Source organism: Lepidothrix coronata, unplaced genomic scaffold, assembly GCF_001604755.1.
Source record: "Lepidothrix coronata isolate B3197 unplaced genomic scaffold, Lepidothrix_coronata-1.0 Scaffold97, whole genome shotgun sequence".
Classification (NCBI taxonomy): domain Eukaryota; kingdom Metazoa; phylum Chordata; class Aves; order Passeriformes; family Pipridae; genus Lepidothrix; species Lepidothrix coronata.
The window spans coordinates 2454315-2509489 of record NW_016690277.1 but is presented as its reverse complement, the minus strand read 5'-3'; the positions used below and the strand labels follow the sequence as shown (position 1 = coordinate 2509489).

Here is a 55175-nt window from a genome sequence, read left to right as displayed (position 1 = left end):
AGAACAGATATCTAAAACTGCCTGGAGCTCTCTGGCAGAATCAGGTCAAGGGCCTTGATGGTAACTCTGCAAAAGTTAACGAGGGCTTGCAGTTGGCTATTGACAGAGTAAGATTAAATGTGGTTTGGTAAAGCTGCTGTAACTATGGAAAATGAAGACCTCATCATTTAGTAGTCTTCCTAGTTAGTCCACAACATTTTTTCTCAAAAGGTGGGGATAAGGTCAATGGTGAAACCCAGAAGCTTCTCCACCTCTCCAGAACTGCAGGGAGCAAGACCAAGGTCATTTAACTTTGACACAAAGGTCAGACTTTGCATATGCTTGCTGTACTGCATTCTGTACTCTCAGAATAGCAGAGCTGACAGCAAGGATCCCTCCTTTCTAACAGATGTCAGGTGTATTTCAATAAATATTGAAACCATGGATAGTTTTCTGAGCCTGATGTGAATATCAGAGGTTCTAAGGTTTCCTGCGTTCAATTTGTAACCTCCTCAGAGGCCCTGATTTTCAGCCTTACCCGCCTATGAAGGACTACCCACTTTTTGGGTCAAAGAGTCATCAAAATGGGGTCAAAGGACGAGCTCATTATTTCCGTCTTCCCTGCAGTCTGCTCCCAGTGTGTGTCTTGGCTCCTCTGTGACGTACATGGCATTGTTTGTGAAACAATGTAATGTTTTAATGATTTGCAAAGTACTATGAATCGTGCATACTAAAGATACTCCACAGGCATTAACAGCTGTTATTTAGTGCAGCAAAGTTTTACAGAATTCCAAGGATACAGACTAATTATGTGTTCAGCAATAACCGCCCATTTTCTATAGCGGCCTTACTTAAATTGCCCATCAAAACTTCAGTAAACTGGCAACAGCGTAAGAGAAATTAATAGAGGATTTAAAATACATTTTTAATCTAATTTGCTACATCTGAAGTAGCAACATTTTCAGATGGATTTTTGACAAAATAAATACTAAAAAAACCAGAAAAACCAGTGTTTTCTTGCCAAATAATTCAACATTTTCAGAACCTGCAAGGTGTCTGCCCCCAGCGCGACCCGCTGTCACTGCTCTGGTGTCACTGGCGTCATTCCCGACGCGCACCGCCCGAAGCGCCCGCCCGGTGTGTCATGTCACATCCGCACCGGGCGTTCCCCATGGAGCTGCTGCCCATGTCGGGCACGAAACGGGGCTGAAGGTGTTCCCGATCCCGGCTCCCGCACGGCGCGGACACGGCCGGGACGCGGCACCGCCCGCCCCAGCCCCTGAGGCGGCCGCTGCGACACGGCGCCCCCTGGCGGGCGGGCGGGGCCGCCACGGAGCCCCCGCTGTCTCTGCGCCCTGAGGGGGCCCCGCCCCGGGATCGAGGGGAGCACAGATTCCACACTGGGATCGAGGGGACACTGACCCCGCCTCGGGATCGGGGAGAGCACCGACCCCGCACTGGGATCGAGGGGACACCGACCCCGCACTGGGATCGAGGGGACACCGACCCCGCACTGGGATCGGGGGGAGCACCGACCCCGCACTGGGATCGAGGGGAGCACCGACCCCGCCCCGGGATCGAGGGGACAACGACCCCGCCCGGGATCGGGGAGAGCACTGATCCCGCACTAGGATCGAGGGGACAACGACCCCGCACTGGGATCGGGGAGAGCACCGACCCCGCACTGGGATCGGGGAGAGCACCGACCCCGCACTGGGATCGGGGGGAGCACCGTCCCTGCACTGGGATCGGGGGGAGCACCGTCCCTGCACTGCGATCGGGGGGAGCACCGTCCCCGCCCCGGGATCGGAGACAGCCAGAGGCGCTGGAACATTATTATTTTTAGGGACGGTAAAATGTTGCGATGACTGCTCCTTCCAGGAAGCCTCATTAATACTAATTATAGCTCCTCATTACAGTCGCATTACATTTCTGTTAAGAAATGCACTGAAAGGTACAAACAGACGGAACTGTCGGGTCAGCAATGAAATGAGCTGAATAAAGCATGTGCCTTTTTGAAAAAGATCTCGAGAAGGAGGTCTGCAATACTTAAACCTTAGAGACAGTGCACCTGGAAATATTCTGAGGTTGAAATAATCATCATCCCAGTGTGAGGAACACATTAATTGGGTGAAAAAACATTTCAAATCATGAACCAAAAGTACTTCTAAAATGATACATATAGAAGTTAACAACCATTTCCTTCCTTTAAACGTAATAAAGTTGTATTAAAATCATATTTGCATTCCCTATTAATACAACCCCACAGATGATCAACTGATTTAAATTAGAGGACATTTATGAGTTTGTTTTTCCCATTCAGTGTATTTGGTGCCAGTTCAGCTGCAGCTGCTGCAGCAGCAGCACTGGCACCTCCAACATGTGCCAGGGCCTCCGGCACCACCGGCCACTGGAGCTCCAGAGTCCATTTTGCAACCAGGGCGAAGTTAAGAGCTGGCTTGAATGAACGCCCCGGGAGCCCACGCCCTTGCTCTCCCTCAAATAACAATGTTTATTACATTCTTATTACACTGAAAGGAAAGGAATGAGCATTTGGGAAAACATAACCCACGACTACAGGCTGGTGTGTGGGATGACATTATCCTGCCCAGCAATCTATTACTTCTCTCCATTCGATAATACAGTGAGTGGACAAATGTCCCTTTCGCACTTTGCTCCTCTGCTTTTTGTTCTCTGTCACCCTCCCAAAACAACACAAACTAACCGAGCCGTAAATAGTTTGCCAGATTCCAGAGCCTGGGACGCATTTATGCCAGCCTATCTCTTTCGAGATGAAAGTGCAGAGCTGCTGGACTCACAAAAGCACTGTCTCACACATCCCTCTGTCCCTCCCTTACGTCTCTTCCTTATGCTGGAGGAGAATTTTAAGTGCGGATAGGAGGCCATACTGGCATTTCCACCATCTCTCCTGTATCATCTCTCAGCACACTGTTTCACCCCCCTCTCTAAGTTTCTCTGCTTCTTAAAGCAATTACAATTCGACTGACTCATTGCACCACAGTCCTTGGAGTCACTCCTCCGTGCAAGAAAATAAAACCTCTCCTGTCTTGCTCAGAGATCTACTTTCTGCTAGTACTTGAGTGAGGCAGCGGCAACCCAGAATTGTCGCCCAACACTTCTTGTCAAGTAGCTTTGTTACCCTTTAGTGACTTGGTAAGAACAACAAATACACAAATTCAAATGAAATCGAACTGAAATGTTCACAGTGACAAACTCAGTGCAAGGCAGTGACTTGCAGGTGGGAAAGTGCCTTTCCCGAAAAGATGAAGACTCTCAAGTTACCTGCATGTGCCTACAGATCCCCTTGGACTGACAGCTTCCCCAGCTACCTGTGTGAAGTGTTGTATGGCAACAGGGAAGGGAAAGAAAAGTACTAATAGAGAAAGTGAGATAAAAACAGAAAATAGAAAAATACACTAAAAAGAAGCTCAGCAGCCTAATTAGAAATCAAACGTGCCCCTGAAAAACAGCAACAGGAATCTAGCCAAGAAAAAATGGTCTTGGTACATTTTGGAAACTAGAAGTGGAGTAATTATAGGCATATCTTGTTTAATCAGTAGTACATAAGAAGTATTTTCTACTACCCTAATTACTGCTTAGTCCTGTAAATCTTTATTTACATAAGCAGTTTGTACTCCCAATGAATACTAAATGCTTGGAAGATGTTTATGCTGTTCTTTAAAAATTTGTTTATTAGGAGACTGAAACAAAGCAGTAGATTGTAACATCTAATTATAAAAAGAAGATACACATTGCATCCAAATATTGTGGCACTCCTCTTGGTGAACACCACAAATACTGAGAGCACTTTGGGCTAAAATAAAAAGTTTATAATTTAGGTACTTCCTTTTTAAACTGAGGATCAATCTGGCAAATACCAAGCTCCTGTGTTCGACATTAAGCATACTGTATTTTACTTTTGAGATTAGGAGTTATTTTTAATCTTAACTTCGAGGCCTTTATTGTTTTTTTAGAAAGTGTCTCGATATCTGTAGATACTTACACATAGAAATATTTTACAATCCATAGAATCACTTTAAAAACAGTGCACTTGCAGAAAAATATTAATATGCAAACATAAAGCATTACAATGCTATTCGTATAACATTTATGTTATACAGTAAACACAAATTATGATATACTCTTATTCAGGAAAGCTTTCAACCTCTGACAGTATTATTTGATGGTTTACATATGAAAAAACAGAAAGAAAACTATTTTATTATCTTCCGCTAGAGGGAGAGAGAGCAGCTCTTGTTGCTAGGCAGACTCTGAAAACAGCTTCATTCTGCACCACTTAAAGCAATGCTATCAAATTTGGGGGAAAAAAAACCCGGAGCAATTTAGTCCATCATATTACCAAATACGAGGTAATTTCTAAAATATTAAATCCCTGAAATCTAAAATTTTGTTGCTGATATGTTACTTTCTGCAATCATCACTACACCACGGTGATTTCTTTAGATGTGGATGTTAACATATTTATTAAAAAAATCTAAAATAAATAGCAAAAGTAACAGAAATTGTATTATTGAAGAGCAGTTACTAATTTGATAATGAAACAAATGACCTATATTGTACTTTTCATTCTGTATTGGATGTGAAACATTCCTACAGGTATTGCATTGTTTTCACTGCTTCCTTAGAAATCAGAGCACGATTTCTTCCAGTCAACAGGTCACCCTTAATCTCATGGAAGTCTCACCTTCCCAAAGACAATTTGACAGTAACTGCTCAGAATGTCTCAATGTTTCAGTTTCATCTAAATACCCTGATGATCCAGTCCATGATATCCCCACAAATGATCTGACACCTTAAGTCCCATGGACTCATGATCCTGCTGCTTTGCAGTTTGTTGTGTGGTGAGAAAACAAGCTCTGGTGCTCTGTGTGCCCCAAAAAATGTGTGGAAACTGCTCCAGCTCACAGAAGCACTTGGTCCAGCTTCAGAGTCCTGAATAGGACCGAGTTTCTGATACGTGTAATGTCATTTGGAAAGGGGGCAACCTGTAGGTAGTGGTACCTGTAGGACAACCATGGATGACATATAATCTGAACTGTTAATTTCTCTTGGAACTCTCTGCAGAAAGAGTGAGAAGGAATGCTGGGAGGGGTTCACATGTAGATTAGCATAGTGATAACCTACCACTGAAAGTTTAGTTGACCTTGAAAAGTTGCAAATATTTCTTTATACACTGAGATACAGACAAACTAAGCACAAGGCAACAACTGTTTAGTTTGTGCTGTTATACATTTCAAAGGAAGCCCTCTGTTTACAGCTCAAGAACAAGAACTTAACAGGGAAACGTAACTCAGGCCTTAAGGGAATGTTTGAATTTCATTTTGAAGTTTACAAAATGCTCACAAATCAAAAAAAAACCCATAAAATATACTTCTATTTTCCACTCCTGTTTATATTTATTAAAATTTTCTAAGGAACTTGAGGCAATTTAATAATACATTCCATTTCCCTCCCTATCTCTGTTTAGCAAAAACTGTAGCTATTGACAATATGAGTGCTATACAGAGAGAGACTGAAAAAAAACCCAACAAAACAAGCAAGTGACATTGGAACAGTTACTGAGAAGGAAGGAATGACTCTACTTTGGATGCATAATGGCAGCTTTTGTACAAATAGTTCTGGCTGAGCTCTCACAGCGATCTCTGTTGCAGAATCTCTGGGTTTTGTTGGCCTAATGCAGATCAGTCACACCCCAGCCCTCCAAAACAGCCCGTACAGCTTTGCAGAGTGCAACAGCAGGAGAACACTGAGAACACCCTGGCAGCTTCACACGACCTGAAAATACCTGGCTCAAGTACTGATGGAGGTGACCTTATGAAATCTGAGCCACTAATCACACAATGAAGTTTAGCTGTGAATTGAGGAAGTTACCTGCTCTAACTTGGCTGACATATTTACAGCTCTAGGTCCAGTGGAGGACAGTGTACGTGTCTCCTCCTGTCTCTAATCATTGTTTACTTGCTCTGTTCTCATGAATCATAACATCATTGCAGTTCTGGTGTTTAAAAAATACCCATTCTGAAAATATATTGCTTTGGGATTTTATACAAATCAAGTTACCAAAATGTTCAGATTTCATAAAAGCATGCACTGGTTATAAAGAATGTAATACTTTGGCAGTGGTGTTACAGAGAATAAAAAGGGAAACAAAAAGGAAAATCACAGATCCATCTCAGATGAACTCAAAATTTACAAGCACAAACACTGTTTTAGACCATATTTTCAAAATATTTACAGATCAGGATTCTTTTGACCTAAATGCCCGTCAAGATAAACATGAAGAAAACTACAGAACAAAGCCAGGAATACATTTAAAACTTTATGCTTAATCTGCAGTAAAATCAAATTTACTGATTTGGATAAGACATGCAAAACATTTACTTCGGACCCTTTGGGTCCAAGCGTGGAAATTTTAGAAAGCTACTGCACACAGATTAATACTGAGACTTGTATGCCACAGGGTGCAGGACTCAGCCTTGGTACCACTGAAATAAATAATTTATATTAACTAGTTCAGTCCTAATTTGACCTTGCTGAAATTTGCAGTTAATGTGGTGTATTTGCAACAGGTGTGACCCATGACCAAGTCATGCAGTTCTCACTGAATATTCTGCCATCTCTTACATGCACAAGTTTGACCTGGAGGAAGTGACTGCAGTGCCACTGTGAGTCATATCAGAGGCCCCTGAGTTCTCTCTCCTCACACCGTACTTCAGATGTTCAGCCAACTGCAACCACACCCTTATGCTCACACGTTTTAAACCAGAAAAGCGAGATATCTCCACGTGCAAAACATGTTAGTGCTACAACAGCACTTAGGACTAATAGAGTTCTTTTTGATAACATAGTTTATTTTACCTCCTCAATATGCAACTTGGATTGCTAACGTATAAAGCTGAAATTAAATAGCACTGCAAGAAAGGACTGTTTTGTCATCTCTTCCTTTGTTTTGTGAGCAAGTATCATTGCTCCTGTGGTGTGACTTTCTGAATCAGGGAAATAACTATAAGGAGTTGCAAAACATTTGTTTTCCTATAGATATCTTTATCTACAACATGGAAACCCAGGTTTGCTGCTGCTGCTGCCACTGAAGAACTTAAAAGTATGTGGGTAGTGGCACTCCAGTTCAGGAGCAGAAGCCACTGTACATACTCCTACCCACCCAATGTACCCTGCCAGCTCAGTGTCCTATTCCCATTCACTGTCCCACTTCATTCGTACTGCACTTCTCGTGGCAGGAAGAGCCTGGCCCCAATCTTTCATGTGAGGCAATACTCAGTTTTGCTGGGGGAACCTCTAATGTGAATCTTTGTCAAGGCATTGACGAAATAGCCTCTGAGGCAGGACTGTTAACCCCTGCAGCATCCTCATCTGATGGGAAACATCTTTTTGTCCTTTCAATATACTCCAGGAAACTCTCACATCTCTCATAGGATACTCAGAGGATGTTTTACCAAGTTTAATGACTTTAAACTCAAAGAGGGTAGCTTTAGATTAGATATTATGAAGAAATTCTTCACTGGGAGCGTGGTGAGACACTGGCACAGGTTGCCCAAAGAAGCTGTGGCTGCCCCATCCCTAGAAGTGTTCAAGACTAGGCTGAATGGGACTTTGAGGAACCTGCTTTGGTGGAAGGTGTTCCTAACCATAGCAGGTTTGAAACTACGTGATCTGTTGGTCCCTTCCAACACAAACCATTCTATGATTCTGCAGTGTCCCCCTGAAGGATCTAAGAAAATTGGACAGGACTTTCTTAGTCCCTCCATATCTGTAGCTGCTATAATGCAGCTGTGGAGAGCAGAAAGAGAAAAGACAAGTAGTTATTCTCCAAAAGGAATTCTCCATGGCAGCAATGATAAAAATGTTGCTTTTTCTTCTGTTTTTGAAATCCATTCTCATGGTCTATCCTCAGTCTTTGGTGAACTTGAAGATAGCAAATTAGTTCATTCTTTCCCATTTGAGTAAGACTGCAGCTATCATGGGAGTAGGCGGGGGAGTTGCTGAAAATGTTCGTACTTGCTTGGGGTATTGTTTGAGAATGTTGTTTGTGGTGAATCCACCAAAGATACCAAGGATTCTCCTCAGACAGGCAGTGAGAAAACAAGAAAATATGCATTATTTCTGTTTGTCAGTCTGGAGTTAACAAAATGAAGAGAACACACAAGCTTTTAGGGTGTCATAAGAAAGCTGTACTTCTGTGCAGTCTCTATGGCAAATTACAGCATTAAGTTTGGCTTGTTTTCCTTTTTACTCCAGGACCAATGTAACATGCCCTTGCAAATACACAGAATTCTTCAGTAACCCAAAGAGGCCTCTGGAAAAAAGAGGAGGCAAAATCTATAAATACCATAAATTATCTTTCCTTTTAGCAATAATTGTAAAAGAAAGAATTGACCAGATTATTTGATGCTTCTTTGCACTGGTTAAAAGTTCAGTGATTGAACAAAAGTGGGAGGAGGATGTTTTTTCTGTTCTGTGTCTTGATGCTGCAGCAACCAGGCTTTATTTCAAACCTGTACTCCCTCATCAATCACTGCAGCACCACCATGTCATAGGAAGCAGGGTGGTGACAATGAGAACTTTAGGGAGGAGAATAATCAGCACTGCAGCAGAAGTAGAGGAAAAATGCTGGGAAGTTAAATAGCACTTTATATGTTCATCAATACACATTTGCAGAGGGCTGAATGGTCTGTAAGCTCTCCAGCACAGCTGCCCTTGTGAGCAATGGGAATTAAGCAAGTGGTTGTAGCCCAGGGTGAGGAAAAAGCTGAAGAGTATGGTCTGGATGAATGTACTGCTAGATGGATAAAACTGGATGGATTGCTGGGCAATTGAAGAGTAGGAATCAATGGGTTGATGTTTAGTTGGTGACCAGTACAAACAAAACAGTCTGGAGTCAATACTGGTGCCAGTAACTTGGATACAGGATGCACTTGCAGCAGATTTTCAGACAATACTAACTTAGAAGGGGTGGTTTTCAAAACAAACAGCGGAGGTTCAGTTGAGAGGCCTTTGAGAAACTTAAAACCCGGGTCAACAGAAACCTCATGAAGTTTAACAAGGAGTGCAGAGTGTACAGATGGGGTTGGACAGTGCCAGGCACCAGTGCAGGCTCAGGGCAGCAGCAGCTGAAAAGCATGTGGCTGTCACAGCGGACACTCGGTTGGACAGGAGCCAACAGGGTGTTTTCATTGCGAAGAAAGTGAACCATACACTGAGCTACATTCGGAAGGGAGCATGGGCAGCAGATGAATAGAAATTATTATCCCTCTTTATTTAGTGCTAATGAGTCCACACCTGGGATAATATGTCCCGTTCAGGGCTCCCCAGTTCAAGAAGGATTTCAAGAAACAGGAGAGGGATGTGCAGAGGGCTGATAAGATGGTAAATGGCTTACGGCACATGACTTGTGAAGAGATGTTGAAGAAGTTGGGCTTGGTTTGCCTGGCAAAGAAGAAAATAAGGGGAGATCTGATAACGATCTAAAACTACCCAAAGGGGAGCGGCAAAGATTGTTGAGCTGGACTCTTGCCAGCAGTAGTGAATGGCAAAACAAGGAGCAAAAGTCTGAAGCCGAGTCCATGGAGTTGTGACTGATTGTGCACGGGTGCACCAGAATCTGTCAGACTTGGTTTACATCTTATTTTAGTGGATCAGGCACCTTATTCATCTTTGCCAAAAACTGCACTTTTTCTGATACCATAGAATTGTCTTTCCCATTCTTACAAAACAGACATTTCCCTTACTGAACATAGTTTGTACCCTTGCTGCTAGACCTGCACAATTTAATGGTTAAATTCAAGTAGGTCCTTACATACTCACCTTCTGAAAAGACAGCATAAATCCAGGCTTATAGCCCAGAACCACAATGACACATGAAGCAGAACTGCTGTAGCAGTATGACACAGCTAAGTGAATTCTCCATCAGATCAAATCTCTGTTGGCACAAGGATTTAGGCATGCAGGCAGCATCTCGGGTACTGGAGGCAATGTGGGGTTAACAGCCTGTCAAATCTATTTCTGTGCCAGATTAATAAAGCATGTTAGCATGTTAGATAATTCACAAGTGCAAATATATGTGTCTCAAACTTGAGTAATAACATTAGTCAATAAGCAGCAGATTTCAAATGTCAAATACCTAGCATTATACCTTTTAAGAAACCAGACTTCAGCCAAAAAGCTAATGCCAAAGCTAAATTCTGGGATAAGAATGCCCATACACTGTTGGGCAAGGTATTTTCTGTAAAACACAAAGGAACCAAGGAATATGTATACTTCAGAATGACACACATTTGCAATGCAGTGTCATAGTCTTTTAAAATGACAAATCTAGTTTTATTTATAAAAGAAAAATAAATAACCCAATCACAAGTCTCTGACAGTAATCCAGTTGTTTATTGTGGGAAAGGATTATTTTTTGAAGACTACAATGCAAAGTAGTGTAAGTTTTATGTAAAGACCGAAGCCATAGCAACAGCCCATAGTCTGCCACACACTTGAATCTAACCCAGATAGAAGTGTTTCATAATGATATATTTGATAGACTAAATACATAATGGAGCAGCACATTTTTTGAATTAAAAAATAGATGAGATTTTCATGTGTAAACAGCAGATAAACCAAAGAGTCAAATAAAAATGTAGGAAAAAATATATAAAAACCCCCAAACACATATTTTAACCCCTCTAAAACCAATTCTAACAGATTCTGTACCACCATGTCTTGCACGTAGACAGCATTAACAACACCATTAAAACATTCCTGTTGGCCTCTCCTCATTTTTTTTTCTCTCAAAGTACTTCTTACATATTCTTGAACAGTCTTCATTTATACTACTCCGTGCACTGCTAGGACATCAAGATTCTTCGATGATGAAAGTTTTGTATGGTGGTATAAAATCATTTTAGCCTGGGTATATTCACTGCAAATAATCAAAACAATGAATTGCAGAATATATATCTCATTAGTCAGATTATTCAGAAAGATACGACCGAGGTGCGAATACTGGTCTGAAAAAATAATGTATTTCTGCAGCTTTTCTCCTAAGGGAGTAATATTTTTGAAACTTATTTATTACACAAATACGGTACCATACACTGAAACTTTCGAGCTTCATTCTTAGGGTGGTTTAGCTGCATAAATTCAACGAAGAAGTAAACATAATTCAACGGCCGTTAAGATCTTGATACTGGCTGTTTTTATTGGACTATATCCTCTAACTCTCTGGGATGTAAATTTCCGGCGATAACCTGTGCAGCAATAAACTTCATTCAGCCACAAGAGTGTGCATGTGAGAGGATTGCAAATCTGCTCCGCCAAACCAGAATTAGCCGGTATCGCAGGAATGAAAGAGCGTGGAGATTTGAAATTGCAGGGAATGGAGACAAGGCGGTGCAGAAGACGAGCCGCCTGGGGGGCAGGGGGCCCCAGACCAGTGCCGCACTCCAATGGAAAATAAGCCCCGGGGCGGCGAGCAGGGGCGAGGCTGAGCGGGGCCGGGCGCAGGTGGACACTGCAGCCCGCAGCAGCTCTCGGGGCTCGGGCTGGGCTGACAGCGGGGGCTCGGCGCCGTGGCGGGCAGGGACGGCGGCGCTGGCGGAGCCCGGCGCGGTGAGTACCTCGGGAGGAGCCGGGAGCCGCCGCACCGCACCCGCACCGGCACCGGGACGGGAGCGGGCAGGGACCGCCTGCGGCAAAGGCGCGCAGGGCAGGGCCGGGCCGGGCCGGGCTGGGCTGTCCCCGCACGGTGCAGCGCGGGCAGGGGCGCGGGGCTGCCCGGGGACTGCGGGGACCCCCGTGACCCGCGGCGGGCCGGGAGCGCCGCTGCCGCAGCGGGGTAACTCGCGGTCATCCTTTGTGCTCCGCGGGCGGGCGGTGCCGCCGCCGCGCCGCCCTCCCGAACGCCGCCCCCGCCGCAGCCCCGCGGGCCGTGCCCGGGCCCCCGCCCTGGCCGCCACCGGCGCTGCTGCGCTGCCCCCGGAGAAGCCCCGGCGCGGGCAGGGGCGGCCGTGCCCGCCCCGGCGGTGTTTCGCGTAGGGGAACCTCACTGGAGTGCTGGGGGAAGGCTCAGCATGTGGAGCTCCCAAATCTGTTATCTTGGGGCGAAAAGTACATCCCTTGCCTTTGGGCTGCTCTCGTAACCCTGCACAAAACAAAGGTGCGTGCCTGGTGAAAGCTGACCATTCCCTTGGCAAAAGCTGCCCGTTCCCTTAGGAGAAAAATGTTTTACTGCCTAAACCAATCCCCGCAGTCCCCGGGGACGTGGCACCACGCGTGGGTCGCACCGCGGCAGAACAGCACCGAGGGATCGCCCGGGGAGGTCAGAGCAGGGCTTGGGAAACAGCTCTCGGGAAGGGACAGCAGGGCAGCACACCCAGTCTGGAAATGGAACCGCTGCCGACTTTATGCAAACTTGTGACCCTGGCAGTTAGCCTTTTGAACATTTAATTTCCCCGATTTTGTGTTCTTTGCTGGACACACACTCCTTCCACTGTGGCTCTGAGTGGCAGAAGTGGCCAGTGTCTGCATCTCCAGTGAAGTCGTTGACAGCTGAAGCGCTCGTGTTGGCTAGGTGAGGTCAGACTGCCAAAACATACGAAAACCAAAATAAACGATGTTTTTAACAATGTTTTTTCTGTATGCCTTCAGCAGACAAATAATTACATGTGGTATGTCTACTGGGAATATTGCAAAGCAAAACTCATTACTAGTTATAATACGTTTATGAGTTATCCATTGGAAGTGCCTTTAAAGTACGATTTTATTCTGTAACTTTTAATACTGAGGCAGTCACGTGCTAGAAGAGGTTGCCCAAGTATATGTCAATTATTCATCATATGGACTTTACATCAAGATCAGATGTTTTTCAGTGGTCTAGTTCAACTACAGGCTAGAGAGCTATAGCTCCACTGATAGTACAGGGAACTTGGGTATTTTGCTGCTAACCATGGTCTTATTACAGCACCTGCATTTGCCCCTGAAATAGCTCATGAGTCAGATTTTCAAAAAAGCTCAGCATCTTTGCAGGCACTACTATTTGGGCCATTTTTCTGAGAGCTCTGCATACTTTGTGTGCATACAGTCCTAAAAGCTTTTCTGAAAAAAAAAAATGTAGATCTTCTCCAGCTGACCAAACAGGAATCCAGATTCTCCTGCCTTTAAATGCAATTCCCTGTGAGGGGCTGTATTCAAACATTGTTACTGCGAATGGGTCTTCACTGCCTTGCTTACTGGGGAAACTGGCCTGGCTCTCTAGGATTTCATAATTACAAAGACTCCCTTTGGCTCCTCTGCCTTTCATGAGACTGTTTTTGGCTGTGCTGTGCTGTGGGAAGAAGGCTGAGGACAGGTAAGTGCATTTCTCCTGGGCACAACGGGCCATGGGGCGATGAGTCAGTACTGGGAAGGTGATCCAGGCATCCATTCCTTGCTTTATCCAGAGCCTGAGAGTCTGTGCAGTTATTGGAGATGACTTGCCTGCTTTTGAGTGAATTCACTCTGAAATTGTGACGTTAGGGAAAAGTTAACAGTAAAACAGTAATAATAAGCAAGAATCCAGTTCAAAGGGAAAATATATGCATTTTCTGAAGATTTGTGGAGGTTGATGCAAGTATGACATTAACTTGCATCTACTCAATCTAAGCCCATTCTGTCAGCAAGACTGCAGAGATGAGTGTCATATCTTTGTAGCTCAATGTCAATTATTTTTGCTTCAAATAATTTAAAATAGGTAAAAGACGTGTCAATTTTCTGTCCAAAGAAGAAAATTTTTGTATCCAGTATCAGGATTCAGGTGTGCACAAAAGCAGTCAAAAGCATAAAAGAGAAAGGTGAGGCCTCACATTTAATCCTGACTCTGAATTTTCAGTTACATAATTTTGTATTCCATTATCAAAGATGTGCTGTAATATCCATCATACATTTTCATTAATCTTATGCAGAGCATGCATAATAGCTTGTGATTTTCCCTCATTCTGCTATTTCTCATGATTTCCCATTAGCACGATTATTCACTGTGTTTATCGCCTTTATGCAGTTAGTCTTCTCTCTTGAATCCTCCATAGGTAGTTCTCTAAACTACAGCAACAGGGGATCTGGCTCCAAGTACATTATTAGGAAAGAGTTGAGATGTCACCTTTAAGACCTACCCTTTGTAGAGGAAGGATGAGCTATGTTTGTAACTAAGGCTATCCCAGTCTGTTGTCTCCTTGTCAAAAAACAAGTCTGCACCCCCACATGGCTCTGCCTGGCTCCCCTGCTACCCTTCCTGCCTCAAACACCCTGCAGGAACCTCTGGAAAGACCTCTAAGCACCATCCCCATTCTTCCTGTTTCTCACTTTGGAAAGCAAAAGCCTATAAGGCATTTCAGTACCCATTTCCACTGGCAGCCAGGTGTGGACTCATCAATCGATCCCACTTTATCTGTCCATGCAGTGTTAAATGTCCACAAGTTCTTGTTCTTCCTCCCTGTCACCAATACCTGCCATGGCCAAGTTAGGGCTAGGGAGAACTTAAGTCACTGAAGAGTATTTGTCTGAAAAATTTTATGCCAGGATTACAACATATTTTAGCTCCAGCTCACTGTATGAGGCAAATCAGTGTGCTCTTGGAGGAACCTACGTGTCCAAGCTGCCCTCAGTTACACATTATTGCCTGTAGTGCCAGGATGGGTCAGGTGGCACTTGACTGCAAAGGTAACTTACCCAACAGCCAGGCTGGGGAGGTCCCACATGTCAGCAGGTGTTCACTGGTGTCTGTGAGAGAAACAGCTTTGACCAGTCAGCGCTGACTCCATCTGTGTATCAGCGTGGAATACTCCAGGGCCATCTCTCTGTGTTCATCTAGCAATCAGAAAAAAAGTAAAATCGTTTGGAAAGGTAGTACCTTGAAAAGCAAAATGCAGTCACGCATTTAAAGACAAATCTTCATTTGGTACAGAATCTGAGTTAGTCCATTCACTGCCCGTTTGCAGCAGTGAGGAGCTAGCCCAGAAAGACACCTTCTGAGGGCTCACAGAATATATAAGGAGCTTTTTTAAACAATTTTTGATAACTTTCTTCTCTGTTTCAACTGCCGTGAAGCTGATGTTTCTTTTTATTTCTCTGGAGAAGGAAAGACAAAAAATTACCATCTCTGGTAAATTGTATCATTACATTTCTAGTCTCCATGGAAACCTGTGTGGTGCTCCACAGTTGGGTAATATTTCAATCTGTTGCAGCAGAAATCAGATGGAGGGAAGGCTGGGTTCTGCACCTTGCATGTTAATCAATTAAAAATGGTCTTGAAATTATTTTCACATTGTGTTGCAATCTTTGTTTAGAGTAACTACAGTAAACTGAAGTAATCAAATTATGCTAAGTATGGCTTGCTCCTATGTACACCTATACATAACTCTGCCTGTGGGTTTGATTCTGATAGGCACTGACATTCATTTGGAAGAATTCTTTGGTTTTGGTAGGATTATAAGGATTAATACTATGGAAACTGAAAGCATAATAGCAAACTGTTTGTCACATTGACTCCAGTAAAAAGCTTCCCAGAGAGGTAGTAACAATCCCCTTGTTGTGATTTATGTAAGGAAAGCATTTTGAAAATCAAGAACCGTAATTCTTTGTCTTTTGCTGTCTTCATTCTTGTTCTGCCATTGCTAAGGAAGAAATACATCTGAAAACTGGTTTCCTCTGAAAAGATGGGGTAACTTCACCTACTTGCCTCTTGAGGATTTCATTTCTTTACTCAAAGCTTTATGAACTTGAACACAAAGGCACTAAATCTTACTGGGACAGCAAAAGGTGTGAAGAAATACACAGAGAGACCAGTCTTTTTTGTGACCACAGTCAACCCATGAAGAGTGAGTGCTCTCAGCCACCTGAAAGTAAGTAGAATCTATACTAATGGAAATAATGCAGCCTACTCTTAGCCTGTAAATACTCCTGCATAGACAGCCATGATAATAAGGTACACAAAGAAATAAATTAATTGGACAATTTTCTAAGCATTTTACATTTGAACACTGAAATCACAATATTAACTTGAGAACTGCACTAAATAAAAGTGGTGAAATATGATAGGGATTTGTGGTATTCACTATAGCCAAAATAAAAAGTCTGATATTTGTGTGTGTATTTTGTAGGTGTTTACTGCATTTGTTTCAGAATCCTGTGGAGAAAATGTATGCTAGTCGAGAGGATATTGGGTATGATTTTGGAGACGACTCAAAAGTTGGAAGTAAGCCAATTAAGCCTAATCCAAACATCGATGGAGGATGGGCTTGGATGATTGTATTTTCCTCTTTCCTTGTGCACATACTTATCATGGGTTCCCAAATGGCCCTTGGAGTACTCAACATGGAGTGGCTTGAAGAGTTTAATCAGAGCCGTGGCTTAACAGCGTGGGTCAGCTCCCTCAGCATGGGCATTACACTTATTGTAGGTATGTTCTAGCATCAGTTACTTCAAAACTACATAGATTTTTAGAATATGTTTGCCAGTCATCCCTAAAGTATTTTCTTAGTTTCCCATTTTATTAGCAGAGCTGACAAAGTAGTCCTGAGTTGCCTTTTTGAAGTCCCTAGGACGAGTTTTACAATTTAGATGGAAAAGGGAACAACAGGGAAGATGATAGGGATGTCAGTCCAGGAGACGGGATGAGCAGGAAAGGAAGCCTGTGACTTCAAGGTCTCACTACAGTTAAGGAAACAGATGATCTGTGAAGCTTGTGGTCCTTTCTGTACTCTATCTAGGAGGAGAAAATGTTGAATTCAGTTTATATTTCAGTTTGGCAGCTGAATTAAAAATTACTTTTTAAGTTGTGGTTGGATCAATTCAAAATAATATCTGGAGGATATGGTTGCATGTATGTGTATATATACACCTATGGCTCCCTAAATGAAGATTGAAAAAGCTGTGTTTAGATCTGCCTAAAATATCCCACTGAAAACAAAATAAAATGTTTACTTTCTAGTTACTTATGAAAAAGGCCTGCACTCACACAGCATCAGCATTGGGAACAGCAGTTTCAGCTTTTTCCTCTCTTTAAACTGTCTATCCTTCATGAGGCAACTCTGATTTTAGGTCTTGCAGGTATTTGCTAAGTATTTGATCAGTTGGTCATATTTTTCTTTGCATAATTTTAAGCAGTAATATGGAAAATAAACTGAATTGCACAAGTTGCCTGATGTTTTACGTTTTATTTAAAGCATTAAAAAAGTCAATGTGAAAAATTGCTAGAGCAAGAGAATTAAATAAATAATTTATCTTTTCTCTCTTTTTTTTTTTTTCTCATGGTTTTTAACAGGTCCTTTTATTGGTTTATTCATCAGCATGTGTGGGTGCCGCCTGACAGCTATAATTGGAGGCATATTGAATGCCCTGGGTTGGATCCTGAGTGCCTATGCCTCCAGTGTGCACTACCTCTTCCTTACGTTTGGAGTGACAGCCGGTAAGAGCTGCACTAATGTTTGAAAGTTCAATTACTTCTGATTCCTTTGAAGGTTATCCGAGTGAGTCAAGAGGGAAGTTAGATTGTAAAGTTATTCCAGCTCTTCTTTCACAGTCTTTACAGCCTTTTATCTTTTTAGAAATCTTAATTATTTACTCAGTGGATTGGGCTTTTATCAGTTTTAGCCAAGTGAATATATTAGAGGACATTTTTAATTGGAAGAATTAATGTAACCCAAACTCTAACAAATGAAATTTAAAGAAGTTAAAACACTGTTGAATTATATATATAGCTAACTCCTCTCTTTGTCACAGGACGAAACAGGAAATGTTTTCTCCAGGAGTTGCTCCACATTAATACAATACCGGATTATAATAACTATGTGCTGCTTTAAAACTAAAGGGTGAGGTGGGTTACATCTGGTAGGCAGATCAGCTTCATACAGCACCTCTCTCACTCTTCCACAGTGAGATGGGAGAGAATCAGAAAGGTAAAAATGAGATAAATACAGTTTAGCAGGTAAAGCAAAAGCTGTGTGCGCAAGCAAAAGAAAAATAAGGAATCATTCACTACTTCCCGTGGGCAGGCGGGTGTTTAACCATGTCCAGTAAAGGAGGGCTTGGTCACATGTAGCTGTTACCTGGGAAGAAAAATGCCACAGCTCCAAATGCCCTCCCTTTCTCCTTCTTTCTCCCAGTTTTATTACTGAGTACGACATGAAATGGTGTGGGATATTCCTTCAGCCAGTTGGGGTCCCCTGTCCCACTGCATCCCCTCCCAGCTTCTTGTGCTCCCCCAGCCTGTTCACTGTTGGGGGGTGTGAGAAACAGGAAAGGCCTTGGTGCTGTGTAAGCACTGCCCAGCAACAGCTAAAACATGCTGGGTTATCAACTGTAGTTGGGCCTCAAATCCAAAACACGGACTGTATGAGCTGCTAGGAAGAAAATCAACTCTATCCCAGCCTCAATTAGGATAATTTATGATGCTGGATTTCATACCTAATTTCTAATAAAGGATATTCACATTGTATCAGCAATCATGTATAGCAACAAATAGTGCTACACTTTTTTACAACCAAAATGACCGAAGTAATATTTTGTCATTTTAATTGAAATTAGATGTCTAGAAAACCTTTTGACTTGTAAGACCCTGATCAAAATATGAAAAGGCATTTTTTTTTCAAAATCAACAGATCCTTAGTGCCTGAATGCTCATGTTCTAGCAATAATGTATCTTGTGAAAAAATTTAGTTACTTTAAGTAAGTTATGTAGAATAGCCCAGTATTATCTGCTTAAAGCACTACTTCATTTTATTTACTGTTCATTTCTGCAAAGAGATACTGTTAATAGAGATGAAGCAGAAATGTGAAAGTTACCTGAGTAAGAAATATAAAATTTGGGCTTTACTTATCATCTGAGCAACACTGAGCAATCAAGGGGCTTTGAAATATTACTCACTCCACAGATAACGTGGCCAGCTATGTTTGCAAATGAAGCACAGTGTCTGTATTATATGTGACAGATGGAAACGTCATGAAAAAAAGGAATTGTTTGTAATACTAATAATAGCTTCAGTACTCGGCATTCTCTTAAACCGTCCTTTCATAGAATTTCATAGAAAGCTACAGAATTTCTATACAGAAATTTTGATTTAGCCTTCTGGGTGGAGAAATATTGAAACTAGCAAGGGTCACTGTACTGACTCTTTATATACCACCATACCATAGACTTCAGTAATGTAAATTCCTGAACAAAGAACAATGGCCACAGACAGGATTTTGCCTTTTTCAGAATTTCTGTTTCTGTATATATTGAATATAATTGAGCAGGCAGGAATCTACATATTTTTCCCTCAGCCCTTGCTGCTTTTCAGGAAGAGCACACACAAAGTGACAAAGATTATATGGAAAAAATTCAGAAGCAAACTTTTATGTGAGGTGGAGAAATAAAATGGTGTTGCAGGAGTAATTCTGGCCAGAAAAGCAGTGCCTCAGATGTTCCTTCCAGCTCCATGAGACCTCCGTTCACTGTCCCCTGACTCACCATCTCCTTGACTCACTGATCCCTGGCTCACCACCCCCTCACACATGGTTTCCTCACTCACCCCTCGCCTCGGGCTCTGCCCACTCAGTCCCATCCCCTTGCTCATGGTCACCTCATTCCCCGCCACCCCAGGGAAGTCTGTGCCATGTTCTCATGGCTGCTGTTCCCTTACAGTGGCCGCCTCTTGCTGCCATCACTTCTGGGCCCCCATGCTGTGCCTGTGGGCTTACTCATGGTTCCTGCCTTCTCACAGGATGTCCCTGTGACCCCCACCGTGTCTCCCTGTCCGCAGCCAGCCTGCTGCCTCAGCCCATCCCGGGGGGTTACCTCAGGGTGGTTCCCCTTCCCCAGCTCCTCACAGCCTGGTCCCTTCACCTCCTGGCCGACAGCCCCAGCCCCGCTCTGCGGGCTCTCCTCCCCTCAGCAGCAGTGTGGGGGCAGAGGAGCCTTCTCCCCTCACCCGTTCTGGAGCCGCTGGCACTGGCAGGCCCTGTGGGCTGGGGGCAGACTGTCCCCGAGACCCTGCATGGCGGGGGCAGAGCCGAGCTGGCCCTGACGAATCTGGGAGGAAAAGGCAAGGAGAGACCTGCGGCCCCGTGTGTGCCTGTGAGGCAGGTACATGAGGCCTTCACTTGTAATCAGACTGTCTCTTGCTATGTAGCCCACAGAATGAAAAGATAACACCATTTTAAAATGCTGTATTCTTGGGGAAACACGGTGAGCACTGGTGCAAGCAGGAGCTGATTCCTCACTGCAGCCAGCAGTGAGGGGCAGGAGAGCTCCAGGGCAGCCTGAGGAGCAGGAGGTCTCCAGGGGGGCAAAGAGGCCTCCCTGAACTCTGTGGCTGGGGAGGGGCATTTGTGCAAAATAAAAACCTGAATGTGTATTTGCCCAGCAAAGAAATACTTCTAATAGGCAAAACAAGTCAGCTCTGGTTATGATCACTGCTGTGATGTTGAAGGGCTTTTTTTCAGGCTTTGCTGGAATCACTGCTCTTTCTCTCACCTAGCTGTAGCTAGATCATGCTGTAGCTGCTTGCAGCTGTGTTATCACCTATTTAGGAAAACTTTTAAACCCCAAAACACTCTTCTGAATTATGATCACAGTGTATTGGGAAGCATCTTCTGCATACACCTGTTCCAGTCCAAATTCCTCTATGAGGAATAGGCTGTGAGAAAAAATGGGCAACTGTCTTCTTTAATGATGAGTTTGCACAGCTCTTAACACTTTCTGCTTGAAGTATATACCATGAATACCTTGGTTTTTAACTACAGGTGAGGGGGTTTCTACAAAATTAGAGATCTGCCTTTTAAGACTTACGCCTGTGTAGCTACTGTGTGGCCCTCCCTGGACTTCCTTGGAGTGCCCAAACAGAACCAGCCTGGAAGCCACCCAAGGTCCCCCCAGTGTGCTAAGCCCTGGTGCTGGCTCCTGAAACAGATATCGTGGTCACTGCGGCACCACAGTTACAGAGCAAGGACAAAAACTCAGTGTGAATCTTCACTGCTGGTGAACTTAGGGGAAAGCAGCAAGATGTGCTCACTAAGCAGTTCGGGTCACTGATACAATCAGATGCAGGTATTGCAAATGCAGAATAGGGTGTGTCTGTGTTTGTCCTCACATTAACTGTCCCTGATTGGTTGTGGCACGTTTGTGCCCTTCCAGCAGTGTCATGCTGAACTAAGGTTTTATCTTCCACGTGTTTAAGTTTTTCCAGCAGTTAAATATGTGTTTTGTATTCTCACTGGAATGAGTACTGAAAATTTTGGAAAACACTACAAGACAGAAATGAAAGCTGACATCAGAATTGAATATTAATTTTTATTATTGGTTTTACCAGCATGCTTGCATAAAAGTTAGGAATAAAACTGATATGTTTTTCATTGCTTTTTACATTGTTGGCAAAAAGTTTAAATTTATTTGGATTTTTTTTTTATTATTTTCATAGGCATTGGAAGTGGCATGGTTTATCTGCCTGCAGTGGTCATGGTGGGGCAGTATTTTCAGAAGAGAAGAGCACTTGCACAAGGGCTCAGTACCACAGGAACAGGATTTGGAGCTTTCTTAATGACTGCCTTACTGAAGTACCTCTGCACTGAATTTGGGTGGAGAAATGCCATGTTCATCCAGGGTGCCATCTCTCTGAACCTTTGTGTCTGCGGGGCACTTATGAGACCTCTCTCCCCCAAAGACCTGAGTGAAAAATCTGTTGTGAGAAGTAATAGTGAAGATAATCAAGCAAAAGCTCTGTCCCATTCTACAGAGACTATAAAATCTAATGGAGTCCTCGGTGAAGAACCAGAGAAAAAAGAAGAGGCAACAAATGAAGAAGTGCTTGAGAGTGCTCAGCACATAGAAATCGGAGGTAGCTCTGGGAGCGGAAGGAATATGTATGGACTGCGCTTGCTTAAGACAGTGAGCCAGCTGACACTTACAGTCAGGAAGGGCTTTGCACTATGGTACTCCAGCTACTTTGGAGCTGCATCACTGTTTACCAATAGAGTATTTGTGGCCTTTATAATTTGGGCTTTGTTTGCCTATAGCAGCTTTGTCATTCCCTTTATTCATCTTCCAGAAATAGTCAAGCAGTACAACTTATCTAGGCAGGACAATGTATTTCCTTTGACATCCATTATAGCAATTGTTCATATTTTTGGTAAAGTGATCCTTGGAATAATCTCTGATCTCCCATGCATCAGCACATGGAATGTCTTCCTTATGGCTAACTTTACCCTGGTCACCTGCATTCTTACTTTGCCACTAATACAAACATATGTCGGCCTGGCTGTGGTTTGTGCTCTAATAGGATTTTCCAGTGGCTATTTTTCTCTAATGCCTGTTGTGACTGAAGATTTAGTTGGAACTAAACACCTTGCAAATGCCTATGGCATCATCATTTGTGCCAATGGAATATCTGCATTGTTTGGACCACCCTTTGCAGGTAAAAAGTTCAAATTGCTAAACAACAGATGTTTGTATAATAACTGTATGACTCCTTCTCTTATTAATTTTTCTTATGTTATGAGCATGTGTAGTTAACAAAATCACAACTACTCCAGAATGGACTATAACATTCAGCTTTAAATTGTACAGAGTCACAGATCACATCTTCTGGGTACCAGCTCACACTGCAAATTCCAGTTCTTGGAAATAACCCCAGATTTATTACAATCTATGCTTTCAATGGTATGTTTCCCTAAAATAGTGTCATGCACTTTTTTTTTCAACTAGAAAGGTGTAACCTATTTTTCTGTTTTATATAGTATATGCACCATACATACCCATTCCTCTACCACATGAAAAAATGATGATTAGTTCCCAGGGCAGGCAGCTGTTTGTACCACAGTTATTACCCCCAAGAACTGTGGGGTGTGTTTGGGTGTCACCACTTTAAGCTGCCAGTGGATGTGTTGATGTAACTAACTTTGCCTTCCTTCAGCCAGAAATACTTACTCTGGGGACTGAAGTGCTCATAACCTCTTTACTGCCATTCACAGCAGAAGGTAGAAGTGTAATATGCATAGTACCCCTAGTTACTTAGGTTTGAACAGACATTCATTATGAATTTTCTCATAGAAAGAGGCAGGGAAGTGCAGAAGAGATAGGGGTCCTAACTGTCAGTACTGTACCAGCCTACAGCTCTCTTTTACAGGGATGTTGGTCAGAAGAAAGCAGAAAAAAACCTTGATAGTCTTGGCCATGGTCAGCCAGGGATGGCTGTGGGCTGAAGGGAAGCCACTGGCAGCACGAGCAGCCCAGAAAAGAGAGAACAGCTCCTGTGCCCACCTCTGAGTCAGAAGAAAGCTCACTCAGTGCCCTTTGGAAGCAGCAGTGTTTCACTCTGCCATATGTTCCCTCAGCACCTCTCAGTCTATGCCGAACGTGGCTCTGTCTTTGGTCACTGGTTACGAAGCAAATAGGATGCAAGTGGTTGATGTAAAAAGAGCTGCTGATCTTGTGCTGCATCGCAATGCAGCCAGCGTGACATGAGAGAATTTTGCTAGTTTGGGTTCTCAGACCTTTCTGAAATAACTTTAATGTGGTTTTGCAAAGGAATTGAGGTTGGAATGAGAGTCACTGCAGCACTGAGATTATATCTCTTCAGAAGTCTGTTACTGGTATGTGAGTCTTTGAGGAAGCTGTTGGGAATGTGTTTGCTTGCACAAGGCAGAGCATTTGAACTGGGCAGTGTTGGGGATTTCACAAAGGCAGTAGTAGGGTGGAAGAGCTGATTGGTTTGGGATTACAAAATGTCTATTTTAAATTCAGACCTGTGACAACTTGTTTGAAAATTGTTTGTTTCCACAAAACATCTATGGATTTGACTGAAATGTCATCAGAGAAATGTGAAGTATTTTTTGTATTTTCCCATGCAGTATACCTTGTTGTCAAGCTTTGTAACAAACATGTTTTGTCCTTATTTTCCAGGTTGGATCTATGACATCACACAAAAATATGATTTTTCTTTTTACATAGCTGGCTTGCTATACATGGTGGGAATAATATTTTTACTTATACAACCTTGTATTCAAAAGAAACAACCAAGACAAAAATCTACAGAAGAAGCACAAGTATAGAACAAATTCCAGAAGTTTTTTTACAGAACTTTTTTGATTTCATGTTTCTATTGTGTGACAGTATGAAGATGTTTTTCTTATGAAACCAACCACATTAAGCTGTACTTAAGTGAAAAGCAAATGTGCTCCATAATGCTAATAAATTATGAGAAACATGCTTTTAAAATAATTAAGATCTCTTACTTTAGAAGTACCAAATACAGTGATTAAAAGCACACTGCTAGTCTTTTAATATCAGCACAATGCTAGTAGCCTTTACCCTTGCTTCTCTTTCAACTTTTCACCACTAACCACTGGTGAGAATCCATTGACTGCAGTGCAGTTACTCCTGATTTACACAAGAGAATTTGGTCAGGACACGAATGATTTATAAAGGTCCCTCCTACTATGTGTTCAGTCTGATAGTTACAGAGTATAAGAAAATGATTGTATTTCTTGCCTGGCTAGTCAAGTACTGTTGAAATGCTAGTATAAGAACTCCATTAATTGAATGTTTTAAAATTACTATTTCTGTGATACAAAACTGAAGAAAAGTTCTTATATTTTTCTGAAGTGACTGATTTTGACTTGATGATCCTTGTGTGTCCCTTCCAGCTCAGAATATTCTGTGATTCTGTGATTCTACTTCAAGGATTTTTAATTTTATTTTTTTAAAGTATCAACTGCGTAATAAAGTGGCCATCCTCAACACACAGGCTGCATTATAAATGCTGTGACACTTAATGCACCTGAAGTAAAAAAATCATAAATGCAGAAATGGGAAACATATGGAAAATATTCTCGTGACTGGAAAATGATTCCAGGAACAGTCTGGGGTCTGTGGCCCCTTTATCTAATTAGAGGTACTGTAGAACTTCTTAACATTGCCACTGAGTCCTTCCATGGGAAAGAGCTCTAGTACAGCACACTAAATTCTGTTACAATTACTTTAATAACAAAAACTGTTACATTATGAGCAGTTGTGTTCCTGCTCATAGTGTACACCATGAACTGAATAAGATTGGTCATGTTTGAGAAGTTTATTCACTAGAAAATAAGATGCTGCAGAGCATAGAAGAGCTAAAGAACGTTTGAATTATTCAAATAAATTTTCTTAACATGAAGCACCTGGTAACCAATGCAGAAGGTGTTGTATGGTGGGACAGGACATAATTTTCAGCTTTGAGAGGTGAATCTCACATTAATTTTTCTGTCAAAGAAAAGCCACTGTATGTTTTTATCCTCCTAGCTTTATGAAAGTTTTTTGCATGACAAATCAGGTTCTTAGTATAACACTGATATGTGCTGCTGGAATTCCTTAAAAAAACCAATTGATACTATTCAATTATATTGAAGAACTATTAGACACAGTTGAGTTTGCAACACTACTTGTCCTCTTTATAGCTGCAAAGTTGGCTGAGAAAAAGTTCTGAACCACTCTGTGTATTGTTCTATATTGCAATTCACCAGCTTCTTAGTGTTGCACTTCTACAACTGTTGGCAAGGACATATTTTAAAATAGATCACTGAAATGAGCCAAAAAAAAAAACCCTTAAGAAAACCCTGAACTACTTTAAGATTTAGATCAGTTCAATCGTATAGTAGTTATGTATGGCCTTTAAAAGTCACATAAAACAACTGAGGTGGCACTGAACTGCAACACATGGTGTGAACACACTGTAACTTCTTAAAAATAGCTTTTTTTGTTGGAGAAGATGTTCACATAAACTTTCACATCAGTTCTTTGTTACAGGTTTAATGTCTTCTTGTTGTGAATGCTGCTGATAGCTTATTTTAACTGAGCTGTCTTTTATCTGTGAAATATATATATTGAAGTGATGATTTCCCTTATTTTACTTTTTTTTTCTTTTTGAAAGATATGTACCCTTCATACATAGATATTCACTTTGTCTTTTGTCAAAAGTAACTTTATTTGCATATTACAGTAATAAATAATATGCTGTTCACTTGTAATATCTGCATTATATCTTTCTATGGGCCGTATGTTGGGAATAAAGTTACATTACCCAAAAATACACTTTCTGTTCATTTATTAATTCAGTTAGGGCAGTGTTTTATCCATGTGATGAAATTTGTATTTGTCATTATCCTAAAATGAAAGAATCACAAAGAAGAAAGGATATATATGTGTTTCTTCTAAGATCAGTGATCACCAAATGCTTCCAGAATATTGATATATACATACATACATATATACACTCTTAAAGAGCCATAGTTACAGTCTTGAAAGACAGCAAATATCTCTTATGAAATATGCAACTTGAACAATGGAAGTAAATTAGTTCCTGCATCAGCAGGATGAAGGAAACACGTTTCCCATTTGCCATCCTGGCAGAGTGGCTCTAACATGGTGTTCAAGGATTGTCCAAAATGAGGAGGATCATCTGATCCACACTCTCAGTCTCCAAAGAAGTTTCTTCTTGGTGACAAAATTATTATTTGTTTGAAGTTTAGATAATTAATTTAAAAACATTTCAACACACATCAAACTCTGGAAACGAGCTACCTGTTATTGGCCTGTAAACACTGCAGATTTACCATGGGGGACAGTAAAAGGCCCAGTGCTCAAGAGCAATTTTTCTAGTATGAAGTGATAGATGCTTCTGTAAGGGTACTAATGACAATGCCACAGCGTCTGCTATAAGCCAGGGAGTGGATAGCAGATATACAAACCAGACGAGTCAGAATGAAGAAGTACAAAGAAGCCACAACCATTTATATTACTAGTAACTGCTATGATGCTGATTGTAACACAGTTTCAGGATGCCCAACATATTAAAGATTGTATTGTTTACATGTTGCTTCTAGTGAGACATATTTTGGTTTTCCTCTTTCAATCCTTAAAAAAATCTGCTTTCCTCAGTAAAGCAGTCCATGTGTTTGACCCGATAAACAGCAAACCCACACCTTACAACAATTGCTTCAGTGAAAAATGAACCTTTATTCAGTTATTTGTTCTGAACATCTTGTTTCTGCCTTCTCCTTCAGAGCTGCAGCTGCAGTGGACATCTGTGTGCAGAGAATGGTTTCCAGCCCACTTCCTGTGCCAGCTCCTTCATTTCAGGTGTGATTGTGTCACACAAGTTCTCCACAATAGTTTCCCATAGCACACTGTCACATAGGTAGTTGTAAGAGAAAGTAGAGGGTTAGAAATCATAATTTGGCTTACTCATTGGTGATTATTCTACTACACAGAATGTGTTTAGACAGCACAGAGGCCTTGTATCAAGGTCACTTGCAGTGTGAGCTGCCCACGTATCTTGAAAGACACAGTTTTAGTTAAAACTCACAAGATATCAGTGGAAGTTTTGCCCAGAGTTGCCAGTGCAAGATATCCCATGTTGTTCTGTGAAATATCTGAGAAGCTTCTTCTGGTATGATATCAAAGGCCTTTCTGCCACACTAAAAGCAGCTGTAATGCCATAATCTCCTGGTATGTGATTCATACACCTGCTCTGAAATCAACCGAGCTGGGTAAATTGATGCCAAAAGACTTGTCAGGATGTAGAAATCACATCAGAAATACAAATCTGTTTTCAAGGACGTAAGAGAAGCCTTGGGCTTACAACAGAAATGCAATTTTAGGCAACTTTCAGAAGTACTGTAAGGATTAAGCCTGTTTGTCAGAAGGTGCTTCTCTCTTTCAGAATGACTCCATTAAAAAATCAGGTAAAAATATTATAAAGAGGAAGAAAAAATGATGTAATTTATTAGATGACAGAACTATCACCAAAAAAAATGAGGCAGATACTCTGTGTCATTATGTATTATCTACCCATTGTAAGTAATACAAGAGCACAGCAACACTGATTTTTCCCCAAACGTTCCACTTCTCTACACGTGCAATTGCAGGGACCTAAGTGCAGTTGTACTCGATGACTCCAATTCAAGTGGCTGGTAAGTGGTAACAGAAATAGAACAGCAAAAGTCCTGGTATAACTTGTGTTACTGCTGATGGAGCTGAATACCTTAAACTGTTTAATTCACTGCCTACAGCAAAGCTGTCACTGTAGGTGTGAACCGTTTGTTCTTGTGCAGGCACACACAACATCCTAGCACGTTTTAGCAAAGGAAAAGCAGGGATCATTGAGGCAAAATTGCTGTAGAAGTGCTGAAATGAAAATATATACCTTTTAAAAGTTTTCTTTGAATTTCTGCTTTCTCTCTGCCTCTCCCCCATTCAGCTTTTCCCATGAGAAATGGACACCGTGAAGTTAAAAATAGCAGAGGCTGGTTTTTATTATCAAATGTTTTTATTTCCAAACACAGTGTTCTGTTAAAAAAAAAAACTAAAAATAAATATAGGAAGCAGAGCGCAGCCGCTCCCGCCGTTCCCGCCGTTCCCGCGGATCTTCCCCGTTCCCGGTGACTCCGGCCGTGCCCCGGGGGCCCGGCGCCCTCTGGCGGTGGAACGTCCCCGCAGCACCGGGAATTCTGGAAGAGGCTCGTCCCGAAACAACCGAAACGAGTCCCGCCCTGCCCTTGTGCCCGGACAAAAATATAAAATCCGAATAAGATATTTGATAATTCCACAGAGAGCAGCATTCCAGCCTACACGTGAATTATTTTGGAAATGAAAACTCATATTATTGGGGCAAATTTTTAATTCCATAAAAATACTTCTGAAATGAGAGAAAGAGAACCTACTAGTTCTAGTAGGTTATTTCATTGTCCCAAAATTTTATCTTTCTTATCATGCAACTTAAGTCTTTCTAGGATTTCCTTAAATTCCAGAATATCCAAGGCTTTATGTTAAACTAATGAAAAGTTTATTGCCCTGCACAGTACTTCATCCTGCTCCACTCACAGTCTGCAAAATGACAGATGAATTCCAGATATACTAACAAATAATTTCCTGACCTCTCTTCTGTCCATTCTCTTCCTCTCCTTTAGTTGTTTTTATTCCCTTATTCTCTAACCAGTTGTTTCCCAGTCACAATATCAACTGTTTTATCTGCAAACTGAAATAAAGCCCAGAACTCAGCAAGCTTATCTACTCCCATCTGGCCTTCATCTCTAAATTAATGACATGCTCTATTTTCCTGACTCGTCATGTTCTCCTGTGCTTTCTTTGCACTGTCTCCTATTTCTTGTGCTCACTTGAACTCTGCCTTGATGAAGCATCTGTAACACCTTTGCAGCACAGCCACGTCCTCTGGGACTGCCAGCAGTCTGACACACAACTTGAAATGTTGACCCACGTAGCCTCAAAATAATAGAAACCCTGGGAGCAATCTCATCCTGATACAGTTTGGAGATGTGCTCTGTACCAGACACATCCCTCTCCCCACACTACACGGTTAATCTGTGTCTCTGAAGTCTTTCAGAGTGTATCTAGTTGTCACAGCAGACTCAAGACAACTAAACCTGGTTTTAACTTTTTCATAAGGTCTCACCATTACTTATGTTTTCATTAACTGCTCAACTCATAACTTGACAGGCTTCATTCTAGGCTCCTACAGCACCCTCGGGGATAAGAAGTTATTTTTCTCTTTAAAACATTTCTCTTCCTGTTTTTCATAAGCTAAAATCTTTTTCTCCCCCTGCTGGAGTTATTGCAGCAGCCTTTTCTCAGGCTCTGACTGGGATAGAAGATACAGTTTTGAGGTATTCAGACCCACAAAAATAAGCTTCCTAGATCATAGCTCTGAACACATTATCTTTCTATCCCAATTTCCTGACCCTGCACAGACCAGGAAGCTGGAACAGATGACCTCTCAAAGGCCTTTTCAATATGACTTTTCTATATGAAGGACTTTTCAATATGAGGGACAGATTGCCCCTCATTCTTCTGCAATGTCCAGGCTACCCTTTCAGTTCATTACCCCTCATTCAGCACAGGGAGGCTGCTCTGAGCTCCAGGCAGCCAATAGTGGTGACTTCTGTTATTCTCTCTTTAAAGTTTAAATTCAAGATGTTCATACTATTTCCCATGCTTTCCTGATAGCTGGAAAGAGCTTCCTAGCAAGCAAGCATAAAGTCATCTCTTTCTCCTCCTGTGTTTCTTACAGTTTCTTGCAGTGAAGTCTAACAAAAAAAAAGAAAAAGAAAAAAAAAAGAAAAAATCTCTTTCCTTGTGCTCCTGTCTTTTGTCACAGATGTAAATGTAAGGAATGGCAGTGACTTTTTGTTTGCTAATCAGCCTAACATAAGGGGATCCCAGGCTGTGGCTGAAGTTTCTAAACATTACAATAATACAAATCATAACACAAAGCAAAGGTTTTACATTTCCAGTACTTAATCCTGGAAGTAGGGCATAACATCCAGCCACGGGTGGCAATGGAATTGTCTGCATCATTGTGTTTATTATAAAATAAAAGTTTGCAGGATAAGCACTGTCTCTCTAAGATCTAGCTCAATAAAGAGACAACCCTTTACTTGTCTTAAGTAAAGCAGACAGATTGACGATTATGTTAAACCAATGAGATGAATCAAAACCAACATGCCAAAATTTTTACTGTTTCAGACCTGTGTGAAAACTTGAGAAAGTCTGGCAATATCTTCAAGCTCCAGAAAGGAAATGATGTACAGGAGCAATGGGACAGGAAGCCGTTCCAGGAAGTCATACTTATCTCGCCACAGATTCCAGAACTTTGGCACCAAACAGTACAGGGAAAAAAAATGAAACCAAACCCAAGTGACAACAGACTTGTAAAAGCCTAAAATTTCTTATCAATAATCTCAAGTTATTCACATACATCTTTAAAAAAAAACCAAAATCAAAACCAACAGTCAGCTTATGTTTTTTTTATGTTTTCTAGAGAAAATAACATTTAACATGAACATCCAGATCCATTTTTGGATCCACTTTTCCACATACATATAGATCTTTTTACATAACGACTGTGCTAATTACTCATTATATGACATTTTTTGGCTCATTCCTTTATAATCTAATACACCAAATTCTCTCTTTTTAGGTTTCTTACTTAGTGAGCTACTTCCCATCGTGCAGTCATACAGTCAATTATTTCTGCTTCTGTGTCCCACTTGGAACTTGGCCTTTTGTGTTTAACACTATTTCTTCAGATCACTTATCTATTTTATCAAATCGCTGTAATAAAATTACTAGTTCATTATAAACCAGAATCCTGAATTCAATTTGCTACACGTCTAATGAAGATTTTGATTTCCTAAGATCTAACAAAATGAATGCAGTCATCCAGATTAGTACAGGACTTTTTTTGCCTTTTCATACACAATCAAAATTTAAAGCAGAATTACTATTTTTATATTTGGAAATTTTTTCTAATACATCCAAAGTGGTGTCTTTTTATTGCTTTTTTGTTTTTTGGTTGGTTTGTTTTTGTTTTAACTAACTAGAATCTATCTTCTCATGTACATTAGAGTGATAAAAAGAGAGAAACAGAATCATGGAAATTGAAACTATACTAACTACAGGCCAATTTTGATGCAGCCGTTTTCCTTCCAAAGTATTTTATAAGATTAGTTACAAAATTCAAGCTTACATGACCACATTTGAAAGAGCTTTGAAAATTACATGATTTCACTGTTAAGATGTTAAGACATTTTCCTTCTTTTTTCCTTCCAAATATTCCTAAGGTAGCTCTGGAGAAGGAAGCTAATGCCTTATCTTCCTTCACGTCTTTGGGTAGGTGGCCCAATATTATGCAGGCTTTATTTCCGTGCTGCAAGTGCAGTTTGCTGTCAGTTCTCCTTTGCTTTTTTGCTTTCCAAGCATGTCAGTTCTATATGGTTGGTAATTTTCCTCAAATTCCTTATGCAAGTACAAAATGATCTACACAGTCAACTAAAAACGGTTGGGCTGATTAATTCAGGCTGGTATGTAAGGATGATCAAAATCTTCACATACTGGGAATAATGATGATGATGAAATACACTGAGCATGTATTTCATGTTGAAGATTAAGCAGGCTACCACATGAATATCTGAGTTTTTCTTTAAAATTATTTATTTCTAGAAATAATAATGTGATCTGTTTTGGCTGTTTTAAAATATATTTAGCTGTGCTTATTTTGCTTTATTAATGTATCTGCAGCTAATGATGAACTAACTGTGAAAATCTATTGAACTTCAAGTTTTCTATGAAAATTTCATCCTGTGAGTGCTGGAGACTATTTGATGACTTGTACTATTTGTTCACTCATCCAGAAATATAAGTAGATCTCTCTTCTCTTGCTCGACACTATCATCAATTTATTTTCCATCACTGCAAAACCATATATAAAACCTTGCTGTACCCTCTTGGCTTGATGGAGATTATGAAAAGAAACTAATGATAAGTTATTTCACTGTCCAAAAAGAACAGAAAACATTTCAAATCAAACACAGATGTTTATAGGTGTATGGTAGTTACTATAAATTTACTAAAATACTAATGTTAATTGTTTAAGCACCTTTCTTTAAAAAAAACAAACCATGAAAACAGATAAAATCTTAGGAATGAAAACTAGGAGATAACAACAGGAAATACCAATACTTAACAGGAAAACATTTTGGTGGCTGGAGTATGTACCAAATATTTAGCAGTAAACCATGGGTATGATGATGAGTTTTTTCTTTGAACTCATTTGGCAAAAAAATCAGTAAGGATAACTAGAATATTATTCCAGTACATATATATATATATATATATATATAATTCCTATATATATATATTTGTGTAGAATTAAGAGAAAAAATGATAATTTGTGAATACTTAGGAGCAGCAAAGCTCCCTTTAACAGGAGGTGAGGAGGTGTAAAAACAGCTGATTGTGTGGAACAGCAAGAGCTATGGACAGAAATAGTGTCAGCATAACAATACAATTTCTCACAAAGATAGTAATTTATTCTCATAATACTTCTATTTATATTAGCACTTTTCTGAAAACAAAGCACTTTTATCTTATATGATAATTTTAATAAAAAATAGAGGGGAAACCCCAAAATTTTGAGATGATTTTAGAAGGAAGAAATGATCAAATGTTAGAAAAGAATGGCAACTGTGGCTTTCAATACTTCCTGTGGGATAGGAAGCCTCTGAACCACCAGCAATACTTTTCAAGAAAAAGCAGGCAGATCTTATTTGTAACCTACTGAAAACACACAGAGTAATAGTAGAAAACTGCATGTTAACAATAATGTAATCATTTGAATCACTGTACCCAGGTAATGTAAAACAGATGTTTTATTGTGACATCATACTAATATCAAATGCTGCAGGAAAATCTTACACTATAAGCAGTGGAAAAAATGCCCACTAAAATCCTTCTCACTAACATATATTCACGTGTCAAATCTACTTTTATGAGGTAAATAAAATAAACCCACCAGTGGTAAACAAAAAAGTATAGAAAAATACTTCTTTGAAAGCTCAAGTTTATAAAAATTGATGATCAATTTTGCTACAAATTAAAATGTGGTACAACTCTGCTTCAACTAACAGAGCAATTATGAACGTCTACTGCAAAAACCCAGCATATTTAAAGACACCCTGAGCCTGAGCCAAATCCAACAGGCAGTCCATTTTCTATTGGTTCAGGATACGTTCATTCCCCTTCTAGTCAAAACAAGCAGTAATAACTGGAATTAAAGATTGGTTTTGTCATGGACTGTGAGTGCTGATTGAGACTTTTTCCATGGTTTGTGCACATATCCAGTCACTTGAGGTTAGAAGGTGTGGTGTGTCCGTCCCTGGAACACCAACAGTGCTCACTTGCCTCCCACCCAACGGCCTAAGGAAGTGTCACTGTTTCCATCAAATCACTTGATATCGATCAGTTGCAAAAGTTACAGAGGGAATGAGAAACACAAACCGAACAAACACAAACCTAAACATAGAAGTGCAGACCACGCTAAATCACCAGGGCTAAAAATCTCTGGATTGTGCCGTAGGAAGTGTTAGATTTTAATAAGCAAAGCATAGGGAACATGTTGGTCTTATCCGAGATCATAAATGAAGATACAGTCAAGTTTATTCTTGAAAAGAGATATATAATGTCACCCTCTTCCCTACCACCATACCACTTACCCAAGATTCATATACTTCTTGGGAAAGCAGACCTCCTCCACCCAGGAGTAAATAACCATGGAATCCTAGAACCATCAAGGCTGGAAGAGACCCTCAAGATCATGTAGTCCAACCATCAACCCAGCACCACCATAACCACCCCTGTCACATCCAGACACCTCTTGAACACTTCCAGAGACAGTGACTCCAGCACCTCCCTGGGCAACTTACTCAGATAAGGTGATGATTCAATAAGATGATGTCTACCGAAAACTGTTGATGAGAAAAACAGGACTTCATTTGAAAATGACACCTTTCAAGTTCATAATAAAAATAGGATAAATATGAAGTCACATCTGTAACTAATTTTTTTCAATATTTGTACACAAACAGAATACAAGAGCAGTTTATTTAAAAAAGAATAAAATCTCCCCAATCCAAGGTGTCCTGTCAGGTCTCTTGGGCTACAAAAGCCTCAGATCTCAACTGCAGTCCCTGCAGGTGCAGTTATGAACTTCTCCATTTCCAGACTAGGTCATAGCTCACCTCATCTATTCCCTCCAGTTAGTGAATTAATGTGTCTTTGGTTTAGTATTTTCAGGATATGTTCCTCTGTGAGCCATGATCAGGATCCACCATATCTTGTGACATGACCATCTCTGAAAGTTAATCCATTACTGAGAACGAAGATTATAGGAAGACGCAAAGCAATAACTACTTGGGACACACAGTTCCACAGAATTTTGGGGAAATGCATCATTATTTCAGATGTTCTCAGTGGCCAGTCTACCTTTGGGGTTTATTTAGTGATGTCTTTCTGGCTGCAGCTCCTGAAGTCATGTTGCACTTGCATAGTCCCAATTACCTGCAGCATTTGTGGTTACTTGTGTTAAATCAGATTGGGAATCCAGGTGGCCATAAAAACAAATGGGCTGCCACAGAGCATTATGAGTTATTAGCCATAAAAATATTGCTTCCTGGCCTATTTTTGTTGCTAGAATCTCTGTCATTGTCTTATAATGAAACTATCAGTGTTGCTGGGTTTTATAATATATTTAGGTTTACTGTCACAGCTTTTTGTTTTTTCCTGTATTCATACATTAATTTATATTAATAAATTCATAGGAAAAAAGTCTATTAGCCAAAGCAATCACATCTTTCAGGAAGTTATTACAGACCAATATTGCTATGTTATTCCATTATATGCCACCACAAATTTGTAATTTTTATTATCATCTCCTATGAAGAGATGAATCATCAAAAAATCCTCCTGGGATTCTTTAATTTCTCCAGGTCTTAATTGATGAAATTCACTCCTAAGTGACCACAACTGTGGAAGAAGAAAAAGAAAAAAAGCAGAAGAAATGAGTATCAAGTACCATGAGATAAATACTCAGATTCAGGTGTCAGATTGTGGAAATATTACTACAGTCCCAAAACAAAGTAAGAGATCAGACCATGGTTACTTTACCAGCAGCCCTAAAACATGCTTCAAAGGACAATAAACATCCCAGAATGCACCTAGAACAAGTGTGAAATGTTTTTACATACAAAGAAAACATTCCCAACCCCTGCATGCAAATTGTTTGTAGAAATAAACACACATTTAAAGACATCTCAACTGGCAAAACTATAAACATTCTGGTTTTGTTTTTCATTTAGTCATAGAAACACAATTTAACCACATAATTTAATGCCTGATAAGTAGAAATACCCATTCAACTGCTCAGGCATTCAAAAGTGGCAGTGTTGGAAGTTACACTGTGATTTTAACGTTTTGTTAAAATCAAAATTAATAGGACAGTTCAAAGGCTCAGCACTTAAGAGTGTCTGAAAACTCTGGAAAAGGCACTCCAGAAGTACATGTTCAACTCACATTTTCAGAGACAGAAAAAGAAAATCTGCATTACAAAGCATGCAACTGAGACAAAAAATTACTATGAATAGTAAATTAGGTAGCTATGAAATGCTGGAGAATAAGTGGCCCTGACTATCAGTAATTTTCCCAGAGTTCTCTTAAAACATTACCTGTGTGCTTAAACAGCGTGTCAGCTTTTAATATTGACTTTCTTTTTGTTGCTGTCACAGCTGGGTCTACAGGAGAGGAAAGTCATAATCACGTTTCTCCCTTCATGTTAGTAAAGATCACACTCCAAGCCACAAGTAAGATTCACTTGCTATTGTGGGCAAGGTTAAAAGAACATATATTCTAGTCTTACTAATATTAATATGGTTTATTTCCTTCCAGTTCATTGAGAAAAGTGAGGGGTTTACACTGTCGTATCTATAGGTGGATTCCTGATACGAGTGATACAACTGACAAATGAGAATACTAGTGAGGTGAACACACACACATATATGTTTTATATAAACACATATGTGTTTTATATGTGTATATAAAAACAAACTCCACAGAGCTTTATTTTTTCTACTGGCATGTTGAAAAGGAAAACTGAAAGCAAGCCTTGAGTTAACAGTCAATACTCACATATACTGACCGAAGAACAGAGTTAAATTTATCATTACAAATCAGATCTGACAACAGTGTTTACATCTCTCAACATCAAATTTAACTTTAGATCTCTCTGGTATTTCAGTGATAAAATGTAGATTTTAAAGTTGAGAATTAAGTATTTGTAACTCCCAATGAGTTGCATTCACTTTCATCACTAATTTTCAAATTAAAGCTCAGATTCCAGATGATCTGCTAAGACACCAGTCATTTCTGTATTTTTCAAGTCTTTCTTTTACTTTGTTAATCTCTTAGCTATAGCAACAGTAAACAAGTTTGAATAAAGGCTTAACATCTACATTTGAATGTCAAATACAGACAGCTAAAATTTATCATTTTGATGGCTATTGTGGCTAATACATCATTATAGGGGGTAATCAGAATGCTAAATCATATTTCTGATTGCATACATACAGAATAGCTTCAATTACAGCTCAGACATATCTGCAATACTCTGTACCCTTATTATGGGAATAAATGAAAAAAACATCCTACTCAGTTACGTAAGTTCATCCTATTTTACAATACACACACAATCTTTATTCCTTTGCAGTGAAACAGTTGCCTCTTTGAAGGCAAAAAATATTCATCCAATCTGCATTTTAGAATTTAATGTACGAAAAGTAAACCACACCACTGAAACATTTGATCCTGGCAGAATTAACAGTTCTGCAATGTACATTCACAATATAGATTACCATGTTGCTAAAATAACATCGTTTCATATACTAGTGGTAACATGAGGATTCAATGCAGAAGTGATTGTAAAGCCCTTGTCATTCTGTTTCAGAGACGATTTTAGTGCCTGGGAAGGCTTTAGAACTGGTATGTTTGCAGCCCACCACGGGGATAATAGGACACTGAATGCTGTACTGTACTTCCAAAAGCTCTTTTTATCTCTGGCAGTGTAGGGAGAATCAGCATGTAGGGCTACTGCCATTCTTATTTGTGGAAAACACGAGGTGAGAGTAAGGTCAGAACAAAACTGATATGCAAATAGAGAAAGAAAAGACATCCTTGTAACATGTTCCTCAGCTTGCACACCCTTCAACATGGTATGCAGGAATACAGTATCCTATAGGGAAAAACCCCATTGTTAAAGGAGAAAAGGAACATGGTTAATACACTTTCTCTGGGCTTTTTCATGTTACTGTTGGAAGTGACATCTATTAAAAAAAAAAACAACAAAACACCCAAACCAAAAACCCTCATTTCTCAGCATGAAAATGCCAAGTGTTACTGAAAAAGAAAATTGTTCTACCTGCCCCCAAAACCACTTGCCAAAAATGATTAACAGCTATTGCTTTCTAACTTTTGAACAATATTCTACAGATTAAATCTATAAGGTTGTACAGAAAATGAACTACACACAAGTCTAATTCTTAAAAAAGCAGAAACATGTTGCACCACAGATTACAATGTGTAAATTAAATACATTAATCAATACTTTTCAGTATGGGATATACAGTACAACAGAACAAAGTGTATACAGATAGCAGATACTCAAATTCTGCACTGGTGTAAGCAAGACAAACTTTTCACAGCAAGTATTCCATGTATTTTTTGTTTAGTATTTTGTGTGTGTGAGTGTATTTATCTGTAATGGAACTTTAAGCATATGTGAGTGTACAAGAACGTCTTTAATCCAAACACTAGAGTGGGCATATGTGTCTATAGACTCTTGAGTGAGATTTTTATCTTTATACAATCCAACAAACTCTAAAATGAAACACTAAGTCAATACTCTACAAATTAAATACCCCTGTGCATTACAACAGATGTTTTAACCTGGCTATGAAAATTTACTTTCTTGCATTATTGTGTGGAAGTATAAATTCCAAAGCATTTTAATACTAATTTAAAAAAAACTACAGCAATACATATTTCCATAATCTTACCTCCTTTTAATTGTTATACCAGGAAGCACACTGCAGTAGAACTCTCTGCCAAAATGGAAAGATCAGGCCAACATGCAGAGGCACAGGAAAAGTAAAATATTCAAGTAATTTTGTCGAACACCACTGTGATTTTTCTAAACATTATTCTTTGATTTACAGTGGAACAAACTGTCAATTGCATTAAAAAACTTCCTTATGTACAAATACCCGGGACAATCTGCAATTACCTTGATAATTTCTTAGCATGTGGTTATTTCAAATAAAAATAATGCATAGACTTTGTAGTACCTATATTATTTGCATAGATTAAAAAGATGAGGAATGGAAAGTGTTGTAAGTGCATCCTGGTTACCATGGACACATTCCATTCTGGATGTTATTTGGAGGTGCAAGTGTTAAAGCAATTCACTGCCACATTGCTTATTCTGTTGGCATTTCTTCATGAAAAAAGAGAGAAGAGGAAAGGAAGAGCAAAACCAAATCTAAACAGCAGCAACCAGACAAGGCTTCAGGTAAAAAGTCATAGGAAATTTTTAAACAAATAAAACAACCAAAATATTTAAGTGAAAATTAGCAAAAAATGAACTATTTAGTAAGTATGTATTGTCAAAATTAATCTGGACTGCAAATTACCAGAAGCATAGTTACTATTTACATAGCATGAGAAAATAATATTTGAAATTTGTCACATGGTGAGCCATCTTTTAAGGATGCTGGCCTCAACCTTCCCTTAATTTAATCTATTTTGAAAGTTATATAAGTAAAGACAAGTCTCACATGACAGACTCACGTTGTCTATTGAGAAACCTCTGGGGGACGGTCAAGACAGACGGTGTGAATTGTGAAGCTCTGTACAAAGGCACATACAAGGAACTTCTTCCTTCCCCAATACACATTTTTAGGATTTCAAACTTCTCCAGACTCGGCTGCAGAAACTCAAAATATAATTCCTCAGATTAAAGGTTATAGGGAGATTAATTTTCCCCTTAAATTGTTCTCCTTTAAATAGCTAAATATTCACTGGAGAAGGAAGGTGACTGCAGAATCTAGAAAATAGTGTTGTTGAGATTCAGGAGATCTAGAGCCAAACATTTTCCTCTGTCCCAGGTGAATGGCCCAAATCCCCAGTCTTTGTTTTCACCCTTGGATTTGTCACTGCAGTCCAAGCTCTCATTTCCCTGTGCAGTGAAGGAGCCCTTGTGTCTTCTACTGAAAAAAAAAGTCATGTTCTCTATTAGTCTTAGTGATTTATCTCTAAATCCCTTCTCTCAGACTATTTTATCTCATATTCTATTAATTTTCCATAGATTAAAAAAAATAAATCTCTGCTTTTGGCTGGATTTTGTAGAGTGGGGGAGACCACAAAAATGTGATTTCAAAATTAGAGTATTCAAGTGCTTCTGTCCTCATTTTATCTCATTTTCTCTTGCACAATATTGTTGCATATTTACTACAATTTCAAATGAATCTATTGGTTTTAAACCAATCCATTTTCATGTACCTTGGTATAGAAATTGCCCATTTTACCCTCACATAAATCTATACAAAATGAAAGTGGAATAAATATCAGCATACTGAAATATCTTAAAGGAGATAACTATAAAATAGATATTTCTAAAGTCATGATCTGTATACCTAAATATTTTTGAGTTAATTGGTTGCTTGAGGCCAGTATCTGCTAATCTGTTGCCTAAGAATTTGTAAACCTAGGCTCAGCTTCCAAGCCATGCAGTCAAATGCCTTCACTAGATATATATGTTTGAATTCTGAAATTAATTAGCACAGTGAAAACTACCAGCTTACCTGCTTCCTTCATCTGTCCAGTGCCTGTCAGTGTAGATGCAATTTTACTTATGAAAAAGCACCCCTGCTGGCATAGGTTTTCCTACTCTAACATAGTCACAGCTAATTGAGAAATTGATATGGTAATTTTTTTTTTACTTTATAGCAAAGTTTTTCACACAGTTGCAGCTACATCCACACTACAGCTTTGACTGTGTAAGGAATAAAGGAAAATTTGAGTTGGACAACAGAAACCTTTAGGCTTAGACAAAGCTATGCTCATTTTGCAAGCAAACGAAGCTTTGGCTTCTAGGTCACTTCAAAAAAGGGAAATTAGGTACCTTACAATTTTACTCACTTTTCACCAAGAAGAGGCAATTATGTATTGTGTCTAAGGTATGGAGTCAGGTAGCACTGCCAATGCAGAGGTCTTTGTGAAAGAACTAAAGTAAAATGTTAAATCACTTCAGGCAGAGCGAGACTCTGCTCACGTGGTGACACTGAGGCACTAAAGCAGGGCTGCTTTGATCCCTGGGGGATAAGCTGGGCAGAACAGTAACACACATGGGCATTGTTTCATGTAAGGCCACAATGGCACATTGTGATTAACTTAAAAGCAAGAATGCAGATCTTGTGGAACTGAAGAATCTGTTAAGTCTCCTTTTTTCCTCCTGCCTCCAAACCCAGTTAGATTCTTGGTAAGGAAAATATTTGACTGGTCAAAGGAGATTATTTTGAGAGTCTTGATTGGGTTAATATGGAAGAATGTGAACACTAGGAAATGCAGCCTGGCAGAAGGGACTACACTGGTTTCAGCAGGTGGTGGTGGTGTGTACCTCAAAACTGCTGACAGGTTTTGTCCTGTTTCCTTGGAAAAAAAGGTAAAATGGTTGCAGTTAATGAAGCCTTCATTTATTTATGGTTCCCAAAAGTCTCTGAAGGACAACTTTATAGGAGTAAGCACAAAAAATGAAACACATCTGAGTGCAATAGTGCAAGAGTCCACCAAACTGAAATTAAACTAAAGCCATGCCCTGGTGCCATTCCTTATTTCAGGCATGGACAATATGAAATTAAATAGGTACCATTGTTGCTCGCTATGTCTGTGAAATTGGATGCATTTTGTTCTTCTGGCAATTTATTACCTTTCTTTTCTAATCTAAGGTAGGGTTTTCAATGTCCCTAATTCATTTGACAATTGATACGAAAGTCTGTCCTTGCATTTGCTGTAGTACAGGAAATGATACAAATTACTATTTTGTCTACACTGATAGGTTTACATCGCTACAGGATAATAGTTTCCTTCTGATGTGCACTCGTGAGAAGCAAAAATAGGTCTCTTTGGCATTTATTAGACATAGTCCATTTTTCATCTTTCTAAGGGATGTCCATTTCAGATATGCCACAGAGTCTGAAGTGTAAAACCTATTAAGCTGTGCTAAATAAACTGTTCTCCAAGGAAAAAAACCATTCTCTCAGACCAGTGTGTACTTGGAAGTTTGTAGGGCCACAGTAGTCATCATGCAAACCCTCCCTGCCCTATGTCTGCTTTGGTTTTGGAGAAAAAAAAATTACTATTAATAAATAGCAAGAGATTAAAACAATTTACTTAGCAAGCAAAAACACAACAATGGCTGTAGCAGAGTACAGCTGTAAAGACAATGGCATATGGAAAGAAAGATGACTTCCTGGTGTCGAGGCAAACTGTTTTGTGAGTTGCTATTAACAAATATTTCAAGTGCATGAAGAAGAAAAGAAATATCTCAATTTCAAAATTTCATATGGAGCAACTATGAAGTTGCTAATTTTCCCCCACTTCACTCATACTCTGAAGCATCAACCCACTTAAGGGATTGGCTCTGTGCGCATGTGTGCATGATTACCAAAGGCTTCCACTTAAAGCATCTGAAAAACATATTAGTAAAATACAGGAGGAAGATGGAATAAAAGCTTGGAAAAAAAATAATTGTCTTTTCCTTTGGGGAATGCAGTAGTTATGTTTGAGCACAAAATCTGCTGCCTTGCCATGGCCTCCTCCCTTTTCTCAGTTACATACCTGGTTTATTCCTATTTTAGTATCTTTCCTCATTGGTTTTCCTAGACTTTGCAGGTGGGAGAAGGAATACATAAAAAGTCAAGAAAATAAGAAAAAAAAAAGTAGCTCGAGCTGTTTCTCACAGCTGCCAACAGCACAGGTGCTTTGGAAGGTAACATCTACCTTTATACAGACTTGTGCACAGATCAGAGAGACAGCACAAGAGCGAGAGACAATGCAGAAGGGAGGGGATGTGCTGAGGGGAAAGCAACACTATCAGAGGGAATAAAATATTACTCTTGAGGATCAGAGTCTTCAATTATGAGCATGATACTTGCCATTTATTAATGTGATTAAATAGGCAGACCTAGATAAGACTGCCACAAAGAGATTATTCCACTACTTAACAGAACAAAGGATGCAAGCTAAGTGCAAGGCATAACATTCCTTTCTAGATGGATAACACACTGACAGGTTTCACTTAAAATCATTTCTTTTAGTTTTGTCCTCCTTAATTCAGTTTCAAGGTCTTCTTGTTACAATTTCAGGTCTAGTCTATGCTTTAAATTTCTTCTGCTTTGTTTTTGGGTGGTCTTTTTTTTGTTTGGTTGGTTAGGGTTTTTGTGGGGTTTTTTGTGTGTGTTTTTTTCCTCTTTCTTAGAGTAAAGAACCCAAACAACAGAACAGAACAGTCAGACTCCCCGCTATGTGCACAAAAAGTCCTCAAGTGCAGCTGTGCAAAGTAATTTTTAGGGAATCTGCACCTCTTTTAGCAGGGTATGTACACATAACTGGCAATCCTTTTTATTACAGATGAAGTCTTAGTTCAGTCATCCCACTGCTCCCTTCTTGGATGCTTCTTATCCTCCTGATTTGTATACATCTGCAACCAGTCTAATCTAATATCTGCTGAAAACTGTTTTCTTGTATTCTTATGTGGGCATCTCACTTCCAGCACTGACACCCCTCACTCTAAATTTGGAGGAACACCTAGTGCAGTGGCCCCTAAAATCTCATCACACTTTTTAAGAACAGACTAACACTATCAAAGTGTTTTCCAAAGTTCCCTTTCTGTCTATTTACAGCTTTAATTCCACCTCAGATTGAAAGACAGGAGCACTAAAGAATCCATCACACTGTGCAGGCATTCTGATATACTTGATTCCTACCTTTGTCTCCAGTCTGCAGAAAAAGCTGTGTTAACAAGTATGTCCTATTTCTCAACCAGTCCTCAGCTCAGTACTACAGGTAGCATACTCTCTGAAAAGCTGGTTGACTTTTTTCCCTGTTTCTTCAAATACTAGGTTTTTTTAGTCCAATTTTAATTACTTGTTTTACATGAAACTTAACATTTGTTACCTTTAGGTTTCAGTCTCATTGTAAACTGCAGAGGTGGGAACAATTGCACAGTTCAGCTGTAGCACCACCTTAGTGAATGCTGAAATCTATCCTTTCATTATCATTTGTCACGATAATTTGATGTGCACATATATTAAAAACATACATTGCCTTTTCTGTCACAAGTATCTACTTGCTTTTTTGATGCTTTCCAGCTACACAGCTCCTCTTGCCTGCAATCCCCATCTGTTGTCATTCCTTTCACTCTATTGTTCACTATCATCCTATTATGTTATTTAGAACCCTGGCTTCAGACACTCTCTTAGGCTTCTGCAGTATTATTTTGCCTTTTTCAACAAATCATTTTGATCATTTTACTGTGCACTACTGTTTGTTCTTCTAGTTCCCACCCTCCTCCAGATAATTTGTGTAATTTAGGTTTCAGCCAACAAATGACATTTACACTGGTTGCACCCAGTGCACAATTTTAATCTAATTTAGTGAAGTCCATCCAAAAGCTGCAGGCACTTTTACTTTGGTTTAATTTAGGCTTATTTCTGTTTAACACAAATTGATTTAGTTTATACTCAATCAAAATCAAGCAAATCTTTACAATAAGAATCCATAGAGCAGTTTAGACCAGCAAGTTTGTTTAAAAAAACAGTTTTTAAATTAAACTAGTGCATCTTTAGATAAGACCTGCCCACACTGAGCTAAAAATCCTGATTTTTTTCTAGCTTTGCCTTCCACCTTTCTTGCCTTCTTCCTTTGAACACTTTACTGATTGCATTTAATTGACTTTTGGTAAATGAACAAAGTGTAAATATACGGTATGCCTAGTCAAGTAAATATCCCTGAAAGTTCTTCATCATGAATGCTACTGTGTATATGGAAAATGAAATAAGGTAAATTGCTCTTGGTTAATAAAGGCAACAGAAAAGAAGAAATAACTCTTTTCCGAACTTGAAGCAGAAAAAAGCAAAACAAGACAACAGATAAGAACACAAACTTACCTTTGGCAACACAAAAGTAGAATTACTCCTGAAGAATCCCAAGAGAGAGAACAACATGGACAAGGATGTACTACCTAAAGTAAGGCAAGTGAAAAATATAACTAAATCTTTCTCTGAAAGAAGCACTGACAATAATGAACATGTGAGCAACATTTGGGTACAGCAGGAAATGTTGACTTAATTAAGCAGAAGGTAGTTGTGATTGCTTACCTTGAGAAACTATTATACCTTCACGACCTGGAAATCATCCTTGGCAGGTAGGACTAGATCAAGCATAATACTTTTGAAGAAAGCCACAAACATTAAAATCATACATAAAACTTAAAATTGGAGCTTAAACATTGCAATTCTGGGTGTCACTGCCGTCTGTATATTAAAGACTAGTTATGAGGAGACAAAACCCAGCTGACACAAAAGAAAAAAATACATCTCTAGGCCACCAGTGATACAGAAAAACCAGAGTAATAGCAAACAATGGTAACAGAGAATTAACTAAGATTACTTTATCATCTTTAACATACCTTAATTGAAATTGATACAAGAATATTCCACTGTCTCTTCAAAGGACAGATCAACTACTACAGAAAGAATTTTATAAGCCCACACAACAGTACAGTTATCATAGGCTCACAAACAACTGAACTTTACAAGTAATAACTACTGAAGGACTCAGAACCAGTTATATTTCTAATTTCAAATCATAAATAAATGTTTCACAGAGTTTCACACAGTTTAGTAAAGTTTGTGGGGGAAAAAAAAACCAAAACAACCACTCCTCAAAAAAGAGAGAACTGAGTCTTCTGGAAAGGAAAAAGCTCACCACTGACATTGCTGTATGTGATGCTTCTGTAGAGAAATCTTGATCCGCCAATAAGGAAAGCCCTGGAATGCCAGCACTGCTAGGGCTACACATCAGAAATTGCATTTCAGTTGTTAAAAGCCCATATTTTCCTATGTCAGTTGGGTTCTTGTGCTGGATTACATCTTCAATTTGCAGCATGACTAAAGAGTTCCCAAATCTTCCCCCAAACATTATGGATAAGACCTAGCAACTGCATACATCCAGAGGTGGCGCTTCATGGAAGAAGTGAGAGGTACTAAGAGGCATCCAAACTATAACACAACATCACAACGTCGCTAAACCAACAGATTTTAGCTTTGCACAGAAATACCTGACAACAGTATTCATGTCTTTCCAACACAGCATTAGTTCCCCAGAGACACTGTCTCCATTTTCCAAGCAGCTCTACTGTTTCCTTCGATGTCTGAATTAGAGACAGCAAAAAAGCAAAGGAGATTTCCCTATGTATTTTAGGATTAACAAACATTCTGCTGATAATAATTGCTTAATACTGTGTGATACCATTACCATGAAAGTGTTTGACTGTTTTGGAAATACACTTTTTAAGCACAACAGAACATTTTCTGAGCTGGGACAAAATGGCTTCTTTCTGAGCTCATCAAACTATGCTTGAAAGGTTTCTAATTTAAGACAACAACAAGTTCCTAGTTTTATGCAATTAAAGTCCTCCATACAGATAGTTCATAACAAAAATATAATTTTTTTAAACGCCCTCTAGAAAAATTTCTGTGCTGTTTTTGTTTGTTAAGAACAAATTCTTGCTTTGAAAAGTCAAAGAAGAGACTTAAATAGAATTGGTCCAGATAGGCAATAATTGGTATGGCATCCTCCAGGTTTCAAATGCAAATAAAACAGTAGAATTTTGAAAAAGGTTCATCTCCCACAGATCTTTACTTAAAATAAGACATCTTTCAAAAACATTGTTTTGTATAACATGAAATTAATTTCAGCTCAATTACTATTATAACATCTGTTAATTCCCCCCCCTCCAATCCATCTGGCTTAAGCACTTCAAATGGCATCTCCTGTCAATCAAATAGGTTACATATCAAATGTCATCATTAAGACTTAAAAACAAGGCTGGCATTCAATAGTTAACTTTATAATACCTTTTTTCCCAAATGGAGGAGCTATCCTTTCAGGTTTAATAAAACCCAAAGGTACTCTGAAAATCAACCAGCCCACAATCATTACAATAATCACTTATTAATATGTCTCCTAAAATTGAAATTTTCTTGAAAATGATAATTTGTGACAGGTTTTTTTTTCATGTGTGGTTTGTTGGTTTTTGTTTGGGTTTTGTTGTTGTGGTTTTTTTTTTTTTAATTTAGTACTTACAGGGATTAGATAAAGAATTGAGTTGTTTATTGAGAAAGGATTTTTAAAAAAACATTCTTAAAGATTTTAGTGCTGTAGGTTCAGAATTTTTACTTAATACTAAAAAGCCAGAAAACAACTTTATTTTTTCAATTAAAACAATTAATTATAGGGTCTTTTAAGAAAATACTGTAGTTCTCAGTACCCAAAATAACATGCTGTGTTCAGAATGTATTGATTTAATCAGAAACTGATTGAAGATGTAGAGGCGAACACTAAACAATAGGAGCAATGAGGGGTAAAGAACAAGGACATCCATCAGAACTGTTTGCCTGGTTACTTGCACTGTTTGCTCATCTACATGGCCTGTATATATTTGCTAGAGAATGCAGTTGCTGAGCTCTGACCAAACATACAATTCTGCAGTTGCATATTTGACAAAGTTCAGCCATCCTGACTGTTGTGTGAGCAGCCCTGTGTGGGATATTGCACACAATGCCGGTGGTGTTGGGTACGTGTGAGTCCTGCCTTTCACAGGGAAGTAGCTCCACATTTTACTAACATGACAAAATCCTCTGATTAGTGCAGCATTCATTAAATGGTGACAGATGCTGGTATTAATTACATGTTGAGTGGATCATTTTCCCATTACATTTCTTTTGTTACTAGCCTCATCATTCTAGTTATCAGCCTGCCCTATAAGCAGATTAAGCACCAGACTTTTTTTGGGGGGGAGTGGGGGATGTGTGTCTATATTCCTTGTTTGACCAAAATGAGTGACCCATCTTTTCTACACTACCCCACCATCTGGATTCCTCTCACTGCACTTTTCCAAACCTGTACTTATCATCTGTTAGAAAATTTATAAGAAATTTTATTTTGAAGAGTTATTTGTGTGGCTCTTTTAAGCCATCTTACATTTAATGTTGGAGGCCATATGATTTATCACTTGCTTTGTACAAACAGATAACATCTATTGTTTGTGATAAACCCTGCCAAATTAGAACTGGCATATCAAATATTAATTTGGCATTTCAAGAGTGAAAAACACGTACAGTGAAAGATAATGGAAAGGCATACGTGACACAAATTGCCATCCCTCATGTCAGTCTTGAGAAAAAAATTCCCAGTCTATGTAATATTACATGCACTCACACAAAACAAAAGCTATTCACTGTTCCCATGAATTCTAGCAGGATTCCTAGTACACACTTTATGGCCAAGCATGTTTTTCTATTTAGTATGTTTATCCTGACATGTACACCAGCTTCTCCTTCACAACAACTCAGAGCAGTTGGGGGGGGGGAAGAAAACAAACAAACAAAAATAAAAATTGAAAAGTACAAATGGCAAAGTCATTAATTGGGAAATAATTTCTGCTGCAAATCAGGTTATAAATTGAAAGTTGACAGAGGAGGAAGACATTGGAATAATAACTAATCAAAGGATGATCATGAGTCATTAACGTGATTTTGACAGAGAAAGTTAAATACAATCCTAAAATTTAAATCACACAGGATTTTCCAGAAGACAAGGGAAGTAACAACGCCCTTGCACACAGCACTTGTTAGGCTTATTATTATTAAGAACAAAAGTTCTAATGGGAAGAAATGCAGTGAAAAAGATACTGGGAGTGACAGGAAGCAGAGAGTCTGTTTCACAAGTGGAAACTCAAAAAACAAAACAAACCTATCAAGAGGGCATATTTATTAAATATATACAATACTGTGTGTATACAGAATCACAGAATGCGCTGAGTTGGAAGGGACCCACAAGGATCATTGAGTCCAACTCCTGGTCCTGCACAGGACCATCCCCAAGAGTCACACCATGTGCCTGAGCGGATCATCCAAATGCCTCTTGAACTCTGTCAGCTTTGGTGCTGTGACCACTGCCCTGGGGAGCCTGTTCAGTGCCCAACCACCCTCCGGGTGAAGAACCTCTTTCTAATATCCAACCTAAACCTCTCCTGACACAACTTCAGGCCATTCCCTCGGGTCCTGTCACTGGTCACCACAGAGCAGAGCTCAGTGCCTGCCCCTCTTCTTCCCCTCACAAGGAAGTTGTAACTGCAATGAGGTCTCCCCTCAGTCTCCTCCAGCTGAACAGACCCAGTGTCCTCAGCCACTCCTCATACGGCCTCCCCTCAAGGCCCTTCACCATCTTTGTTGCCCCCCTTTGGACATTCTCTAATAACTTATTATCTTTCTTATATTGTGGTGCCCAAAACTGCCACAATATTGCAGGTGAGGCTGCCCCAGTGCAGAGCAGAGCAGGACAATCCCCTCCCTCATGTGGCTGGTGATGCTTTGCCTGATGCCCCCAGGACACGGCTGGCCTTCCTGGCTGCCAGGGCACTGCTGACTCACATTCAACTTGCCATCGACCAGGACCCCCAGGTCCCTTTCCTGGCACTGCTTTCCAGTATCTCATTCCCCAGTCTGCCCGTACATCCAGGGTTGCCCCATCCCAGGTGTAGAATCCGGCACTTTCCCTTGTTGGACTTCACATGGTTGGTGATTGCCCAGCCCTCTAATTTGTGGAGGTCTCTCTGCAGTGCCGTCGCGGGAGTCAACAGCTCCTCCCAGTTTCGTGGCATCTGCAAACTTGCTCAGTATCCCCTGGAGACCTGTGTCCAAGTCATTTATGAAGAGGTTGAAGAGCACTGGGCCTAAGAAGGAGCCTCGAAGAACCACACTATTATACACACACATATACAGCATTGTTACCTACACACAAGATATCCAAACAGAAGAAGCTGTAAATTAATCTGCATAACTGCCTTTCTAACCATCAGAGAAGTGATGGTCTGGAGCAATTGTTCTGTGTGAAAAACCCTCACTACCTTTGAAACACATCAAATCCCATTTATGCTATGAAGATCTATTACGTGACTTAATGAAACAGCAGGCACTAGGACTTGATGACCTGGAGTCGTCTTTTTGAGTCTTATATTTCTGCAGTGGAACTGGCAGATGCCCACACAGGGGAAATATGTTCAATGGTTTCTCTACATTTGTAAGATTATGATTGCTGACTTGAAATAGCTACTTGAAAAAAAAATTATTTTCACTGATGGCTCAAAAGATTTCCCCTTTTACACAATCCAGCTGGTTGAACTGTATTCCATGAATGCTCATTTATGCATCTGCACCTATGTAGTCTCCTTTTGGAAAACTTATTTGCAGTGAGTTACAGGACTCCCCCTTCTTCTTACTCTTCCTCCTTGAAGCAGCCCATGCAGAAACTAGTGTGCCCCTGTAGTGTCACATTCTAGGTTCTCTGTTTGTCTGTCTTGTGGTCTTTATTTGACTATTGTCCTATACTTAGCTTCAGCAAACTTAGTGTATACTTAACTCTACTCTCAGAGACATCCTTTATGTTCATTTACAGTACTTCCTGTTAACTTATTTTTAGTTATACAGCACGTTGGGCCTACTGTAGTGACTAGAGGCAGGCACAGCAGACTTCAAAAATGCCTTCTGGAGAACATCCTCAACCTATCAGGTTGCATGATAGAAGAAGGATGTCAATTCCCTTGAACAGGGGAAAAAGCTACACAAAAGCCACAGACATTTCACATGACTCATTTGAACACAAAGTCTGCTGCCATGGACTTGTTCTTACCCCTCTGATATGGCCTCTTTGTCCAACTAAATTTCTTGCTCTAAGCCATTCTTAAGATATTCTGTATTTGTACAGGATTTCTGGCTCTATGACAGCTGGACTTGATAGTTGATAGCTGGAAATCCTGGCCGTGACCACAGGTACAAACACTCTGGAGCTGTATAAGACATGCCCAGGAGATTGATAACTTCATCCTGAAGGAGCTGAATTTACTGCTCATGTAAAGCTCAAGTAGACCATTCAAAGTAGGGCAACACTTACAGAAATATGGAAGCCTTCATTCAAATCCAGTATGCAGCCACAAACTACCTTTTTGTTTTTAAAGAAAACCAACAGACAGTTCTGAAGCCACTTACTTTGAAGAATGGGACTACTCAAAGCAGCAAGTTTCAGTGTCCAGGTAACTGTGTGCAAGATTGGAGGCACAGACTGTGAGGTCTTTCAGGCAATTACCTTCAGACAATATAGTGATATATTCAAATACATATGTTCACTGCACCATACTCAAATGATCTTATCCTCATAAAAATCAAAGCTGAATTTTTCAAATAATCTAAACCAGTTATTTTTCAATGACACCAAGTTCCTAGTAAGGCTTTGTACAATAAACATTTGCAGAACAATTTTAACTTCCTTACACTGACAGTTATGTTAACTGACTGGTTCGTTTTCAGGATATATTTGGGCAACTGAAAACCCAAGAATAGATATCTGAAGTGTTTGACAGGAAACAGATAGGAGAATCAAAACACTGAAGACTGCAATAATAATAAAGGACATCTTATTTTTATTATCTGAGTGCAAAAATGAATGGTAAATACCCCATAACACTGAATTACATATTCCATGAACAAGCAGGGCACTGATAGGATTCCCATGGGGTCAGTGGGACAGGCCCATTACAAGACTTCAGGTGTTCAAAAGCATACATTTCCCAGTCATTGTGCAGCAATTTTTCCCTGAAATAAAATATGTTCATTATTTTGGTTTACTTTATGAAAACAAACCAAAAAACTTCCTTCTAGTTTCCAAATACATTGGTGTTTTGTTTTGTTCTGGTGAGACATTTTAAAAACGTTCTCAGAAAAATTTTTGAAATTTTACAGCTTCTAAATCAGTATGTCCAGCCAGACACAAGCATTTGTGTTCATCTCTCATGCATATAAAGTCAACTAAGTAAAAAAGTAACAAAAATTATAGAATATTTGCAGTTTTATTTCATAACCTTATAAACTCATAACGAGATCTGTTAAATCTCATTTTTTTACTGTTCAGTATTCCTCATTGATGATTCCTATTAAAGTATTCAGAAAAATATTCATAGACCACATTTTGTAGCATATTTAAAAAAAAAAAAAGTTCAAAAAAATCTTCCAGGATATTTAACATTGCTTTTCTCCCTGTTTGGAAAACCAGTTACGTGCACAGGCGTTAGGCAGGATACACAAACATCTTCAGGTACCATGCGGAAAATATATATAGCCTTCCCATTCCCAGATGTGCAATTTAATTTTATATTCCTGGAATGACGCCCCCCACCTTAATCTAGTTATTCTGAGAGTGCAGCTAGACTTATCTTAGGAGGAATATTGTGACATTACTTAAGGATTTGTTACTTATTCACTTTAAACGTTAGTACCTCACTTATTTGTGAGGCATTTGTCAGCGTAGACTTACGTCTCTTTTAAGGCTAAGAAATCACAGAATATACTTCTCTGCAAGGCTATTAACTCACCATTTTGAAGGATTTTTATTTCCCTCTTTCCTCTGGTCCTCACCCAGAGCCCCTTCCCAGGTAGAAGGAATCTCTCATATACGGAGGTTCCTCCTCTAGACCCACTTTCACCAAAGCTTGGAAATAACCCTTTTTGTACCCAGCCCTTACCTGCTGCCCAGCTACTCACCGACACCACATCCCCGGGCCGCGGCCCGGCGTTCCCAGCCCTCAGGAGGCCCGGCCTGCAGCACTTACTGGTGGCGCCTCCCGGCTCGCTTCCCGGCGTTAACAGGCGCCCCCCGTCCTGCCCCGGCAAGGAGCTCCTTGCTCAGGCACAAGCCCTCGCTAAAGCCGCTGATGCCTCAGGAGCCGGGGACAGGCCCCGGTCGCCTTCCTTCTTTCCCGGGCGGAGGAAGGAGCAGCAGCTCCGCGCGGCTCCGCCGCCGCCATTTTGGACGCTGGCGGGCGGTCCCCATGGCAACCAGGAAGGGGCGGACATCGCGCGGGGTCACGGCGGGCCCGGCCCCCTCTTAAAGGAGCAGCCCCGGCGGCGCCGCGGTGCCGGGCAGGGTCCGACCCCCGCCGCCGGTGCCAGCGCAGACCCGCGGCCCCGCCGCCCCCCGCCCGCCCCGAGGGCGGACATTCTCGCGGACCCGGGGTGACGACCCCGGCGGAGGGATACCGGCCGCCGACAGCGGCCCCGCCGAGCGCACCGAGCGGGCCGCGGTCCGGGCCGCGGCGGGGGCTGCGCGGGGAGCGGCAGCCGGGGCAGGGGCCGCCCGCCGGCCCGGGGGGCGCGCGGGCCCCGGCGGGGCCCCGGCGCCGGGAGAAAGTAGTCCCGCGGCCTCCCCCTCGCGCCGCTGGAAGGGGTTCGGCGGCGGAGGCGGCGGACGAGGCGCCGCTCGGTGCTGCGGCTTCAGCTGATAATTGAAGGGAAGCGAGGCGGCTGCTGCCGGGAGGAGGGAGGCACGGAGCGTCTGCGGAGGCCGCACCGGGACAAACTAGGTACCCGGGGCCCCGCCGCTCGGTCAGGGGGCGCCGCGGGGGCGGGCGCGGGGCGGTGGGGCGCTCGCTGGGCCCCTCGGCAGCCTCCGGGCAGGGCCTGTTGTGTCATCCCCGGCATTAGCCGAGCTGCCCTTCCTGGCGGCCCGGGGCAGGGGGAGGGGAGCGGCGCCATCCCGGAGCATTGTTGCAGATGGGGGGGGGAGCGAGGGGGAGCTGGGAACGACACGGCGCCGCGCTGGTGAGTGTGTGTGGGGCGGCCCGGAGGGGGGGAGTGGGGCCCTCGCCGCCGAGGGAAGGGGTGGAAACGCAGCTGACAAAATGGCCAGGCAGTGCCCGGGCCCGCTGCGGGGACAGCCCTCGCCCCTCGGCTCTCCCGGGCCGCCCGGCGGGGGGGGCAGCGCGGCCTCCCCTCCGCGGGCCTTGTGTGGCTGCTGATACAAAAGGGCAGTGTCAGTGTTGACACTGCCGTGCTGATTTCGATGCCCTTCCCTGTCTTCCTTCCCCCACTCCGCTGGGCCCCCTTTCCCCCAGTGGCCCTTTCTCCTCCCCCCCCCCTTTTTATTTTTTCCCCTAAAGGAGCTATTGAATATCTTAAAGGAAAAAACAGCAATTCCTCTTTCTTTCGTCCCTGCCCGGCTCGATAAAAATGCCAAATAATCGGCCGACGTCCATATTTCACAAGGTTTTTTTGGGGGGAGGAAGAAGGTGGGCAGAGAACAGAGGCGCCCGTGGGGTCGGAGCCCCAGGGCTGGCTGCCCACGAGGGGGGTTATTTTCGCAGCCAAGTGTTTTAGGCGATGTTTTTCTTGTTTTCAGTCGAGAAGCACGTTGCCTGGTCCTTGGCGTTTGCTTGCATAATGCGTCGTACTTGGAGGCTGATCAAACGCTGGGTTCTGCCTTTCCTGCCTGGCTCTTCCTCCTTCCCCTTTCCCGGGGGGCTGGGCAGGGGGACAGGTTGTGGGGTGCCGGTGGCAGGGGGGGGTCCCGGCGGTGCCCCCGGGATCCGGGGCTGGGAGAGGATCCGAGGCCAGGGCTCTCGACAGACCTGCAGGCCCGTCTTCCTGTGTCCAACTTTTTTATTGTTCCCCCTTCCCCTTTCCGAGTGCACGGGCTCTCCGGCGGCCGGGGGTTCGCACGGCTCGGCAGTCCCGAAGTCTAGACGGGCAACCGGAAAATAATAGGGGAAAGAATGGAAAGTTATGTCAAGGGCTTTGAGGGAAAAACATCGACGTATCGAACAAAGGTCCTGCCTGTGTTGGGGAGAGAGGCCTGCATGTGAGGCCTGATTGTGTCGCATTTACACACGGGGAAGAAATGAGTGCTTGGTACTGGCCTAAATTTATTCTGTAAGTCTGGCGTGCAACTTAAGAACGTTTTTAGAGAGTGTGCAGTTTGTTTTGGGAGGGTTTTTATTATGTGTAGCAATCCAATAATAATTTTTATTTGGAATACTTTTTTTCCCCCCAAAAGACTGTTCAATTTTTTTTTTTTTATTTCCTGCCTTGTTCAGCAGAAATAATATTGATACAGAGCTTCTAACAGTGTAACGCAAAACTTTGCTCAAACAGGGTAACTTTCACAGTTAATGTATTGTGTGTATTATGAATATTGAGCTTCCTGGTGCTTTAAAGGTTGTCAGAAAGAGGAGTTAAGTAGTTGCCACCTGATAAATTTGAATTACATCTATGATAATGAGAAAGAAGAGGAATTCTGAACACTTAAATTAATTTTACAGGATTTTCTTAGGGATGCTGTCACTGTGGATGTACTTTTGTGAAACTTTAAAAACTAACAAGCGTTGCTGTGATTACTTCTGTTTATCTCTTGTATAGTCTTTTCTTTCCAGTTTTTTCTCTTTTCTCCCAAGACTAGAGTTCTGATTGTACAGCGTTGTTTTTTTTCTTTTTTTTTTGTATTTGATTTCTGCAATTGGTGTGATTTATTAAGTTTTTCATTAAACTAAAAGTTTTTGAACATTTTATTTTACATACATATATAAAAATGTGCATAATGGACA

General features: G+C 40.7%; 3 protein-coding genes and 1 long non-coding RNA gene across 10 annotated transcripts in view; 2 read left to right on the top strand and 2 right to left on the bottom strand.

Moving 5' to 3' along the window:
* The first annotated feature begins 11121 nt into the window (after positions 1-11121).
* Positions 11122-26089, top strand: SLC16A14 (solute carrier family 16 member 14). 2 transcript variants are annotated; one of them, XM_017822289.1, is made up of 6 exons: positions 11122-11631; positions 15678-15896; positions 16155-16453; positions 17318-17461; positions 21453-22445; positions 23933-24081. In XM_017822289.1, the coding sequence occupies exons 3-6, from the start codon at positions 16192-16194 to the stop codon at positions 24079-24081; spliced, it is 1548 nt and encodes a 515-aa protein (XP_017677778.1). In that variant the 5' UTR covers positions 11122-11631; positions 15678-15896; positions 16155-16191. The 2 variants fall into 2 exon arrangements, with proteins under 2 accessions (XP_017677778.1, XP_017677779.1); XM_017822290.1 differs by lacking the exon at positions 11122-11631 and having other exon boundaries at positions 14855-15896; positions 23933-26089.
* Positions 12506-20091, bottom strand: LOC108500924. Its single transcript, XR_001876062.1, has 3 exons — positions 19880-20091; positions 14725-14862; positions 12506-12603 (listed from the first exon to the last, which is right to left on the bottom strand). It is a non-coding gene; the product is annotated as an uncharacterized LOC108500924 (long non-coding RNA).
* Positions 26090-27029: 940 nt separating the features above from the next.
* Positions 27030-40279, bottom strand: FBXO36 (F-box protein 36). The gene is given in 6 exon segments (XM_017822275.1): positions 27030-27212; positions 28411-28557; positions 30550-30740; positions 34919-34985; positions 35261-35445; positions 40267-40279. Coding segments are annotated over 6 exon segments (786 nt in total).
* Positions 40280-53017: 12738 nt separating this feature from the next.
* The window catches only part of TRIP12 (thyroid hormone receptor interactor 12), an 80841-nt gene continuing 78683 nt past the window's right edge, over positions 53018-55175 (top strand). For 2 of the 6 annotated variants that reach the window (XM_017822278.1, XM_017822280.1), the window contains exon 1: positions 53018-53159. The gene's annotated coding sequence lies outside the window, so the exon portion shown is untranslated. Of the gene's footprint in view, positions 53160-53379; positions 53398-55175 lie in introns of those variants that run through there. The other 4 variants (XM_017822285.1, XM_017822286.1, XM_017822287.1 and 1 more) reach the window with 3 other exon arrangements.

Coding starts and splice junctions, on each gene's coding strand:
- SLC16A14 (XM_017822290.1), top strand. CDS start 16,192: ATGTATGCTAGTCGAGAGGATATTGGGTATGATTTTGGAGACGACTCA. Junction 16,454..17,317: donor GGGCATTACACTTATTGTAG/GTATGTTCTAGC, acceptor GGTTTTTAACAG/GTCCTTTTATTGGTTTATTC. Junction 17,462..21,452: donor TACGTTTGGAGTGACAGCCG/GTAAGAGCTGCA, acceptor TTATTTTCATAG/GCATTGGAAGTGGCATGGTT.